The 72,089-nt window shown below is 37.3% G+C and overlaps 2 protein-coding genes across 8 annotated transcripts; one reads left to right on the top strand and one right to left on the bottom strand.

The window, feature by feature from the left end:
• Positions 1-4,803: 4,803 nt before the first annotated feature.
• On the bottom strand, positions 4,804-20,876 carry LOC104893574 (synaptotagmin-5). 6 transcript variants are annotated; one of them, XM_010679699.3, is made up of 14 exons: positions 20,406-20,876; positions 16,984-17,058; positions 16,791-16,898; positions 15,513-15,545; positions 15,328-15,417; positions 14,519-14,644; positions 9,858-9,998; positions 8,880-9,290; positions 7,968-8,102; positions 7,319-7,528; positions 6,956-7,210; positions 6,062-6,199; positions 5,434-5,736; positions 4,804-5,235 (listed from the first exon to the last, which is right to left on the bottom strand). In XM_010679699.3, exons 1-14 carry the CDS (start codon positions 20,592-20,594, stop codon positions 5,017-5,019), a joined length of 2,433 nt encoding a protein of 810 aa, XP_010678001.1. In that variant the 5' UTR covers positions 20,595-20,876; the 3' UTR covers positions 4,804-5,016. The 6 variants fall into 6 exon arrangements, with proteins under 6 accessions (XP_010678001.1, XP_048500477.1, XP_048500476.1 ...); XM_048644520.2 differs by lacking the exon at positions 20,406-20,876 and adding an exon at positions 15,682-15,840 and having other exon boundaries at positions 16,984-17,002; XM_048644519.1 differs by lacking the exon at positions 20,406-20,876 and having other exon boundaries at positions 15,682-16,898; positions 16,984-17,040.
• Positions 20,877-26,192: 5,316 nt separating this feature from the next.
• Positions 26,193-54,805, top strand: LOC104893573 (zinc finger protein VAR3, chloroplastic). 2 transcript variants are annotated; one of them, XR_008969514.1, is made up of 7 exons: positions 26,193-26,653; positions 28,237-28,354; positions 34,314-34,633; positions 48,833-48,955; positions 50,933-51,031; positions 51,176-51,378; positions 54,478-54,805. XR_008969514.1 is itself a non-coding variant. In XM_010679698.4 (6 exons), the coding sequence occupies exons 1-6, from the start codon at positions 26,301-26,303 to the stop codon at positions 51,300-51,302; spliced, it is 1,140 nt and encodes a 379-aa protein (XP_010678000.1). In that variant the 5' UTR covers positions 26,193-26,300; the 3' UTR covers positions 51,303-51,543. The 2 variants fall into 2 exon arrangements, 1 of the variants encoding a protein (XP_010678000.1); XM_010679698.4 differs by lacking the exon at positions 54,478-54,805 and having other exon boundaries at positions 51,176-51,543.
• Positions 54,806-72,089: the final 17,284 nt, after the last annotated feature.

Below are 72,089 nucleotides of genomic sequence, written 5' to 3'. Positions count from 1 at the left end.
GGGCCGCGGTTTACATGGGCTAATAATCGCGAAAATCATGGACTTATTATGGAACGGTTGGACTGGGCTTATGCTTCTCCGGATTGGTTAACACATTTCCCGAATACAATTTCTCGTCATTTTCCTATTACAACCTCCGATCACGCGCCTATTTTACTTCACACTGACCTTCCGACTACAGCAGCATTTCGGCCTTACCAAATCGAGGCTTGGTGCCTTTCTTTCCCGGAAATATTGTTCTTGATTCTCTTACCATGTATATTGCAGGTTCTCCCATGTACGCCCTTTCAAGGAAACTAGATGTTATTCGAAGTAAGTTGCGGTCATGGTGTCTAGACCGTCACTTATTTTGGGGTATAATTTGGAATAGCATCTCCAAGAAGCTTTCGAATATGAGTCTTGAGGTGGCCAACCTCTCTCATGGTATCCGTCTTGCGGGCCAACAAAGAGAGCTTATTAATTCGGCAACCCTGACATTCTCCTACTGGATACAACATACAAAGAATATTCACGCCAAATTTGGGGATGTCCCTTCCTCCTTCTTTTTCAGGCGGCTCCGGCCTCGTAAGCAGCAAAATCACATCTTTATGCTTCGTGGGGATGACGGGACCTGGATTGACTCCCCCGACTGCTATTGAGTCTATGATCATCAAAGTTTTCAAAGATATTCTCCAATCGTGCCCATCTACCTCACCAGGAACAATTCCTAACTGTGAAAATATTGATTTAGTGCTCCGTGAACTCAATCTCCCACAGGTTTCCAGTGCGGAGGCCCTTATGCTTTCGGCTCCTTTCTCGAGTGCGAAAATTCAGGCCGCTATGTTTAGTATAAGTGATGATAAATCGCCTGGGTTAGATGGCTTCCCTGCTGCGTTTTTTAAAGCTTATTGGGCCTCCATTGGTCCTCTTGTTATTTCTGCTGTCTCTAGGTTTTTCACAACAGGCCAGATGCTCAAAGAGTGGAACCAAACACTATTAGTGCTGTTGTATTCCATGTTTTGAATAGTTTTGATGATGTCAAATACATAGGTTAATTTTACTCTATAGTTTTATTTTGCGAAATATATAAAATACCAAAAATAATGTAATGTTCAACTTTGCATTTATATCTTGTGGAGAAAGGTTAATTATTTAATCTAAGTCAAGATATTAATTTTATACACTTGAATATTTATTATAAGGTATGTTTAATATTCTAGTAACTTAGAATCTTTGCATAAAAGATTCTTTAAGTTATTAGATATTTTGTGCTGTTGGAAATGTTTGAAAAACAGATGGAAAATAGCGTGGAGATGATCATTGAATATCTCCAACAAACTCCATCTCCTGCGTGAGAACAATTGGAGTAAGCGTGGCTGAAATTGTGGAACTAAATCCTTGAAGATCTCCAACTAACTCCTCCACCTGCGCATTACTTGCTGGAAGATTAGACCACTAATGGAAAGTAGTGGGAAGTTTATTTTCCATTGCAAAAAGAGTGGAGGAAGTGCAGCGAAATTGAGCCATGATCTCCATAACTCCACTTTGTGCAATTTGAGGAGAACATGGAGCACAACATGACCAGTAGAAGAAGATTTGCAGCAGCTATATAAGAAGAAATTATTTAAAGAAAAACTCGAGAACTTTCAATCGAAAAAAGTCTATAATTACTTAGAAAGTTTTTCCTGTAATTTCTTCTTCATTCAACGTACTCATTATTGTAATATTCATAGTGTATCGGTGAGAGAAAATTAAGAGAATATTCTTGTATTCAAGATAAAGAGAAATAGAAAGAGAAAGAGAAGACTTCTAGTGAAGTCAAGAGATAGAGAAAGTCACGTGTTCAGCGGGAACAAGGTGACTGGGGAACAAGTTCCTAGAGGAACAGAGAAGGTCCGATATTAGGTTGTACTAAAGAGAGTCTTTTGGCCTAGTATATTAAAGAGAATTTGAGTCAAAATCCCTCGTGGTCAAGGTTTTTCTTCCTATTGGGCCTAGGAAGTTTTCCTTGTAAAAATCTTGTGTGCTTGTCTCTTTCTAATTTCGAGTTTGTTTTAATTCCGCTTACAAAATTGAAAATTTCTCCTCAACTACGATTCACCCCCCCTCTTGTATAGTTTCCCAGGTGTTTGTACTCGACTAACAAGTGCTTATTCCCAAAAAGGATCCTCCGGAGGAAGTTAACCATTTGCGTCCAATTAGCCTATGCAATGTTCTCTACAAGTGTGTATCGAAGTGTTTGGTCGCTCGAATGCAACCTTTGATCCCTGGTCTTATTGACAACTTTCAGAATGCTTTTATTCCAGGCCGTCAAATGTCAGATAATATTCTCCTCTCCCACGAAATCCTTCATAGAATAAACAAGCAGCGTTCGAGGTCCGTCATCTGGCGGCGATTAAAATAGACATGAACAAAGCATATGACCGAGTTCACTGACACTTCCTCACCAGAGTTCTCTTGGCTTATAGTTTCCCTGTCCCCTGGGTTAATCTGATCCATCAATGTCTCTCGACCGTTTCCTTCCGCATACTAATAAATGGAGCCGCTTCAACGCCTTTTCAGCTAAATTGTGGTTTAAGACAAGGCGACCCGTTATCTCCATATATGTTCCTTTTTTGCATGGACATTCTCTCTCGTATGACTTCACTTGCAGTTGATATCAAGAGTTTCCAGGGAATTAAGAGCTCTCGGTGGAGTCCTCCTATTTATCACCTATTTTTTGCCGATGACTCCATGTTTTTCATTCGAGCCTCTGAGGAGGCCTGTCACAACTTAAAGACCCTACTGGATCGCTTCTGCTCCATCTCAGGCCATATGCTGAGTCTCCATAAATAAATCATGAAATTCAGCCCAAACATTGCAGGGCATATGAAGCTACGTTACAAAGAAATCTTCAGAATGGAGGCTCAAGATTCCGTTGGTACTTATTTAGGAGTCAATGTGGACATTAACGGGCGGAAGGTCCAACATTTTACACCACTTCTCGACAAAATGTCAACCCAAATTTCTCATTGGAAGAGTAAAGGGCTCAGCCAGGCTTCTAAACTTATCATCATAAATTCCATCTTGGTGGCCTCGGTTGTTAATCAGTTGTCTGTCTTCCATATCCCCTCTACTATCGCCGGTAAATTAGATGGTATGTTAGCTCGGTTTTTTTGGACTAATGCCCAAGATAAAGGCGTCCACTGGCGGAGAAAGGAGATCCTTCATCAGCTTAAAGGCCTTGGTGGCCTTGGTATTCGCAATATAGCGGCTCTCAATACGGTGCTTCTTATGAAGCAAGCTTGGCGAATTCAGCAGCAACCGCAACTGCTCTTATCTCACATCTACGCTCAGTGTAACTTTACTCAGCTTTATAGATCTACACGACGTAGAAACGTCTCTTGGGGCGCAACGGGTGTCTACAATGCCAGCCAAGCCATGCTCTCTACTTGCCTTTGGAAAGTTGGGAACGGCCTCTCTATCAATGCTTCGAGAGATAAATGGGTCCGTGGTGGTACCCCGGTTATGAAAGATAATAGTCCTATTCGTGAGGCTGCGTTCTTAAAAGTAGCTGATCTCATTCACTCACCAACTAATGGATGGGATTACCGTTAACTTCACCGCTTGTTCACTCCCACTAGTGTTCGTCAGATCTCGGAGATAGAACTACCGGCCACAGGCTCCAGTGCTGACAGCCGAATCTGGCCGCTAACTCAGTCTGGGAACTACTCTACCAAAACCGGTTATGTGATCACTCTATAACACCAGCAAAACGATATGTGTAGCATGACAGATGACCAGAAGCGATTTTGTCGTATTCTCGGGCATTTGAACATCATGCCAAAATGGAAAATTTTTACTTGGAAATTGTGGCAAAATAGCCTCGCAACTTCAGCTAACCTCTTCCGACGAGGGCTCGTCATCACAGAGGAATGTCGCATCTGTCTGCATGACAAAGAAGACAATGACCATCTCTTTTGGCAGTGTCCCCTTGCTAAGGAAGTCTGGGACATGGGCCCTTCTACCCATGCCTGCACTTCGAACCAACAACCTTTCCGTGATTGGGTGTCCCAATGTATTGTAATCTGTACGATGGTAGCCATGGCTCGTAGATCCCGGATTTTATTGGAACACTCTAGGCCATTTGGAAGACCGGAAATGCTCAGATTTTTAATAACGTAAGAGCAACTATTAACGTGTTCAAAGGATTATACGACAAAGGAGGCCAAGAACACTCTTTGCTTGCGAACCACTGCCCTACTCCACAGCCACCTGTTCTAACCGATGGCCCTCCACCGGGCTTTCATATGGTCACGTATGGTCAATTCCATCAATCGACCATTGACATCCTTTTTCGATGCGATGGAGCGTGGGATAAGACTTCGCATCTTGCTGTAGCAACCTGGGTAGCCGACATCAGTTACTCAGATTATCAAGTCCACGAGAGCCAAGTGATGAGAGCGACCTCAGCGCTCCAGGTGGAAGCTCACGCTTGCCGCCTAGGTCTGCTCTGGGCGAAGCACAATTCTTTTGAGAATGTAATAGTTTATACAGACTCAGCAAATCTCATTTCCACTATAAGCTCTGCGTCTAGTACACTAAGCTATCTTCAGCACACTATCTCCGACATCAAACACATGGCTACTTCCCTACGAGGGTGTTGTATTATGAAAGTTGGCCGAGCGGATGTTGCAGTTGCTCATGATCTGGCTAAATCCTCCCGCAACCCTAGTTTACCCTTTGTTGCGCATTGATTTTTATTTTGTTAGTCTGTTAGTTTTCCCTTGTAAGTTTTCCACGTTGTCAAAAAAAAAAAACTTCAATTTTAGGAGTAAGAAAATCTATTCTAAAAAAAGCCACTCTTTTTTTTTTTCCATCTGAGACAATTACATACAATATCGGTCTTATTCACGTAAAAGCTAAAGCTAATAATTACACTAGTAGCACTTAACGTTATACATTTCTTTTTCTTCCTCCTATACCGTATTCATTGCAATACTTCAATTTCGTTCAATTAACAGCAGTTTGCTATCACTGCTTATTAGGTAGCAATAGCTAATAGGAAATTCTCCTGCTGATGTTCGGAGATGAATTGAGCAGTTCCTGGCCTAAGTCGCTAATCTTGTTGAGTAGAAGTGTTCTTTCAGTCTCAAGCTGAAGCATATATTGTTCCTGCGAGTCTTCCAAGCTTTGAAGTTCACTCAAAGTACTCGACAGTTCTTCAGTGTTGTTCGCCTCAACTGAAGACTGAAGCTTGACGAACAATTGCTTCATCTATGTAAAATCATGCAGAAGCATAAATCAGGGAAAAGGAATGGACAATAACTTTCATAAATAAGTACCCGGCATATAGAGGGACTAGTTTCAGGTCAGATGGTCGCTGGTCAGACCAGCTAGCCAAAAAACGAGCGGACAATAACTTTCACAATATTGTAAGAAAAAACTAATAATTGTCACTAATGAAATTTCTACCTGGTCGGAAGTAGCATGAGCTCTGTTTGACAATAAATCAGAATCTACACTGGGTTTCGTCTGCAGATCTGGTATCCTTCTTATTACTTGAACATGTATCTCACCCTTTTTAACTCCTTGCAGAGGTATCCACTTATCAAATAATTCATTAGGAGGCAATCTCTGATATTCTACTACGCAGTTGCCAATGCTCGATGAGGACAATATAGCATTGTGGTCTCTCACGTGCAATTCCAATTGACTTCCATCATCAGAAAATTCAAACGTTTGGTTCCATATAGGATCCAGAGTCCTGTATACAACCTTCACGGATATGCCAAAGTAAAATTTAAGCACTATATTTAATAGCACTTGCAAACCAAAGTAGGAAATATAAGAACAGGGTCATCTTTAAAAAGCATGACACTCTAAACTTGGCCAAACAGCACCACAAATGTGGCAAAGACAGGTTTTAGGAGGTCAAAACATGTCACCAGCCTTGCCCACTGACAAGCAAGCCAGCAACTCATATTGCTACATACAATTAACGCAACAACTTCCTAAGCAGTTCCAGACTTCCCGTGACTTATTGCTACATTGACATTAAGGCTACATCTCAGGTATAGAAAACCATGTTTCAGCATACTACCTTTGTTCTCCTCGTCTCATTTCCATACTGGACTTTAACATATGGGTCACTTGTTCCCCTGAAGTCAGCACCGACAAGATCCTTCGCCTCGATGAGAACAAGCTCAATCCATCCATTACCTGGCCCACCATTCGAGACCTAGACCAAAAAAACTCAGTAACTATATAACATGGAAGTAGACTTCTTGGGTTAACACCTTGCATAAAATTAGACACTGCCGGGAATAATTATTATGAAAATTATAATGTCCATAGATCTGTCAATACATTAAGGTTGGTTTATAGTTTGTCGAGTCATTGAAAAACCATGTATACAATAAAAATGCAAAATGGGCAGAAGAAACACCAACCAATTCTTTAAATCTTGATTCTTGTGTCAAAATATGCATAATATTGCAGGTGGGCCACTATCAAATGTCCAAGCACAAAGATGTTATGACTGACTTGTACATTTTAGGACAAACTTTTGCATTTCTCTCTCTTATATCAAATTTATATGTTACATAATAAACTGGAAACATTTTACAAATGAATGCAAGCATTCCATGCATTTCATGAAGGTTACTTCAAACTTGGCTCAATAATTTGAAGAATTCTGAATTCTGAGCTCAGCAAGTTATTAGAGAGGTATCATCCCAATACTAGCAACAGTTCTGTCATGTTCAATGATGATGTTTCACAGATTCTAAACATATATAGATATTATCCTTTTGCATATGCTATTATTTACATACGTTCAAAATATGAGTAATGAAGTACATTCATGAGATAATATCAGATTTTAGGGTACCTCACAATAAGGACAGTATCAAGGATCCTGTATTTAAAATCATTAATCCAAAATACCTCAGTGAACACTTCTCAAACAAATCTATTCCTAATAGAAAAGACATACCTCACTCACAGCTTTGATCTGCAGCCTCACTTCCCCAGAATTTGTTTTTTCAAGGGGTACAGGCGTATCTCTAACTGAACCCTCCTCGAGTCCTTCCAAGTTCACAGTTGCACTACCAATGACATCATCTCCAAATGTTTCTTCATATAAACATTTTAACTTGAGATATTCACCCCCTGCAATCTCATCAAATTCGAATGTCTGGTTCCAGATAGGATTTGAGGTCTGTGGCACAGCCCTTGTTCTCTGGACAATCTGACATTTAAAAGATAATGACATGATGCATGAACATTAGAAACTCCAAGTACCTTTTTATGGAAATTACCCAAACTATCCATGAGAGAGAACAGAGAGATAACAGACCTTCCCATACTGCAACTTAACATAAGGCTCAGATTTTCCAGATTTCTCCTTTACAGGAAAATCTTTGGCTTCTTTTACATTGACATAAAGTTTTCTTCCAGTTTTTGAATTTGACAATCCATGTAATGATGGATGAGCACCATGATTTAAACGAAAGGTATGTGAACCATCCAAGAATTGCCATTCTTTTAGAACAAGTCTCACTATTAACTGCAAGATTTATCAATCATATAAGTTGCAACATCAACATCAATGTACCCAAATGCCTCGAACGAGGCTCCCACTGTCCCACACTTGGCAGTGCAGGGATTCAAAACTATGCAGCCTAACTCCTATATAGCAAAGAGGGTGTTTCCTATTGACCCTATACAAAAATATTGGCTATTTCGCAATAATAAAAACACCAAAGCCGTGAGTCCATTAAATACATAACTCAAGCAATAATGAACCTTCAACTGCACTTCAAATGGACATTCCTATAACATGAATTACATTCAGTATATGGTGGAACTATTGTTTTGTAGATTGAATAAGAAATCGATGTTAACTGAATACTTTTATATCCAAAATCTAAGATTTAAACCATTGACAAGCTTATGCATGAAAACAAAGAGTTGATAAAATGTGCAAAAGCAAAATATATTTGTACCTCCCCCGAATCCAATTCCTCAAATGGAATACTCATTTTGATTTCTTTTCCGCAACACTCAGCACGTTTGACTATGACTCCTGAATCAGGACCTAGCGCCCAAAATATCGTGGAATCATCATCGCAATATCTAATCTGAATTCAGAAGTGACAGTATTGCTCGTAAGATTTACATTGCAAGCTCATGAATGATACTACATGCATAATCTTGTAGAAGTTATCAAATGGATTCGGAGTTGATAAATGGAAGATAAGCTAATCCCCTGAACATATTAGAATGCAAGCAGGATAAACGAGTATGCTGAGATAATTTGACACCACTAATATCCTTGCATACTGATATTATCCGTAATACATCTGATTCTTTGGAAGCAAAACTTTGACAAATTAGAAACTATCTGGTCTCTCCGTAAAAGGATTGAAAAAGTCTACATTGGACAATTTTGCAGTACATTTAAAGTTCGCAGAAGGCAGCCTATCCTGTCTTATGAAGGGAGAAATGTAACAACTCCCGACAGTCATATGGTAAGGATGTGCAATAGGAATACTTTGTTAAAAGGAGCATCTTGGTTTCAATTATCAGTTGAACACGGTGTCTTGAAAAGATTCAAAGCTAAGACAATACTGCAGATCTATTAAATTTCAACTACCAAGGTGCACACCCAAATACAAAGTGTATCCTGCCATAACCTCAAACAAATTTAGGTTTCTGCATGTAGTATGTGTTTGAAGAGGGGTCAATATGTAGGAATAAGAAGTGAATATTAAAGTGATTCTTTAATTATTATTTTTTTATAATAAATATTAGAGTGATTCTTAGACGATAGTGCAGATATTAGCAATTCAGAGAGAACAACTGAATTAGTTGAAGGCTTCATACTGAATACACGAATTACAAAAGTGCAACATTACCTTAATTTCACAAGTTGCTAGTTGGTCGAACTTCACACTGCCAGGAGAAGATTCATAAAGACGGATTCGCAGGACTCCCACATCATCATGTAAAACCATATTAAATGTGGAATCCCATTGTGGACTAGAGCCTGGCTTTGCATCTGTTCTCCTGATAATTTCTTCAACCTCTACTTCCACAAACGTCTTCACATCCTTGACAAGATTCTCTTCTGAGGCATGATTCGAATCATCTTGTCTCCTGGTAGGGCTTCCTCTAACTAGAGATTTAGAAATATGACTTGCACCAACTACTGTTACATAAAGTATTCCACCTACTGCCCTTTTCCCTAGCTGTACAGCTGATAGAGCGAGACAACGACGACGAGGTTCAACCATCGTTTTAACTAGGGTGTCAGTCAAGAGTTTGACCTACATGGGAAATGCCATGAATGTGAGGACCACTGGAACAAGAATTACTATGTGATTTTTGAATAGAAGCCTGAACTTATTCGATACTGCAATCAGTTCCGAATCAGGGTGATTACAGACAAGCTATAGCTCACATGGTACAGAGATTCGCTTTCAGGAAAAATCTGACACTAAAAGATGCTACTTCTTTCCGACTTACTTGAACCTTATTCCATTTTGATTTTAAGGACATCGAGATGTATTACTTTTCTTAAGAAGAAGAAATCTCTATATATTAATGTGTTTCCACTTATACTGCAATTACCACTTCAATTTCCAATTACGAGTCTATCAAATGTACATCTACTTTAGTAAAATAATGAGAATATTGATGGACAGTTGCACATATACAAAGACAGTCAGCTTCTTGATCAAAATAGTTTTCGAACAACTGTAATTATATAGTGCAGTAGGGTGTATATCCTTCCTTGAATAATACAAAGCACAGTAAGAATGACAGATACAGTGCTACCAGAATAGTTCTTACTAAAATGCATGTTTTCAGTTTTGACAGTCAGCTTATCATACCAGCCATGAAGAAACAACAGACAGCTCCATTCCTGGGAGTTGACTTCCACCACTTCCCAGGGCAACACCTAGCCGCACCTCCGGAACAGATACAAAGGAGTATAGAACTGCTCTTCCATCCAGCACAGGCATCAATTGCAGCTGATGATTAGAATGGACAGCAAAAATGTGTCATAATTGACAAAGCAATGCCAAAAAAAGTTTTAACATTAGAGATGGGAAAACATCAGTTAAGGTCCTTAAAAAGACTCACATGACACAATATAATTTCACAAAAGATGGTCAGCAATTCATTAAAAACAAAAAATGTGCTTTCACAATAGCATTCTGAAATTCTGCAGTATTGACTAAAATACCTCCCAGAGATTGTTAGCAAAATTCACAATAGATGATGTTGCTATTATAATTCTTGTCCAGGTAACCAAAATCCCAAGAGCATAAATTTTACATGACAATAACAAAACCTCGTAATTTTCGAAAAATACAATTTGCCGTATGCTAAAGAATTTGCAGGGAAAGTGACAGGAAAGAGAATTGACAGAGATGGAAAATATAGTGAGAAAAAGGAAAGAACCACTAGAAGTATTGCACTATATTGGAAACATTTTTTTATGGTTAGTTTAGTTACAAATAGGTTAGTTTTTTATGGTTAGTTTGGTCACATGACATGTATGGAGACCGCCTAATATACAGGGGTGACAATCCTAATCACGCACACATACACTTGAGGTTGTGAATTTTTATAGTATTTAACTAGTTGTAGGCTGGTTCAGTTTTGTGTTCAGGACTTCAGATTGATAATAAATGGGTTGAAAGTCACAACTCATTTAACAAACAAGTTTTCATAACAAACAAGTTCGCAAAACTAGACCCTAATTTGACCTACATATTAAACAAGTAACCTGTTTAACCCAATTAATTTGAAAAATACTATATGTGGTAATTCTACACAGATAAGCATGTATTTTCTACGCTCAATGGAATGACATATGAGGAGCCGCCAACAAGTCTTTCAGTGAAGACTCATAAACCCAATTAGATTCCACAAAAGAGACAACAATAGTAACAACCTTCAGGCCAACTATTCAGGACTAATACGCTTGGCATTTCGCCTCCACTCCTCCATATTTGAGTCATGAACAGTAGATAGGAGCTGAGAGGTGAAGGTACAAATAAAGCTAGGAGCTTGGATTTGTCCATTATTGGCCTCCACTCAACACGATTGATATCAAATTTATTAACTAAAAGTACCACATATAAAACATTACACTCTAACAAAAATTTGTCCAAAACTGAATGAAAAACATACAAAGAATACTTTCAGGTGATAAGTTTTAAAAATTCATTTTACTTGGTTCCTAATGCACTTGTCCTTATTATATCATTAAGCATGACCAACCACTTAATAGGTCTTCAATCAGCAATGACACACATAGTGGTGAAAACATCAAATGATTAAGAACAATAACAAAGCATAAAGCATAAATAGCATTAGTGCTCAAATCATACACAAATATGAAAATCGATAGAAAATCAACATCATGTATACACAAGTTTTGATAAAAAAAAAATAAAGAAACAAAATGAAGAGAAAGAAATATAAATAACATAAGATATTATACCTTCGTTGCCTAGGCATTAAGGATTTACGGACTTTAGATCGAGCAGTGATTTTAGCCATTAGAAAGTGTTTAGAAAAGTAAGTTAACTAGCATAACTTCTTTATGTGTTTGTAAATTGTAATGAACTGACATGGCTTAGACTGGATTTAAGAAACTGATATAGAAGATATGATGACTTTAGCTGATAATTTCTGGAAAAAACAGTAAAATCAGATGATAATTATAAGCTTTCGAGAGGCTTCTTTTCCCATTGAACTCTTAAAATTTTACCTAATTTTCTTATCAATATTCAACATAATTTCTTTCTCCCTAATCTATTCTATTTATTGAGATATTTCCTCACTAACTCCCTAACTTATTCTTCAAGCTACTACTAAAATTAACTAATTATGCAATACCAAAAGTGTCCCTCTCCCTAGGTTGATTCATTACATAAATATGAGTGAATCAATGACATCTAGAGCAGAAATGTGAGAGAAATACTAGATATGAAATAGAGTGTTTGTGAAAGTGTGCCAAAAACCGGTGAATATGGGGCCTTCTTATAGAAAAAATAAATGAAAATTAGATTAAGAAATGAAAACAACAAATGCCGCTATCATCGTGCATGTGACGCAAGCCTCTTGCGTAGACAATGTATTTGCACAAATGCTTGGCATCCTCTTAAGTTTGGATACCTTTGAAAAGGCATCCGACCGCTGGACACAAAGAAGACTTTGCCCCAGGTCACCACCTGCTCGCATGCCTTGTGCGCAAAGTGCAAGAGCGGCGGATCTAAGGGGTGTCCTATCAGGGCCATGGCCCATCCCGTGAAAGAAATTGCCTATAAATAAATTATATTGAAGACATAGGGGGGAGAGAGAGAGACAATTATGCTCGGTTAGTCGCCAACTTTCATATTTGATTGTAATACTCCACATCCGCGTTTGAGTCCTCATACATCAGCTTATTTGCTTTAAATTTAGGCTTCTTTACTTTTGTATTTGGAGGTAAGGTGACCTGATTTCTAAGTTCTAACTCTAATAAACAGCGTTATAATTTCCATTAATTCACTTTTTAAAATTTTCTGTACTTTTGTTTTTTGTGGAGGGCCGATCAATTTTAGGCTTTAGCATCATAGTATGTTAGGATTTGTTTAGGCAGGGGTTTCCCATTTGTTTCTTTTCCTTCATTCAAAGTAGTACTTGAATCATTGATCACACTTTTTTCTTCTAAATAAATGTCGAGTATCATATTGAAAGAGATATATAAAAGCAATTATTAACCGTGTATAATATATTAAATTTGCCTCAAGGTATATTTTCGAAACATAAATCTTTCATAGTTTTAACTAATTAATATATAAGATATGATGGTCAAAATCGCATGTTAGCAAACATAAGAGTCAAAATGTCACAATGTTTTAAAGAACAAAGGAAATATAAGTTTTATAGCATTGCTTGTTATATACCTATATAAGTGCTCACCTCCACTATAAACAAAGGTGGTAACATCTAGTTCTTCAATTTTTATGTTTCCACATTTAACTCATACGATATAATTGTCTTATAATATTGTAGATTTTTATATTATTAATTTTTGATGGAAAATCTAAACTATGAAACCATAGAGACTTTTGTATTTCATGAACATTTTAGTTTTATACACATTTAATATTACGTATGTAACTACCGTTTTTGAAGAAAATTTAACTAATATAGTTTTAGCCCACCCAATATAACAATCTCGAATCCGCCACACTGCAAGCCTTTGTCCAAATAGCAAAAAATTGTCCAGAATGTGCGCATATACGCAAAGATCCCGTATTGACTTTTGCATGAAAATATTACCATTTCAATCATTATTTGGGGTGTTACGAAAATCCAAGGCCTTAGTGAATCTCTCTATACTAAACTTTTGAAACAAGTAGGCCATGAAAACAAATCAAATATTATGGATAAATAATCGGGCACCAAAAGGTTTTGGGGTTTTCATAAAACAAATTGTTAGGTTATTCATTGGCTCTTTCTTTGGTTCGGACTACTTAGGACTGACAATATATTAAAATCATCGGATAGTGAATTGAGGAGACGCAATTTATGAGTATACACTAGCATAATTATAATGTTCGCAGCCTAGTGACTAATCAACTCACAAAAAAGTGCTTAAACTAAGATAATCATTAAAGTTGTATGGGCCACTTAATAATATTATCAGCTAAAACCTCATACCATCTCTTTAAAATTCAAACAAAAGAAAAATCCTTAAAAAAGGAAGAGGAGAGAAGACTGCAGCATATTCAGTAAGGCCATGACCCAAAGAAACTGATATAACAAGAATACAGAAGCTGTTTTATTGAAAAATCAAGACTGAGAGAAAAACATAAATCTATATTTAAGTGAAGAAGGACCAAGCAAACCTCGCATGGGAACAGCTAAAGCCTTGATAGAAATCTCATCATTACAAAATAAGGAATAAGAAATAAGCAAAAATATCTAGTTAATTGGCAAGATCAACCATATTGTCTCGATCACGAGGTGAAGCAGCCCAAAAAAGATTAATGTTGACAGTCATGTCCAGCACTACTGACACGAATAAAGTTAGCAAGCAATATACATGACCCACAATAATTCACTATCACAGAGAAAACCATGACAATACAAGAGGAAATTTGAGGAACCACTTTAAGTATCCAGAGATCAAAATCACCATTCTAGACATATCAAAATGTATAGCATAATATGTACTTCCTCCGTTTCTCAACAAGTGAAACATAGAGAAAGTGGGGACTTACCAAGGAATGTAGAGAGAGAAAGTTGGGACCACAATAAAGTAGAGTAATTCAAGTGATGGAACAAAAAAGTTGTGGTCCCCTCTTGCTTTTTGATGGCATATTTGTAATAAGAGTGAATTTTTTTTACCATTTAGAGCTTGGTTGCACTTATTGTGATTATTCCAAATAAGGAAAGTCTTTCACTTGTTGAGAAACGAAATATATGATATGGCTTCATCTTAAAAGAAATGAGAATGATGATAGACAAAGTATAATTGTGAACATACATCACCCTTGATGAGGAGATAGTTTATGGCAATACGAGCAGTCCCATATAATGGCTTGGCTAGTTTAGCAAGCAGCATAATGCTCATCTCTTCAGTCTCCCAGATGAAACTTGTATGCAGTATCCTCTGCCAAAAATCAAAAGGTTGGGGTAAGTGATCACAACAATAACTGAAGATGAAACAAACTCAATCCCTATATTGCAGCTACTTATGCAAAAGATTGGTCCATAACGGGAAGGGTTGGCTCCAAAGAAAACAAAAGTTCTGACTGCATGAGTGCAGTCGCTGACTTGCATGATTAGAGTCTTGTGTGCTTACCTCAACCAAAGGTCATCTAAATGTAAATTGACAAATTCAGAGAATGAGAGAAGAACAAAATATCATAAAATGAAATGCAATAGTTTAGGTATATGTAACAGCTTTAGTAATGGGTTGCAATATAACAGCCAAAATGAATATTGCAGGATGATTTCAGAAACCACATAGTTTCACAATATTCTACATTGCCACACATAAGAAAAATATCAATCGATAATATCTTCTTATCTTCACTTATGAAGGTAGTCTCTTGTGAGATCCAAAGCCATCTTACTCACAGACAGCATAAAGATACACTAATGTGGATATTGCATGACAATATTACAAGTGATTGACAGTAAGACAACAGACACAGAAATCTACCCTCAGAGGCACTTCAGTTCTCTAGATTTTAGAAAGAAAAAAAAACATCCTTTGAATAACTTGAACCTCAAAACAAAAGAAAAACAAAAACAAAGGAGAAAAAAAGGCAGCAAGTACAGAAATCTTACCTGATCTCCAACAGTTGACCAGCGCATCCCTTGAAGACCCAAGCTAGGAGGACAAGAGCCAAGTGAAAACTCTTCGAGTTCAAACCTTTCCTAGATTGAAAACTACCAGTAAATAAATCACACAACTGCACATGTCTACCAGTTAATACCGAAAATAAAATGTAAGAAAAAAGTTCCCTACTCACCACAAGCCTCGGTTTCCGGTACTTCAAGCGTCTCTGCAGGCATATTCAAATATAGTTGTATTACTAAATGTTACTGGTGGAAGAATCATTTAAGTAGATTTATCATGCTGTTTACAACAAAGTCCTGATTCAAATCAAAAGTACCAAGATTCCAAAGCAAAATTCATACCATTATCCAAAGCCTCACACACAGCCTATTTTTACAAATCAAGGCCAAGTCTTACCAAAAGCATATCTGTGCCTCCGAAATTTTGCCTCCAGAGTTCACATGGCAGCAGCAAAACAGTAAGTTTACCTATGGTGGCTAACCTGTACTAACTTTTAACACCTGCTTTATACATCATAATATGAAAGACCTCTAAAATGGCTCCCCCTGGGTGAGATGGGGGGATTTAAACAATAATTATACATTCCAAGGAACTAATTTATAACAAAATACAGCACAACATATTTTCTGTCTCTAAAATGACTGGGATAAATAGCACAGTAAATAATCATGCAAGAACAAAATATCATGTATCCCGAAATTCAAAAAAGAAAATTAAGTTAGTATTTATGATGAGTACTTTGATCATTTGATGTACAAAGGATGCTGAAAACAGGGCGATTGTATAACCCTTCTCAAACATTTCCATTGGATAATAGAAAAGATTAATGATCCCAAGCTGCGGCAAAATATTTGAATTGTTACAATACCATGTTGCAATTTCATAAGAAGCAAATTCCCAAATGATATCTATCTACTATGTAAAGACACATTATATATATCTTCCAAAAAAAAAATATTCCTTTTAATCTGCTACAATCTGTTAGGAATTCGTAATCCAAAAACGGAAAAATATGAAAAACCAAGATATATGGTAAGCCAACTATATCTCTATTATATATGGGAACTCTTGAGGACTTTGGTGTCCACCCTTTTTTACCAATATACCACTAACTAGAAAATAAAACTACAACACCCACCACTCTATTAGTTTGAAAATAAAAAAAGGGGGAAAACTGATCTAACAAACTGCAAAAGCAGTTACCACTTACCACTCATTTTTCGACTTTGCACGCATAGTTTGCATATAAGGCTAGTCATAATAAATGGTAAGGCATCATATACTTTTTAACTCCAAAGAGAAATGCTATTGGTAGAGAATTGAGAATAAAAAAATCAAGATATAACTTTGTGGATGTCAAATTTTTCTGATAAAATTATGGTGAACTTGCCATAGAAACGGCAATGAAAGATAAATGAAGGGAGGGGAAGGGAAAGGAATGCATACAAACCTCAACTATGTAAGAAAACTTCGATGACAGCTTAGAGTGAATGAAGTTTGGCCAAACTTCTAGCAACAACTTGTTCAGCCACTCACAGTGTTCCAGTGCAGTAGTTGGCTGTGTAGTTTCTTAAATGTCAGACAGAGATGCTTCTCTTATGTGATGAGAATGTAAAGCTGAAAATTAAATATGTAAAGAGTACCGATGCATCTAGTATCGCTCGCTTCCATTTCCTATTCAAGTCTTCAGCAAGGATTCTGCGTTGATAGCTCCCATACTAATACCAGAGTAATGCCTCATGTTAGAGAAGATAAATTTACCCATATCTAATGTATCTTGTAGCTGCATGAGTGCATGTTAATTCAGCACTATTTAAGGCAAGGAGTGAATGTATCCATGTCTTGTGTAAGGTACAAAGTTAACATACACTTCCATACAAACAAAAAGAGATACACCCACATACATTATGTGTTAACAAAAGTTACGTAACTTCTCCAATGATTCTATGACCAGCCAAAAGATTCCCCTCGCGAAGTGAGATCCGGAAGAAGGCATATTTTTACATGCAAGTGGTGTACTTTCAAGATAATTAAGAAAGATCGGTAGCAAATTGCCTTCTCACAAGTCACACCCACTCTCATATAGTTAATTAGGCAACACACAGCCTACAATTGAACATGGAAACAAAGGTAGCTTTTTTCTCAAAATAAAAAGGATCTGGAAATTTTGACAATATATAAGTTACTATCCAAATGAACAGCTTACATAAGATACACATCTCCTAAAACACAGGCTTCAAAATATGCATAGTATGAGGGTTCAACCCCTCAAGGCTTTAAAACAGACATAAGTTAATTGAAACAAGAATTTGATGAATTAAGGACGAACTATATCAGTAACCATTCATGTAAGAAAGCAAATAATTTTTTTTCTGATTTTCAAACACCGAAAGTTTCATTTTCATATCAATCTATAGGAATCCATTAAAGTTTGGCGCCCTAGAGAAGTTTCAGTGACTTAATCTACATCGCAGTGCCAGGGTAGTCTAGTTTCAAACTTTCAATGGACACCTCAGCAATCAGTACTCAATTAAGTCAATTTTTACTAGTCTTAGTCTCAGTATTGTGCATGGCACAGAAACTTCATGCCTCCATGGAGGTCACGCTTCCCTATTTCCTAGATGTTTGATTTCAGATGCTAAGAGAAACTCACAAAATATTCTACATCAGATTAAGCGCCTTTACAGTGTTCCAATTCTTCATTATTACCTCTAGATCTCCATAATACCTTTTGCTTTCCACCTATTTCACGTTTACTGGTTGAGTACTGCTAGACTCAAATTTATACACAATAGTTATCTGTATAAGTTCACAACTTTCATAAGGAATTATTACAGCCTCTTATTGTTGCATATTGAACTGATGTTTCTGTTTCAGTTTCCAAGTAGATACTAGCCAAGGTGCTTAACTGCTTACATAGCTCAGATCACATAATAAGGTGATGAGTTTCTTTTGCAAGGTTCTCTCATCTGATATAGTTTCCAATAGTATATTTGAAACTTATTCACAGCATACATTCTAAATTCTAATCAGGACTCCTAACCAAATCGTATTACTCAAGAGAGATCTTTATTTGGCTAACAAATTAGGTACATAACAGCAGTTACAACACTGGATATGACCAAAATACCTTATGAAGACAAACGAAAATCGTGAAGGTTGGTGGTGTGCTGGCCAAACCCCCCCCCCCCGCACCTGCACCACCGACCCCATTTTATTCTTTTGTCGTATCTTCTCTCTCCTCAACAGCTGGGTTGCATGATAATTACAATGCTACTTTTCGGGATTGGTGGCCGTGAAAGGAAAGGGGTTTCTGGATTGGGGAGGGGGAAGTTTGGTGGCCGGGAAAGAAAAGGGGAGGTTTTGGGATTAGGGGAGGGTGTTGGTGATGGTGATCATGGTCTGGGTGGAGGGAGCTATTGTCTTTGTGTTTTTAGGGCGGTGAAAAAGGGGAGGGTGGTTTCGAGTAGGGTGGGGCGTGGTGGGAGTGGTTCTCGGTGGTGGGATGGGAAGGAGGGAGAAAGTAGTTGGGGGGTGGTGGTTGTTGTTTGGGTGGAGGGAGAAAAATAAATTAAAAAATTTATTTTTAAATAATTAGTATTGATTGAGGTTAATTAATTAACGTATAATTAATGACTAATAGAGTTAACTTCCATTAGTCATTAAGGGCACTCTATACATTTTTTCAAAAATCAAGGGTATATGGTGAATTTTTGAAACAATGGCGGTATACGGTGAATAATCGAATTTGTAAGGGGTATATGATGAAAAACAGTAGAACGCTCCAAATTATTCAGCGTTCTACATCTTCTCCTCCCCATTATTTTCTTTTCTCCATCTGCAAACCAAAAATAGAACACTGTCGCTCCAAAGGTAATCCTTACTTTTTTTTATTATGCTTTGATGTTCATGTGATTCATTATGTTATCAAATATGGGTAATCATTGTTAAACCTCTATTCTATTATGAATTTTGTTTTTTTTTTATTAAAACTTCGAACAAATTATTACTCAATATAATTATACAAGAAATTCAACTTTGATAACGACTTCATACGCATAGCATGCATATAAGACTAGTTTCCTTTCTAATAAAAGTAAGCTCATTCTTCATATCAATGAAACCCTATACAAGGAACTCTTTAAACTTGCAAGCACAATCCCCTTTTTATGGCAAAACGCCCTACCCAAAGGAGGGCGTCCCTTTACAAAGTAAGGAGCACTTGACTTGGATCGACTCGAAAGTCTAATTTCTCGAGAAAGCTTAACCAAAGAGCTAATACATCATAATAAATGTTCCAGCCCTTAAAGTTAAAGAATACAGTTCCATCCTCAAGTACCTGAGAGAAACTACAACTCAGAAAAAAAAAAAAAACAAACTTGACAACCCAAACTTAACTACATATTACAGCTAGCCACTAGTTATTGCAAGTTGCAACCAAAATGAACATGAATAAAAAAATAGACATATCATTATCAGTATAGATAGCTTATGATTACAGCACAGATTTTACATCTTCAGAGTTGCAACAGAGTGAAAGTATGCTATATATTCTTGTCTAAACATATTAAACAACTTCTAGTAAACAAAAATTTAAAAGAAAAAAAAAAACATATCACCCTTTGAAACAATTCATCACTGTTTCACAGAAATACGCAAGATTGCAAGACCAAAAAATAAAAGAAAATAAAACGACAAGCAGATAAAAGCCAAGTATACTCAATTATTGGAAAACCTTTTTAAGTTAAAAAATAACACTAACTAGTAATTATACAGCAACATATGACTATAGCACAAATATCATTATATGAAGTAATTATATTTTAAAATAAAAAATAACATAAAAAAGACTAATTTCAAAATAAAATATTACAAAATTGACAATTAGTTGATAGGAACGGGGAATGGAAGTACCAACCATAATACTATAAGGGGAAAAGGATCTACATGAAACAAGGCCTGTCTTTTTGGCAACTAAAAAAACACCAATCTCTCATAGCTCATATAAAATAAAACAAAATAAAATAAAAAGTCATACTTTAAAATTAAAAAAAAAAAAAATTACCTGAAGAGTAGCCCAAATTGCAATTGCAAGAGGAACCCAATTGGAGACAGAAAAAACCCATCTCTCAAATACCCAAAGAGCAGAAATTAAAGGCACAAAAAGCAAGTAAACAGGTCTATCAACAGCTAATTGCTTCAAAAAATCCATCACTAACTCAATATTGAAGTTGAAATTCCTAATTCTACCCATATTTTGCAATGAAAAGATGATGTTTTTATACACAAAATTTGGAAGAAATGAAACAGCTACTTCATTGATAAACGCAATTTTTGGAGATTAGAAACCCACGAAAAAAGAAGGGAATTTTGAGCATTTCGACGAAGAATTGTAGGTGGGGTGCATCATCAATTATTTGTTTGATTTGGCCATTTGGGTCTTCTTAGATGAGAGGGAAAGGGAAGAGGCTAAAATCTAAAGCACTAAGAAATCAATAAGGCTGTTTTTTTTTATTTTTAAATCAGTAAGGCTGACTGACTAGTCTAGTCTAGGAATAGGTAATAAACCTGTAGATAACGGCAATTTTTTTGTTACAGTTGACTTGGTTGGGACTATTCATCTTTGGCGGCACTCGAGACAAGGGAAGACGTACGGACTCATTTTTAATTTACTCCAGTTCAGTTCAGTGTAATTCAGTTTCACAAATTATTTAGAAAGACTGCCTAACTTTAATATTAAAGTTAGACTAGCCCAGGCCCAATTATAATAGAGAAGCCCAACCTCAATTTACACCTCCTTAACCACAACTTCTCCAGATTTAGCTGCATCACGCAACTCCGTCGCATTTGTCAAATCCAACGCCATCAAATTCCGGCAATTCAATTCGCCACCAAAATCGGCAATTCATTCCCTGCGAAAAACTTCGACCTCGACAAATCAATGAATCGAAGAGATTTAGCGCACGTTGAAGCAATAATGGAGAGAGAAAATCGGTGATTCTAAGGCAAAGAGTTAAATCTAGAATCGAAATTGAGGATAACAAGTAAGAATTGAAGGTAAGTGTTCAGAACGAAGAGGTTTTAGGGTTCTTCGATGTTTAGATTCGATTGAGTAGAATGATTTGCATATTGAAGAGAATGATTTCTTGTCTTGTGGATTGTTGTTGTTGAGGAACTCGTCCTCGAGTAAACTCAATGCGCAAAAGCCAAAATTTGTGCCAAAGAAGTCGATTCTTGTCGAGCATGATTCCTGCCGCCGATCCTAGAGTGATGATCATTCCTCCTCCTCCGCCGGCGATGGTTCATGTTTATCACTGTTATTGATCCTCCTCAGTTCAAGACCGGGGGAAGAAGTGTGAGGCCAAAATCAGGTCTTGAGAGAAGCAAACGTGAGGCGGGAAAGTTGTTGTTGTTTCTAATGCAGCAAAGGAGTTTGGTGCTTACACTTCTTCTGCTAGATTATTGTAACTTCTTGAATGATTATAATGGTCACATATTGTTTTGTTTGTACTTCTACTAATTACATAAAGTTCTACTACAATGGTCCAGATTCCTTCACAGGAGAGTTTTGCTTCAGGGGAAATGGTTTTCGCAGCTTTTGCAAAACTACAATGGTTGCAACACTTCTGGATTATTTTATAACAGTTGAGTCATTGTTGGTGATCCATCTTGTGTAGGTTCAAAGTTCTCTCTTGCACTCTTTTTGAGCTCTTCCAACCTTCTTGTGTGCATGTGTTGTAGCAAACATCTAGGTCATCCCCAACTTCAATCGAGCTTGATCAAAGGGTTATGCAAAAAATAAAAGAAAAAAAAACAAAAAAAATAAGTGAAATCAGATTATACAACAAATTCATTTAAAGTGAAAACCAAATGATTTAAAATGCATACAAAAAAAATAAGGTGGCACCCAAATAAATCAGCAATGATATATTTCAAATAACAAATTCATTTAAAGTGTAAACTAATTACTTCATGAAATAAACTGCCGAAAAATTAAGTATATTTCAAATAACAAGAACCCGGCCAAATGACAATTCATTAGGAGAGCAGTATGTTGTAATGAGAACTTGTTTAGTCTTATATATAGAAGAATTAGGAAAGCAGTAAGTAATTGAATTTTAAACTTCTCACTTAACGGATGGAGAGTTGAGTTAAATTGGTCACAAATAAACCTAAACTGATTACTAAGTGAATTAAAGTGGATACTTAATGCATGTAATAGTTTTAGTTTCATTTGTAGTCTTATTAGTGTCCATATATTGTAAAAGAGTCTCAGAAATGATAATAAGAAACTAATCAACAATCAAGTTATAGTGGATACTGAATTAATTAAAGTGATAATAAATAGACAAAAACTTACCGCAAAACTGATCACCAAGCAAGTTTAGGTCAAATGACTTAAAGTGATTCCAAAATGACTTAAAATGGTCACTAATCAAGTTATAGTACCTACTAATGTATCTAAATAATCCTCAAATGATTGAAATTCGTGAAATCAAGTTTGTAGTCTGTAATTTTCATATATGAAAAAGAAGTACTTAAAATGTAACTAACTTAGTATTAAATCAGCAATGATATAATTTACAGTGAATAGGAATTTAAAACATAAAACCACACATAAAACAACATCAAAAACATAATAGTCTGCCATTTTAAATAAAAATTCTTCCACATTGTTGCTACAGCAGACCTACATATATGCTAATCAGGAATTTATAAATACCTAAATAAGATTACCACACAAAAATCTTATGATTTCTTCTCCACTCATGTACAAACCAACACTCCATATTCCACAGAGCTCTTATTTCATCGAGAATTTAATGTTCCATGGATAATGTTTTGGTCTTATAACATCATTCAATGGTATCCAACACCACTCCCCATGTCTCTAGTACGTGAATTCAAGATCAAATGGTGGGAAAAATTTGCCATTGACAAATTTTGCTCATTAAAGACTGTCCAAGATCAAATGGTTGCAGATAATCAACTTATCAAAGCAATCAAAGAAGTCCTAATCCTTCTACTCCACAAAAAGAGAAAGAAACAAGGAAGCCATAAATTCAAGAATCTGAAATTGAATTACTCAAAAAAGAAATCAAGCTTCTCAAAAGACAAACTCAACTCTTAATCCGAAATTCAGACGATTCATCCGGATCATCTGTCCATTCCTCGCCTGATGACCCATTCGGAGGACCTTGTGCTCAAGATCCTTATTTACAATAAAGGAAAAGGTTTTCTCTTTAAAAAATTGTCCGCAGGATCTTCCTGGCAAAAATTAGGACATTAAAAAATAAAAAGATCCCGCTAAGTGAATATCACTTAGGCAAAAATAAGGGACATATTTTACTAACATTTTCAATGCAGGTACTCCTATGACGACTCATCAAATATCCGGTATGCCACCTGACTATCTGATGAATTGTACATCCATCACTCAAAGGCACAAAAGGATAATATCGTAAGAAGATAAATGGATTATCCTACAAAGTGTACAAAGGAAGGCCCGGGCATGCACAAACTACCACTCCACATAAAGCCACATGAATCCAAAAGTTTCATTTAAGCACAATCCAAAAATCACAATCAAAGTTATCAATAAAAGAATACTTACAAAATTCAAAGCTATCAGATCAACTCAAAGCTACCAGATCAACTCAAAGGGAAGGCTGCCTCTGTCTACATACGGCAAAACTTATCAAACGCAAAGCGGCAAAACTTATCAAATATATTCCACAAACAAACAGAATCCATGTACTATAAATAGCTTGTATTGTATCTCCGTAGGTATTAAGTGTTTTTCTTCAGTACAAAAAAATAGAGAAAAAAAATTAGGAATCAGTTACAAAAGCCTCTCGCTCAAAATTAGTTGTTACTCAATCCTTGTGTAAGTTCATTCAAAGTTCAATCAAAGTAAGTTATTATTCAAATCTGCGTCTCTTTTAATTGCTTTCAACATCTGTTCGAACTATTCAAAATATCTGTTCAAATTTTCAAAATCAAAAATAAATTTCAAAACTTTTATTTTCAAAGTTTTTATTAATCATTTGACAAGATTAATTACCTACCAAACAGTCCCCCTTTCGCTATATAATTAATCTGAACTACGTCCGAGACGGTCCATAACCCGTCCAGTCCTTGGGTGCATCTTGGTATCCGAGCCAAAAAATCGCCGGGGGGTAGGATCTGCCGATATTAAGCCTAAAATAGTCTAATTACTCATACTAGTACTACTAATAGTGTTAAAATTAGGATGGGTTGCTATTCCGTCCTTTTGTGGTTTTGTTTTTTAGTAACTATGATGTACATCTTCACTTCATACGTGAATTTGCACTTCACCACAATTGCTTGATAACTTCTACTTTATTTTATTAGAATAGTTAAGTTTTGTTTATTTAAAAGGAAAATCTATTATCTTTATATGTACTAAGTCTAGTTTAACTATCTAGTGTTAGTACTTTTCACTAAAAGCTACCTACATCATATAATACATAATTTTGTGGGTTTAGTAGTTAAGAATTTGCACAAAGTGTTGGTCAGATGTTGGTCAGTCCTTGTTAAATCCGTTGGTCAACCATTAAGAGGAGAAAAGGTGGACCCGGTAAGGGTGGTCCCGTTGGTCCCATTTATATGCATTTGCTTATCTGCTACGTGCACTAAATTTTATTATTATATGATCATGGCTACTTTTGTTAGAAATTTATTTTCACATGATAGTGATAACTCAAACATAGTACAAAGTAAGGAAATATTTTTTTCGATTAATTTTCAAAACTGGACTATACCTAAAAAATATGTAGACTTTATCCTCGTTCTTTCCGTTAATGTTATTACGAAAGATAATAATGAAAAAGAATTTTTATTTGATCTAATAGACAAAATTAACGATCCAGATATAAAAAAGGAATATCTTTTAAAGTTAAAAGATATTGTTTGAAAAAAAGAAAATCCTACTAGAACTGAACCAGTTACTTTATCAAAAATATTTGATCAATATCTGACTCCTAATATTTTCAAATAAATTACAACTAAGGATTTACAAACTGAAGTTAGCACTCTTAAAACTCAAATAAAAGAAATTAAAGAACAATTGTTAGAATTCAAAACTAAAGACTTAGAACTTCAAACTAGAATAGCTTTGTTAGAACCAAATAATAGTCTTAAGGATCAACCATCTACTTCAAATTCACCTCTTATTCAAATTTCGTTTCAAGAACCTAAAGAAGATCAAATAAATATTATACAGATCCTACCCCTCGGCGAATTTTTGGCTCTAATACCAAGATGCACCCCAGGACTGGACGCGTTATGGACCGTCTCGGACGTAGTTCAGATTAATTATATAGATGCACCCCAGGACTGGACTAAGCAGTAGGGGTGTGCAAAAATATCCAACCCGAAAATCCGCCGATCCGATCCGAAATTTCGGATATCCGATCCGATTTTAAGATTTCGGATCGGGTATCCGGAAAAATTTCGGGTTTTCGGATCGGATTCAGATCAAGATTTTTCAAAAATTTCAACGTACCCGATCCGAAAACCGGGTGATTCGATCCGAAAACCCGGTATCCGATCCGAAAAGTTCGGATATCCGAAAATTTCGTATCGGATTCGGATCGCAATTTCCCCGATCCGAGATTTTCGGATATCCGAATTTTCGGGTCGGATCCGATCCGATCTGATATCCGACGTTGAACACCCCTGCTAAGCGGTCTCTTGCAAGACGAGCTGAACTTAAAAAAGGGTACCATATAAAAAAGACATATGTAAAGTGTACTCTGCCGTACTCACAATATAGAATTTCCTTTTTTTTTCAATTATAAAGAGAGGCGAAATCACAAACAATCCATATTATCACTTCTCCATTTCCGAGTTGCGAGTGTCTGAGTGAGTGACTACTACTACTAACTTACTAAGTAGTAAGCACTAGTACTACCAGTAGCAGACCAAGTGCAAAAGCATGAAAGAAATGATTATCCGCGGGCCAAACCCTCTTTCATCTCTCTCTTTTATTCGCTTCAGGAACAAACCCACCCCCCAATTTCCTCACACCATCTTATCCTCTCGATTCTGTACTTCCTCTGCCAATTCTATTTCTACTGCACCAACTTCCTCCCAAACCCTAACCCAAGCATCAAATCATCATCATCCATGGCCCGAATGGATGGCCTTCGTCACGCGCTTGAACTCCCTCGGTTATTTTCCCAAATCTTCTTCCGACGCCGCTGTTGCCTCTGAATTTAATTATGGAGAAATCGACGTCTTCAAGGACCCTTGCCTCAGCTTTGCCCGCGACCGCTACGATCTTTTCAGGTTACTGTTCTTTCTTTCTTTCTTTCTATACAAAATGCGAATGAATGCATGTTTTGCTAAATAAGGTTATGCGAAAAATTAGGGTGAATATCAAAAGGTAGCTATTGTCTATTAAGGGGTATATTCTTTTTGTATGGTACTCATACTTTGCTGTTTTAAAGAGTATGCTCTATTATATGTGTATTGTATTGTGTTGTTATATTGCTTGGGGGATATCTTGTGTGTTTCGAGAGCTCATTGTCGGAGAACAATAAAGCTGATGTGTTGATTGTCTGAGTTTATTCTTATTAGATAATTAGAGACATGTTTAAGGAAGTTTAGGAAGCTTAGATTTGACTACAGTGGTAGAGAAATCATAAAGAAGCTTGAAAGAGGTAAGTAGTTTTAGTTTGGGGGACTATAACTACTCCAGATATCTTGTAAAGAAATAAAGATAGGATCATTTTAAAAAGTAAGTACAGCCAAAGACATCTCCAGCAACTATCAAGTCGTTGTTTATGCGTATTGAAGAAGTTATAGCTGTTTCAAAGTTGACCTGCATAATTTACTCGAGCTCACAACCAGATCATGAATTACCTCAGGGTGGTGAGGTGTAGTGACACTGCATATTTTTTATTGGCAAGGATATACTCGGTCATAGTGAGCTGCACTGGCACATGATTTTCTTCGTTTATTTTGTATGACTCTTTTCTGGTAACTAATTTTAACCATCCATTAATATAATTAGAGGTCAAAGAAAAATGATCACTACATCTTATATTTTGTATTCTAGTCTCCTTGTAGATATGTAATCAAGGGGAATAGTCATTAGCTTTTGGTGAGTTTTCTCTAATTACCCGGTGAGAATATTCTTGTTCGAATATTTTGTATCGATTTTCCTTTGTGGGTCATTGTTATTACTTTCAAATTGACTTTCAGTCTACATTTTGCTTCGTTAACCTTCACATGGTATTAAGCTACTTAATGCTCAAAAGCTAGCTCTTATATTAAGGTTGCTTTGTGGTCAACCTTCCTATACATTACCCCATAAAATCTAATGCAACTTGTTATAAATTTGTTTGGTGCATATGAAGAATTTATTCATTGGGCCTTCACATTTATCACCTTCAAAGTACTCCATGTACGATTCTCCTTTCCTCATCACCTTTTGAGTGTGTCTTTAGATATTCATTGGGCCTTCACATTTATCACCTTCAAACCCCCTCCAGTGTTACTTTTTCTCAGAACTTTTCAACTATTATTTTTGCTTCTATGATTTGTGCTTCTCTTTGTTATTGTTCAAGAGTTTCTTCAGTGCAATGTTTTGTATAGTCCCTCTATCTGCTAGCATCGATCTGTGAGGGTAAAATTGTATAGATATTGACCTCCTCCTCCTCCCCCCTATAGTTCAGCTATTATGATGTGAAAATATGTTCATTATTGGATGTGATGAAATTGTGTAACCGTAACATAAGTTGCATCACAGGATATCAAAGAGATCATCATCTCTTTTTCTAGGCCATTTCTTTCGGTGAAATTTTCTTTCAAAAAACTTATTTTTTCTCTTGATGATCTCACCTTTTCCTTACACTCAATCAATATAGGTCTTTGTCAAAAGGTGATATTAGAAGTATGGTGGAGGGTGGATGTCCTAAACTTCAACGCAAAGTTGTCAATTCAGCAAAACGGCTGAGAGTATATGTGGGATTAGAAGAGAAAAGTGTGAGTAAATATTGTTGTTGGATGCTGTTATTATATTTTTCTTTATGTGTTGCTTTTGCTTCCTGAACGTGTGATGTATGATGGATTATAGACAAGGCCGTTATTCTTTACTAGTGTCATGCTACTTGCCAGTTCAAAGATGAGACTGCCCCCCATTTATATGCTATAAGAAAATGACTTACTCATCCCTTTTTTCCTAAATAAGTATATCAACTTCCACATCGTGATGTTGCTGAAATTTCCTTGTAGTGTAATGTTATGTGCTTGCCTTTGTTGTGCTCTTTTTTTTAGTAGTGGTGCTCTTTGTTTAACCTTTTGAACCTTATATGAGAAGTTTGAAAAGTCAACAAGATGAAACTGATGAAATAATGCATTAGACTTGGAGGGTTAGTTCATTCTTTTATGTGCTAAGCTGCTGTTTTGGGTTTTAAGAAGCGTATTTCTTGGTTCCATTTAGATATTTGAGATAAAGTAAAGCTGATCCAACGAATAAGGACTGGTGGAGGACACATGGGAGACAATCCAGATTAGAAAGGAAAACTATTTAGGCATGTGGTCAAAAAAGGGGGGATGTGCAAATCAACAAGCAATGTATGTGGAAAACCCCCTCGTTAATCAAGCAAGGGGAAATCACCCAGTCCATCGTATTACGAATCAATCTGACCACTATTAGGATTAGAATTATATCATAGCTCACGTCCCAACCCACCTCTTTTAGTTATGTAGCACATAAACCCATCAACTGTCTTAGGACCTCTCTTAAGCTCCCTAAGTCTACCAATTTGGTTTCAGGAATGCAAAGTTGCTCTCATACGGTAATTCCTATTCAAGGCCGTTCTTTGGGCCTGATACCTATGTTACTCCGACACGGACACGGGTGTCGTATCCAAGTAGGGATCGGAGGATCCGACACCCTACTTCAAAAATTTTGCCGATACTCCGACACGGTCAAGAGAGTGTCTTGACCAATATTATAGACACGTCTATAATTGAAAGTGTCGGAAAAAATTTCCCGACACCTTATGTTGATAAAAAAAAGTTAAATTGTAATAACTAGTATATTTAAGAAATTATGAAATTCAAAAAAAAATATTTGATTTAATAACTAAATTGTTATTAGAAGGGTTGAAAAGTCAAAGATTAGAAAAAAAAAGAGTAAAGAAAGCTAACAAGTACACATGAGTTTAACCATTAAAAAAAGAATTTGTGAAAAACAAAAGGGAGTAAAGCTGTCACCTACTCACCTTTTGCCTTTTGTTTAAAAAAAAAATACAGCTGTCAAAACCCTTCAAATGTACTGCATCTCTTTTTCTTTAAAATTAAAAATTAAAAATCTAGTATAGTACATTAAGTGACAGAAGGAGATAGACCACAAAAAAGTAAAAACCCTTCATCTCCTTCTCGCATCATCTTTTTTCTACAGCAAGGACTTCTCCTTTCATGGCAGAAATCTCCTGCAGATGCGAAGAAGCATGAAACGCGAAGGAGGAATTGCCGGAGACGGCGGTCGACGACGGTAGGCGACTAGTTTCTCAGTTAAGGTTAGAGAGTTCGAAAATTTTGACAAAAAACCCTAGATCTGATTTTTTCCCCCCTTTTCTCTCCGCGTTTCTTTTTCACTTTCGCAAAATGAGTGTCCGATAGTCGACACTTTATCGATACGCGTATCGACTCCCATTTCCAGGCGTGTCGCGCGTCGTGTTGCGCGTCGTGTCGAGTCGACACGCGACACGTGAAGTTCAAGAGGGTGTCGGAGTAACGTAGCCTGATACATATATTAGGAACTTCTTTAATATGGTGAGTTGTTGATGATGCATGACAATCTGTAACTTCCATCATACATCCGTCAATTGCCATCATCAGAAGCATTACTACTATAGCAATTCCTTCAAAAAAATTGATAAATGTACGAACTAGCGAGCAAACTTGTCCTCTAGAGAAATATGGAGTCAATTACATCAAATTTTATGTTCATGGCACGAATTCGTAAGGACACTTTTTGGCCCTAGATAATTAATTGTTAATAATCATACGATATGTCTAGTGTGCCTATCTCGTAAATCAAATTTTAAGCATGATTTAAATGGAGGGTTAGGGCTATGCTTTTTTTGTTTTTCAATAACACAATTTCCGTATATGGAAATGTCACAATAAGTGACACCAAACTTGAGATAGCCAAAAATCTTCGTTTTTTTATTACAAACTTGAAATGGAGGGGTAGTGTGCCTATCTTTGTTTTTTGTTTTTCAATACCACTATTTTGGTTAATTCTTTTAATTAATTTACTTTGCTATGGGGTCCCAACTTTCTTTCTTTACTTTTCTTGATTTTCCCCCACTTTCTCTATGTTTCACTTATTGAGAATCGGATAAAGTATATTAAAAGCATGTCCAATTTTCGATATATAGTGGACAGAGAGAAAAATCTTTTGCAGCTATGAACTTATGCGAAAAGGCATTAGATAGAAGATTAGATTAGGATCCAAGCTCATTGTTCTTGTTAAATAATTAATAATTAGTGTTCTGTTGAGCACCTAAAGATTCATAGTTCTAAGATTTAGATTCAATTTTTTTGTAGTATATATTGCCGTCTTGCAATTTGATCTTTCCTTTTTTGAGTTCTTTTCTTCCACGTGATGTTGAATCATGAATTAGGTAATTCTTTTACCATCTTCCCCTGTGCTTATGAGCCTGTTGAGGTACACTGGTAGTGCTGATTTTAGGATGTCTACTATTAAGTTTGCTACTTGATTGCCTCATAATATTGGTAACTTTTTTGAACTAAGGTGGCTTTTCAAGTAAATGTGGTGCTTAAATCTTTCCTTTCTTGATGATTTTAAGAAGATAACCTGTTTTTGGTTCCTCATGATTTTTCTCGTCTTATTCCTCTCACTTTTACTCTCTCATTTCATATATTCAAAGGGAAATTTGCAAAAGGACCTTGTTTGTTACAAATCTTTCCGAAAGCACCTTGTATAATTGTTTTTGTGAGAAAAGCACCTTATATGAGGTTTTTTTTTCATTAGAATACACACCTTATTATGAGATCCCAGCCAACTAGTTGAAATTTTCAGCATTTGACATTTTTTCTGAACTTTCCCTCTTGGGCCGTGAATTCAAACACATTATCTATATTGATGTTTTATTTCTACCCTTTTCAGTTACTCCTAATCAAGGGCTCTTGCTTGATTCCATCTCAAAATTAGCTCAAAACCCCAAATATATTCACCCTAATTCTCATTCACCCAAGAAAAAGGAAAAGAAAAACATATAAACTACAAAAGGGGAGATTATCAAAATTCTAACACAATCACCTAATTGATTACCCCACTATTCTTTTAGAAAACAGAATTATATGTGTGATTGAGAAGAAATTGGAAGAGAGAAAGAAGAAAGGGTAGAATTGGCCAATGAAGCATGCAATACACGATTTATGCCTCTTATCTGATTCACGCCGTACCTTCACCCTTGTTAAGTTTTCAAACCTTTAGAATGATGGTAACACTAGATACAAAAGCAACCATTGCAACTGGATAGTTGAAGTTTGAATAGGTGGGGTTGGAAGAGTAGAGGTCATAATAGTTGAAGAGGCACAAGAAAAGAACAAAAATATAAATGTAATGAGCGTGGTGTCCACGGCTCCACGCCCTAAAAGGATAGGTCAAATGCTTGTTTTTTTTACTGTTTGGCCGAAGAGATAATGTGTATTTTAGTAAAAAAAACTCACATATGGTGTTTTCTCACAAAACAATTATATAAGGTATTTTTTCACAATATTTCTAACAAATAAGGTCTTTTCTCACAAATTTTCCTTTCTTATGCTTGTACTATTATCTTATCTCCTGTCACATAAATGATTTTCTTACAATATTTCGAACAAATAACGTCTCTAGTTTGTCTGTTATGCCAGATGTGTATAAAGGACATAGAATGCTACGTGATATCCGGGACATTGTAACATCTCATCAACAAAAATAAAAAATTAGGAGGCGGCTTCACACTCATTTATCAAGGCCAGTCATAGAACAACGAGGGCTCGAAGTTAAATTTTGATACATAATCTACGTCTTCATTAGTTGCAGCTGAGACTACTATTTGACATAGTGAATTGTTATGGCATTTTTTAGCTTGTTCATTCACGTTACAGATTCTCCTATAAGACCAACTCACCATAGTCTATGGTAAAAGAGGGGGGTAACTATGTGATTTAAACAATAACGTGACTCTTTTAAGGTAAGAGATGACCCTTTATCAAAAAGTTATCCCATTAGGCCTTAACTTGACAAGTAACCCTTTTAACTTAAACCTTGACCCTCTTATGGCAGAAAATGAGGTAGGCTTACATAATTTTTTTTCTAAGACAATCTTACACAAGACTTGCTCCATTCATGTTGGGTCCTTCGTCTTCACTACCACTTCAACATGGTATCCTTCCATCTTTAGATTCATGATATAAGTTTCTTTGCATTGAAAGTGATACTCTAGTCATTGTAAAATTTCAGTGGAGACTTTTAATGCCCCTTGAAGAGTGTATATATCTTCAGTTTGAATAAATTTTGGGTGATGCTAAGTGGCGGATCTTGGGCCAAAACTTTTATAGGGCCAGGTTTCGAATACTCAACCTCCAGCTTAAAAATTGAATCTTTAATCATCATGTATATATATTTATAGCCCCAACTAAGATCCTTCCCTTGTTGCATATCTAATATCGAGTTGAAGAGTTACCATGTTAATTGTATTCAACATGCACATTGAAAATAATATCATTGGCAGGATAGGTATCTACTCTGATCATATATGCATATGCTATAAATTTATTTTCATATTCAAGTACCAGGCTTAGGAATTTAATCTTGTTTGATAAATAAGAGTTCAGCCTTTGGGGAGTGATATCTCAACTTTTGTAGCTCCCTAACTTTTGAAGATGAAGAAATAACAGTAATTATACTAATAACAGTTTCAGTAAGTCTTATACTCCTTCCATCAGGAAACAATAGCCTCATGTACTATATCCAGGATGCTTTGGAAAAGTTGCTAGCTTTTTTAAAATAGTTGGTTTATTCATTGCACTTCTTAGATGCACTTACTTAAATGGTAAAAATCGGGAGTGTGGGAACATACTTACTAATGTACCAACTACTACCTCCGTTTCTTATTAAGTCACTAACTTCCCTTTTATGGAATTTTCACAATAAGTGACCTAAGCTCAAAATGGCAATATAACTTTCCCGTTCTTACAGATGTGCCACCACTTATATGCATAATTGCCTCCCACTTTTACTTTACTCACCTAATATCCCCTTTAATCATGTGGTTCCAACTTTCTCTCTCTAAAATCCTTGGTATTCCCCCACTTTCTCTCTTAGTCACCTGAAAAGAAACGGAGGAAGAATTACATAAAGACCATTATAATAGGGTCATTACGAGGCATTGGGATTTTGGGACAAAGTGATACCTATTTTATGCTCGGGCCTGGCAGATCAGTAATTAATGATATATCATGAATTGTCACAATAAGTGACCTATAGCTCAAAATGGCAATGTAACTTTCCTTTTCTTACAGATTTGCCACCACTTATATGCATAATTGCCTCCCACTTTTACTTTACTCACCTAATATCCCCTTTAACCATGTGGTTCCAACTTTCTCTCTCTAAAATCCTTGGTATTCCCCACTTTCTCTCTTAGTCACTTGAAAAGAAACGGAGGAAGAATTACGTAAAGACCTTTATAATAGAGTCATTACAAGGCATTGGGATTTTGGGACAAAGTGACAACTATTTATGCTCGGGCCTGGGAGAGCAGTAATTAATGATATATCATGATATGTAGAGAATTTAAAGGCATTAAAGATTGTTTCTTTCTCTAAACATATGTTTGGACCTGGTTTATTCACTTCACAGCTGATTGCATTTCTTTATTTAGCTAAGCATAGATCGTTAATGTTGGTGTACCTGCAGGTATGTAACACATGCAGTCTTCAAGGATCTTGTGATCGAGCTTATGTGATGCTTGGGACATCTGAAGGGGAGGCTCGAATGGTCGATGTCATGCGCCTCTTGTTATCTTATGCACTAGACCCACAACTTATATCTAGAGCAGCGAGTGCTCCAAGTATTGAGCAGGCTGAATCAGCTTCAAGAAGATTGTTGAGGTTGTTGATTGACTCGAGTGAAGCTTCTACAGGTCCTCCTCGTGAGACTATTCAAAAGCTAGCCTATAAGAAGGAACAATCAGTTAACTCTGTGAGTGCTTCAAAAGGGGATTGGTCATGTCCTAAGTAAGTCTTTAATACTATAGCCAAAGACATCTTTGTTTGCATCTACACTTTATGTTTTTGATATTTACTGTTCTGTATTGAGACTTATAGCCTATGTTACCTGGACTCGTATATGAGTGTCGGGTATGGGTCGGATCCGAGTGTCCGGTACAACACTTCTAAAAAGTTAGGACACGGGGACTCTGCCCGAAATTAGGACATGGGTACGGGTACACGAAATTAATATTTTATAATTAAAATTTAATAATAAATCCAATAATTTAAATCTACATAATAAAAAATAAAAAGGAAGTACAAGCGTTGATCCATGACCATTACTTTCGCACTAAAAGAAAGAGAAAAGAAGAAAAAGGGATAGAGACAGGAGAATAAAAAAGAAAGCCGAAAAAGTCAAAGATTGAACCTTGTTTAGTGAGCAACCCCACGTGACTACACTCCTTTCTTTTCTTTTACAAAACAACCACACAGCCAACCATGAAGCTAAGATCCCAAAACAAAAACAAAAGACAAACCTTAGATGTGAGCCACCGGAAGCTTCTCACAACACCACGAAACAACCATGAATCCACTCGCCTGTCAATGACGAACTAATGCCCTAAGTATTTGTCCTCTTCCATCTACATTTAGTGCTTCAATTTCCAGATGTAAAGTTACAAACCCTAGATCTAAGTAACCCTAAATATGATGTTTTTCAAGGATTCTTTTCTCTTCTCCTCTTCACATTTGAACTCTAGGGTTTGAGCATCTAGGGTTAGCCGTGTCGAGTGATACTTGCTCGATCTGACACGGATTTTGTGTCGATGTCGGTGTCGTGTCTATTTGGCAAAATATACCGAAGCTTATAGCCGACAGGGATTGGCTAGCTTGAGAAAATGAGAAAACTAATCACTTGTTGATTTTGTGGGGTTTGAGCTAAGATTTAAATAGGGATGTCTAGAATGGGATTATGGACTCAGAAAACCACTTATAAGCCGCCCATAACCTTTATATGTGTCCCGAAACTCGCTTATGTTTTTTGGCATTCTTAGCTTCTGGACATCAAGAAGTTGAAAAACGTGGGGAGCAAATTTTTTGGTATGTATGTTTAGGTATGGGTATCTACTTTTCAATATGGTATTTCGATAATATTTTTGTGATCATTAATTGAGAAGAATATTTTGGTATTTATGACTAGGGGGAAATAATATTTTGGTATTTTCATAGTTTAATATTCTTCTCAGTCTTATGACTAGTGGGCAATTGTAGATAATTACTTAGATATGCATATGGTATATTTGCAACTTTTATGTATATATTTATTTGGTGATCACTAATTTGAAAATATATAATGGGGATTACTTAAATCCCAAAACTCATCAGCTTCCCTTCTCACTTAGTGTAATGACTAATTGATTTTGTGGAAAATTGTTTTTTGTCATTACATTTTGTAGTTCTTGTGGGACTCTAATGTCTTGTCAAGGGTTTTTCTGCTATTTGTAATTTTGTGAAACACCCATGCTACATTTACAAAGCAGTTGATGCATTGCTTTGCTGCATCTAGTAGGAGACTTGTAACACGACAAATGTGCAGAAAGACATGGTACTGAGGACCATGGATCCGTTGAAGTTTTGGCCTATACGCATAATCTGCTTTTGGAAGCTACTTAACAAAAACTATTCGTTTTTGCTTTAGTACGTCAGACATGAAAACAATTTGTATTCTTTTGGCCCGGAATAAAATTATAAACCATGCCGAATGTGACAATAACGCTAAAAGTTTCAGAAACTCAGTTTCTAATAAGTGGTTTGAGTTTCCCTCTAGAATAATATTAGTGGGCGTTTGGTTGGGAGTAATCTGGAAAGGGTAAGGGAATCAACTTAGAGGGCGTTTGGTTTGGGGGAAATTGGAAAGGGAAAGGGAATAGAATCTCTTGATTTCCTTTTATCTTGTTTGTTTTGGGGGTTTGTTTTCCCCCCTTTCCCCATGATTACCCACACCCCCTCCACTTTCAAATAGGGATAAGGGAAACCCTTGACCACTTAAGTTTGACCACCCAAGTTTAATCCCACCCCCTACGGAACCACCCACCTCACCACCCTAACCACGAACCGCACCCCCGCACCCCCAAACGACCCACCTATGCTACCGGAAAACCCACCTCCGCTACCTGAAAACCACCCCAACGCTCTTGGCCACCCCCTGTCCCCTAAAACGGCCTGGAAACCACCCACCAACCCCCAAAAACAACCTTGCAGCCACCCAAACTACCCTATAGCCTCGGAAACACCCTCCTTGGCCACGAAAACACCTTTCTTACCCCTGAAAACCCTAAATCTAAACTCACAACCACCCGAAAGGAGGCGTTGCACGCTGCACGAAGGGGAGGAGGCGCATAGGCTGCGCAAAGGGAGGAGGCGATGCGGGCTACGCGAGGGGAAGGAGGCGACGCACCCTACGAACGGGAGGGGGGAGAAAGGCGATGCAACATCCACCTCTCTAACCATCCACTTACCCTTTCTTGAAAGGCGAGGTCGGCGGTGATGGCGAAAGTGGAAAGGCGAGGGTCAGCGGCCAGGGAGGAAAGAAAGGCGGGGCGGTGGTGGCGATGGAGGATGTGGAGGGGGCAGCAGCCTCACATTTAGAGTGAGGAATAGTGGTGGAGCAATAGTGAGAGGTGGAATGGCTATATACCAACAAATCAATCCTTTTCATCTAAGGGTTTTAGTTTTCTTTCCCCCTCTACCCTTTCTTGATTCCATTTCCTTTACCCTGTTGATACCAAATGCCTCCTTAGTTGATTCCCTTGTTTGTTTGTTTGCTCAATTTAATGATTTTCTTTACCTCTCCTTACCCCAAATGTCCTCTAGTCTCATTTCTCTCATCCCCGAATGTTTTTCTTACCCTTTCCTTGACTTATTGACCATCACTTTGACCATTCAACTACTACCTCATCCGACCACTCAACCATCAGAGCGCCCAATCAACCACCAATGGACCTGACCACTGAACCACCAGAGCGCCCATTCAACCACCATCTCCATTCAACCACCACCTGCCTAGCCAATCATCATGCCCCACACCCAACGACCACCACCACCAACATGGCAAACCTCACCCAACAATCCAACCACTCCTAACAACCAGCACCGCCCACCCAACCACCAGATTTGTCCACTTAGTTGACCCGACCACCGAAAACACCCACCCACTTAAAAACCCAACCACCGAAAAACACCCACCCACTTAAAAACCTTAGAATTTTGCCGTGGAAAATTGGGAAGGGAGGGCGCGGCATGTGGCGTAGAAGGAAGGGGGTGACTCGGCGGTAGCCTACCGGGAAGGGGAGAGCACAATGGTCACAATGAAGGGAAGCGTGCAGTGATGATCGAGGACAGGGAGGGGCAGCGTTAGCGTATATGGTATGGAGGAGGCGGGGGTTCCACAAGGTGGGGAGGGGTGGTGGTGGCGCTAATAGTGTAGAGTAGTTGAATATGGTGGTGCTTTGGTGGAAGAATGGTAAGAAGAGGAAGAAAGATGGAATGACCATGTATAACCAAACAATACCTTAAATATAAGGGTTTCACTTCCCTTTCCCCCTCTATTCCTTTCTTGATTCCATTCCCTTTACAACCAAATGCCCCCTTAATGATTGATAAAATGTCACATATACCTGAATATAATGGTGATAATGTGGTTTTACATTCCTAAAGTAGCTGTCATAAGTCACCAGTTTTGAAACGTGTTCTATAATGGTGATAATTTGATATAAATTTCGGAGAATAGAATATGTCATCAATTTAAAGACTCAACTAACAAGACAATTGCTGGTTCAGGGGTAGTGTTTGTTTGTGTAAAGGACAAGTCAGGGGAATTTGGATGGAAAATTCAATCAGCTTGAGAAAGAAAAGACAAGGCGACAAGACTAATACTTCTTAAGTATGTGGTTGAGAGAAGTACTCTTACTAAGTTTATGTTTGAAAGAACAAGTACTCTTCGTAAGCAAATGATTGAAGGAACAAGTACTCATTATTGCAGGATCCATAAAATATGTCTTGGACAAGGAAATATGAGATTTTGACTTCCCTTTTTTGTTAAGCAAAGTCACCATTTTCATCCATTATCTAGATCATGTTGCTCATCTTTTGGATGGAACTTCATAAAGTATTCATGTATCTCTAGTGAGCGATCCTTGTCTTTAGGAGGATACTTTTCTTAATTTATTTTATACTCTCTTTTCATAAATGAGAAGTTGTATTTCAAACTGACGGGCCTATTACATCCTAATCTCCGGAACACAGAGCAAACCATCTAGGATGGACTCCTCTAAGAAGGAAGAAGAGGTATCTTTCCTTGGAAACCTTTCTAGGAAGTATAGAAAATTTTTAGCAACTGTATTCCTTTTCACTTTCTGTACACGTATAGCTATATTTCAGACCTGTTGATTCCAAAGAGAATCATTTCTTACCCACTGAATGAAGTAAATCAGAGCATCAATGGTGGGAGCAATAACCATCTTCTGTAACTTAGTCTTCCTAGCCAGCCAATTCAGCATATCATTTAAATCAACACATCTACTCTGCAGACCAAGCCAGTATTCTATGTCCACAAGACAGCCTTACTCTACTTACAATCAGAACTCAAAGAAGAGGTGAGAATGAGATTCACCTACTTCTGCACTATAAATAGGTTTTTATGGAGCCACCTACTTACTTTCTGTGCAGCTCTCTTATAATCTCGTATATAGGATTTATGAGAGGAAACTTTAGTACAATATGTCCTCTAAAGTCTCATAATACCATTATATCCTTGCTTTAATCATGTTTTTAGGTAAGATTTCCATTTCTCACTTGTGATAAAAGTAGAGCATAATGCTGTAGCAAACTGTAGGCACGACTGACTCAACATAAGCGAGGCACTTTTTTGAGTCAAGAAGCTATATTGATATATTCCTGGCAAAATTTGAAGATTGAAATGATCCATCTTGCAAGGGAGAGGAATTAAGAGGGAATGTAAGGATAGCATACATAATCCTCTGTTAATTTGACCTCAATCATCAATTTAATGGCGCAATTTGCTCATCTATGGGGACATTACATGGATCTTATTGACACATGGCGAGGCCTAAGTCGTATCGGCTAACGCGCAAATAAATCAATACTACCCTACACAAACGTAGTAATAGGAAGTAAGGTTCGAATCCACGGAGAAGGTAGGTTTGGCTTGACTAGACGTGTGCTATGGCAACAATGGGGGGTTTTGAGGAATGAAAATTAAACAAACAAAGCAAAAACAAGGAAAATCAAATAATAAACGAGATCTTGGCAATCAATCTTCACAACCAATTCAACCCTTGATCATTGAACAATTCGACACATAAGTTACTTGAACGCCCTATTGTGAATCATAAGATTCAATCTCCCCTAACGTAGTGGTAAGACTAAGCGAGCGCTCTAATCTTACCCTTAATGGCATAACAACCTAGTCCAAGCGTTCTAGATTCAATTAAGCAATTAGATAACAACTAGGAGATTTCAATAGGGTAATCTAGCATTCACACAAGCGGTCGAATGCGAAATTATATGATGATTCTTCTTATACTCAATCATCCACGAGCGTGCAATAATTGGGCATAAACTACAAACCCTAGACAATCTCAAAGCAGACAATTATCTAGATAGTAGAGATTGCAATAAGCAAGAAGTTAATTGATCAAGTTAACTTAAGCACAAAAACAATCAAACATGAAGAACATGAAGAATCATCAACATTCAAGCAAATTAAAGGAAGAATTGAACTCACAAGTTGATTAAAATGGTTGATTCGATTGATACACCAAGATGGAAGATTAGCTCTCCATAATATAAAAGATTACAATTTTTAATTCAGTTCTCTCTAAAAACCAGATGAAAAAAAAAAACGATCCAAAACACAAAGGACGAAATGTTCCTTTAATCAGCAAAACAAGAGAAGACGAAAAGCCGAAATCCGCGTTGCAGGGCTCCGCGACCGCGGAGGCAATCACCGCGACCGCGGAGGGGTCCGCGACCGCGGTGAGGTCGCGGAGATGCTCACGGCAAATTCTTATTCTCTCCAAAATTCGCCGCGACCGCGGTCCTAGTCCCGCGACCGCGGAGGCTGCCGGTACATCTTCCTCCATCTTTCCTTGGATGCTTCCTCAATTGATTAACAAATTCTTCCCATTCTTGTTTCCTTGCCACTTAAATGCACTTTGTTGACTTATTCCACTTGTACACTTGACTTTGTGACTTGGCATTTTCTTCAATAGCACATTGTTACAATTGGACCCTCTCATCAACATAAAAGAAAATAAAGAACTCAAATACCAATTGATGAGAAAGAGTACAAAATCATAACAAAATATGTTCAAGACCACACAAAAATAGCCAAATAAGTACTGAAAATGCCATATGAACATGGCATATCAAATTCCCCCATGCTTAGACCTTTACTCGTCCTCGAGTAAAATCCTAACTCCTTTCTATCTCCAAGGTCTATCAAGGAAAGCATGGAGAAATTCACACAAAATCCAATCCTAACACCACTACTCCAATCAAAAGCGAATAAGTGATGAATCGCAACTAGCTAAAGTTTGAGCGGAAGTAACCTCAACGCATCAAAACTCTAGCCATCTTATCGCTCCATAATCCACAAGGATAGTTAACTTGGTGTGGAAATGACCTCAACACACCCAAGCTAACTGCACACAAACCAAAGAGCAAGGGAGCTAACATGCCTAGATCCCCCAAGCTCAACTCACACACTACTCCCTCAAAACAAAGCCTTGGTTCGGAATAACACCATCAAACCAAGAGCTTACCTCTTAAAACAACCTCCAACTCCCCTTATGGCTCCAAGATGAAAAACAAGAGGTTTCTAACCTACCACCATCTAAACCCAACCTCCTTATTTCAACCATGAGTGACCTACCCAAACGCCGCTTCAAACACCCTTCATATGCCACCACTCCAGAAATAAGTGACATCCGAGTCCTCTCCTTTTGCCTAGGCGCCCTCCCGGGTTTTCACCTAGCCACTCATCATTATTATTTTTTTTTTCATCTCTCATGATTTTTTTTTGTTGTTTTTCTTTCATTTTTTTTTTTTCATTTCTTTTCATCATTTTTTTTTTTTTTTTTTTTTTTTTTTTTTTATTAAAAGGAAGAATTATACACATCAACCACATCTCACTCCCCCATGCTTGAAGGACACATTGTCCCCAATGTGTAAGAAAATCAAAAGAGCAAACAAGAGGGAGAAACACACCTCTAGGGATCACCATGAAATCCCCACCGCTACCGGAAGCACCGGAGCCAGATGCTCCTCCAGGGAAATCACCATATGGAACATAGCTACCACCATACTGCTGCTGAAAGAAGCATCTAAATGCCTCATGTAGCCCATGGTAGCATTACCCTGGAGAGTAAGAGCCTGCAACTGTTCCTCGATAGAGGAAACCTGTTTCCTTCTCCTTGCTCCATCTCCATATCATAATCCCCATCACCTTCCTCATCCTCATCCATATCATCCAAAATCCCACCGCCTACCTCGGGCCGAATAAAGAAATCGGCCACCGTGGGGCCAAAAGGAAAATTCGCCCAAGGAAGAAAGATAAAACCATCACCACAGTGTATCTGAAATGGGGGACCATCAGAGCTCTTCAACATGTTCATTTTCAACAATGTGCGGGCATTAAACAAGAGAAACTTATCAGCCACCGGTTCACAAGCATTATTAGGAGGATATCCCAACCGTGTAATCAAATGTGTAATCATACCCCCCATGCTTAGGTGACCACCCAATTTGGTTCGCACATCAATGCAAGACTTGAGCCAAAGGTCGGCCCAATCCGGAATACCAACACTACCCGGAAGCAAGGAACGAAGATAGCACATCTCTAATTGGTTCAATTTCCCCGTCTCACCCTTGCAGAAGATAGCATGCCTAGGAAGTAAGCAGCCATGCGTAGACCAGGGTGACGGATACTACTAATCTTCTCACCACCACTGCTAAGGGGTAATCCAGAAATGCGATACCAAAAGACACCAACCTCCTCAGACGGAACACCCATGGGGACAAAAGGATTGTCGCTGGAGGAAGCGACCCAACCAAAAGCCTCTCTAATTTGGCTCATAGAAATATCACGCACTCGGTCATGCATCCTAAACCGAATACGGGTTTCTCCCCTATGCTTCACCAAGGTGAGAGTGGATAAAAATTCATAAACACACCTCTTATAAGTGCGAGGTGTATAATCAAGCATGCCCAATAATCCAGCTCTTCCATCATCTCTCTAAATCCATCTAAAAGCCCCAACTGAGCCAAGAAAGGAGTGTCAATGAACTTGGTACACTGGACCACTCGTTTGATCGACAAAGATTTCTCCAAGTCACCTTTTGCTCCCTATTGAGTCCAGTCAACCCCATAGTGTCAATCATCACCTCACTAGCAGCAGGTTCCTCATGAACCTCAGGCTCATTGGAATTGGAACCTTGGGTACGACCACGCTTTCTTACCATTGCTAAAACAACCACAAATCTCACCAAGACAACCCAAGTAAGTCAAACAACAATTCCACCCTCAATTTCTCAAATCAAACCTCCAACAATTACTCCAAAATTCACAAATTCAACTCTCAACAATGTCAACACAACCACAAAGAGTTCTAAAAACACGACAATCTCCACAATCTCAATAATCAATCAACCACAATGAAAAATGAAGGGAACTTCCAAAAAGAGAGTGAAGAATTGAAGTTTTACCTTATGGAAGAATCAATAGAGTGGTTGATCAAGTACCCAAGTGAAAACAACACCCAAGAATGCTCCTTGCTTCTTTAATTGCCCAAAACTCCAAGAATCAAAAACCCCCAAATTTTAGGGTTTTCAAAAGATTTTGTAAAAAGATGAGAAAAGTGGAGATTTTTGAAGGAAATTGAGTGGGAAATGAGATGAGAGAGTGAGGAAAAGGGATTGAATGAGTGAAAGAGAGTAATTTGAGTGAAAGAATTGAAGAGAAATGAAAGGGGATGAGGGTTTATGAGAGGGAAAGTGAGAAGAGAGAGAGAGAGGGGGTCGAAATTGAGTGAAGGAAAAAGAGAAAAAGGGCGAAAAGAAAAAAAAAAACGAACCTGGCGGAAAATCGATGTTCCGCGACCGCGGAGAAAAGTTCCGCGCCGCGGAGAGTTCCGCGCCCGCGTGTGCAGCGATCGCGGAGTCGCGGAATGCTTGCGGCTCTTTTTTCTTTTTATTACTTGCAACCCGGGCCGCGCCCGCGGGGTCTGACGTCGCGCCCGCGATCTGCTGCAGCGCCCGCGGCTAGCCCGCGGAACTACTCTCGGCAATTTCTTTCTTTTTTTTTTTTTTTTTTTTTTTTTTTTTTTCAAAGGAAGTGGTGATGAAACCCACCCCTTTCAGCTCTCTTGATTTGCTTCAAAGGTTGTCCTACAAGAAAACAAACACCAAAACACACAAAACAAAACATAACAACTCATCTCCAAATAAAATATATACAAAACACGGGTTGCCTCCCGAGAAGCGCTTAGTTTAAAGTCGAAAGCTCGACATCATGCAATACAAAAGTTTTACCTCACATCGAATTCATCATGAACACTAGGCTTACCCACATCAATAGAATAGATAGAGGATCCTCTTTACCTCCCATGGCATCATGCATTTTAAACTCAACGTTTTGACCATCAAACTGCATGGTCAAAGAACCGGTGCCACAATCGATCCTAGCATTAGCCGTTTTCAAGAACGGCCTCCCTAAAAGAATAGGGGCGGAATGCCTATCATGCTCCATGTTAATTACATAAAAATCAGCAGGAAAAATCATCTTATCAACTTCCACTAGAACATCTTTCAATACACCCCTAGGAATGGAAGTGGACCGATCCGCTAATTGTATGACAACATTAGTAGGAAGCAATTCACCAAGTTCTACGGACTCATATAAGGAATAAGGAAGCAATTAATGGAGGCTCCCAAATCTAGCATAGCCCTATCAATCTTTGTGTTACCAAGGGTGATAGGTATAGTGAACATGCCCGGATCATTGCATTTTTTTGGCATTCTCTTTTGAAAAAGGCGGAAACATGTTCACTAACCTTCACCTTTTGCTTCCCTTTTAAATTTTCTTCTTTTTGATGGAACAAATTTCCTTCAACCACTTAGCATACAAAGGCACATCTTTTATCAATTTTAACAAAGGAATATTTACGACACATTGACTAAATGTTTCATAAATATCCTTAGAAGATTCAAGCTTACGATTGTCCTTTAATGCTTCGGGAAATGGGGGTACCGGTTTGAAATCCGGAAAAGATTTTACCTCTTGGTGAGAGCTAGGACTCACCAATTTCTCAACTTCTTTTGTTGGGATAGAACCTCACCTCCTCTTCCTTTGTTTCAATCTCCTTCATAACCTTGCTCTTGCTAGGCTCTAGATCCACCAACTCTTTGCCACTCCTCAAAGTCATGGCACTCACATTCTTCTTTGGATTCACCTCGGTTTGAGATGGTAGCTTCCCCGAACTTTGGGCCTCAAGTTTATTCACGACACTAGACATTTGACCCACTTGTGTTTCCAAATTGTGAATGCTAGACCTTGTCTCCTGTTGAAATTGCACCATGTTGGACTGCATAGTAGTCACATTTTGAGCCAAGGCCTTGATCATATCCTCGGTGGACATTGAGTTGGAGCTAGAGGATTTCCCTTGAGCTTGATATGGTGCTATGTAAGGAGGAGGGTTATGACCTTGTTGAAAATTCTGATTTCCTTGAAGAGTTGGATTCCCTTGCTTGTAACTCAAGGCCGGATGATCTCTCCATCCGGGATTGTAAGAATTTGAGAATGGATCATACTTCCTTTGTCCTTGATATCCCACGGCATTCACCTCTCGGGTTTCCTCTTGCAAAGTCGGACAAGAATCAGTGGATGACGTTTGTTGGAACAAATACCACAAGCCTTCACTTGTTGTTGATTGCCACTCACCAAAAATTGCCGGAACATGCCCTTAAGGTCGGACACTTCCGACTCCAAAGATGATTTAGAACTTGCCGCTTTAACTCCCCTAGTGGTATTTCTCTTAGAATAAGTGCGAGAACTTTCAGCAAACTCACTTATGAGCTCCATGGCTTGTTGTGGTGTCTTATTATCAATGTTACCCCCCAAGCAGCATTAACCATCCTTCTCTCATCAGGAAGGAGCCCACCAACTAAGTATAACACAAGATCTTTCTCGGCAAAACCATGATAGGGACAACAAGCAATGAGCCTCTTAAACCTCTCTAAGTAGTCATAAAGGATCTCATCATAACCTTGCTCAATGTTGCTAATGGCCCTCTTAAGCTCATTCAACTTGCTTGAAGGAAAGAACTTCTCCAAGAAAGCTTGCTTCATCCCCCTCCATGTGTGATACTGTTGGGGCTCAAATGATAGAACCAATCATTAGCCTTATCCTTCAATGAAAAAGGAAAGGCCCGCAGTTTGATTTGATCCTCCGTAACACCCCTTGGCTGCATACTAGTACAAACAGCATGGAATTCAGCAAGATGTTTGATTGGATCCTCCCCATTTAAACCATGGAAGCTTGGCAGTAGATGAACAAGACCCGACTTCAGCTCAAAAGTAACATTCTCCCCAAACTCTGGATATTGAATGGCCAATGGTGCTTGGTCCAGATTAGGAGCGGAAAGCTCCCTCAATGTCGGATCAGCTCTAGGGCATCTCTTCTTCCTCAATACCAATGTAGAAAGGTAACTCACGAAATGACCCCGAATCTCCTTTCTCAAGCGATAGAGTGTCCTTTCGATCTCTGAATCAAACAACAAAGATCCAATATGAGAAGCACGGGTGTGAACCATAAGACGGGTTCACACACCAACAATAAAAGTAAACAAAACACAAATAACAACCCAAACTTGCTGCCTTCCCCGGCAACGGCGCCAAATTTGGCGAGGCCTAAGTCGTATCGGCTAACGCGCAAATAAATCAATACTACCCTACACAAACGTAGTATAAGGAAGTAAGGTTCGAATCCACGGAGAAGGTAGTTTGGCTTGACTAGACGTGCGCTATGGTAACAATGGGGGGGTTTTGAGGAATGAAAATTAAACAAACAAGGCAAAAACAAGGAAAATCAAATAATAAACGAGATCTTGGCAATCAATCTTCACAACCAATTCAACCCTTGATCATTGAACAATTCAACAACTAAGTTACTTGAACGCCCTATTGTGAATCATAAGATTCAATCTCCCCTAACGTAGTGGTAAGACTAAGCGAGCGCTCTAATCTTACCCTTAATGGCATAACAACCTAGTCCAAGCGTTCTAGATTCAATTAAGCAATTAGATAACAACTAGGGAGATTTCAATAGGGTAATCTAGCATTCACACAAGCGGTCGAATGCGAAATTATATGATGATTCTTCTTATACTCAATCATCCACGAGCGTGCAATAATTGGGCATAAACTACAACCCTAGATAATCTCAAAGCAGACAATTATCTAGATAGTAGAGATTGCAATAAGCAAGGAAGTTAATTGATCAAGTTAACTTAAGCACAAAAACAATCAAACATGAAGAACATGAAGAATCATCAACATTCAAGCAAATTAAAGGAAGAATTGAACTCACAAGTTGAAAATGGTTGATTCGATTGATACACCAAGATGGAAGATTAGCTCTCCATAATATAAAAGATTACAATTTTTAATTCAGTTCTCTCTAAAAACCAGATGAAAAAAAAAAACGATCCAAAACACAAAGGACGAAATGTTCCTTTAATCAGCAAAACAAGAGAAGACGAAAAGCCGAAATCCGCGTTGCAGGGCTCCGCGACCGCGGAGGCAATCACCGCGACCGCGGAGGGGGTCCGCGACCGCGGTGAGGTCGCGGAGATGCTCACGGCAAATTCTTATATTCTCTCCAAAATTCGCCGCGACCGCGGTCCCTAGTCCCGCGACCGCGGAGGCTGCCGGTACATCTTCCTCCATCTTTCCTTGGATGCTTCCTCAATTGATTAACAAATTCTTCCCATTCTTGTTTCCTTGCCACTTAAATGCACTTTGTTGACTTATTCCACTTGTACACTTGACTTTGTGACTTGGCATTTTCTTCAATAGCACATTGTTACAATTGGACCCTCTCATCAACATAAAAGAAAATAAAGAACTCAAATACCAATTGATGAGAAAGAGTACAAAATCATAACAAAATATGTTCAAGACCACACAAAAATAGCCAAATAAGTACTGGAAAATGCCATATGAACATGGCATATCAACACACTCCAAAATATCTAGGAAGGCTTGTCAAAGAATACTAATCCTAGCCTAGCTCATGGTAGGCTTTGGTTCATCAATATTTTTGTACTTCTGTTTAGTTTAAAAATGTCTCGATATTTGATGTAAATTCCTTGTGACTAGGAAAGAATGATGGATATCCAGTATACAGGATAAAAGTACAAATTTAGAAATCTAGACAATTGTCATGATTTTTAAAATCTATACAAATATATTAAAAGGCGTTCCTATCAAAGAAACGGTGCCACATGGCACTCTCCAACGTATGTGGCACATATTTATGATCTCATTAAAAATATTAACAATGTGTATCTATTAGGAATCGAACCCATGATCTTCGAAATGAAATGTGAGAGTTTAACTCCCAATCTACTATAAGTTCAATGTTTAATGTTTCAAAATAGAACATAATAAAATCTTATAATTACATTGAAATTGTTATTTTTATCGTCCACTTCCTTAGAAGTTTTTTTTTTAAAATAATCATGCCATAACGTCCATTATCCAATTTTGCACTAGATAAAAATTTTCGAATAACTAATAAAATAAATCATGAAAGTTATGAATAATAGTGTATTTGATAATTGTAACTGACCCGAGCCAAAATACTAGTTATTCTGTTGTAAGGACTGTAGTTTTTACATAATTTGAACAGTATTGTAATGGTGTTACATGTTGAATATAATGATATCTGAATCGCACTTTAAGCTAGACTTGTATTTCATTTTGGGTTAGTCTGTTCCACATTTTGTTTGGCACATATATGCAGACAGTTACTACTTACTAGTATCTTCTCAGTTTTGTGTTACCAGTTGAGTTTTAAATATGTTTATATAAATTAACGCTTTATGTTGGTGATTCTGAGCTTCAAGTCCATTGGTTTGGTTTGCAGGTGCAGTTTCATGAATTTTTGGAGAAACCTTCAATGCCAGAAGTGCAATGAGGAGGGTCCTAGATATCGTAAGCGGGCTAGTTTCACTGTTGAGATGAAGAAAGGTGATTGGAAGTGCCTCAAGTAAGTTGCAATGTCCTTAACATCATAGGCTTATTAGTTTTGCTGGGTTGTCGTGGTAAAATGAACATAATTTGTTGTTGTGGGAATTTTATGTATCCCGTTTACAGTGACAGGATAGTAATAAAGAAAAATTGTCAAGAATAATCTAAGCTTTGACCAGTCTGCTAAAAATAAGTCATCTGTCATACTTTTGATTAACCTAGAATAATTCAAGCTTGTTGGGTATTTGCTTAAAATGGGTTCAACAAGTAAATAATCTGTTATAACAGGTTACCTATCCACAGTCACTTCTTAATTGGTTTTGATTTATTATATTTAATTTTGTTTTAGTTCTTCCTGAAAATCAACTGTGCCCCCTCCCCAAATGTTCTCCACCACTCTTCAACAATTCAACTACCCACTCACCCACTTAACTCCTCGCTACCCTATCATCTGCTGCCACTCTCTTTCCTCCATAACCACCACCATCCAAATCAAAATGTCATTCTCCTCTTCTTCAACCATCCAACACATCATCGTCTTCAACAAATCCTGCACATCTTTCTTCCATGGTTAACACGCCCAACTCCCTCAACTGCCCTCCACCTTTCCGCCGGAAAACTCCACCAATCCCGCTCCCCCACCTTCTCATTCATCCACGTGCTTCACAACTGATACGCCTCCACAAGCTTTGTGACGATGTTATGGCCTTTGACTAGGTCGTTGACAAACTTGACGGTCTAGTTATGGCCAAACCTCGGTCTGCCATCATGCTTCAACTGATCAAATTAAAGAATGGGGTAGAAGAGAGATAGGAGGGGGGTTGTTTTGAGGTGATTAGCGGGTCTTTTGGTTTCATATATTTGATATCCTCACTCTGTTTTCATGTGTTTGAGAAAGGGTGGGACTGGGTGATGGTTGGGCTAGGGTTATTCGTGGGTAGGTTAAGCAAGGTGGGTGAAAGAGGGTTTTAGTCGGTGGGGGGGGGGGCTTTTGGGTGGGTTTTATTGGGTGGTGGCTGGGTGAAGGTAAGGCTGTGTATTGTGGTGGGAGGAGGGAGGAGGGAGAAAGAGCCGCTGGAGGAGGTGGTCCTTGGTCTAGTGGTGGTGGAGTGAGAGAGGGTTGGAGGAAGTGGTATGGTGGTGGCAAGTGATGGAGGGGTTGTTTAGGTAGACAAAAGGAAAAAAAAAATCACAAAATAGAATTTTGTTCCTATTGTTCAGGTTACAAGTCATATAAGTCATATGAACCTGCTTAAAGCAAATACCCCCAACAAGCTTGAATTATTCTGAATTAATCAAAAGTATGACTTATTTTTAGCAGATTGGCCAAAGGTTGGCTTATTTTTGACAATTATTCCTTGTAATAATGAAAGGGTACAGTAGATAGGTCGTTGACATTTTTGCAGAAAGTCAGAAATTCGTTGTGCTGAAAAGAGGAAGTTAGTTGTCTCATAGAAAATATGAGATATTATCAGATTTCCAGTTTCTCCCATACAAAAAATTTCTCATAAACAGTAACAGAATGGAGAAGTAAGATTATAGTTAGCCTTGTCTGGAAATGCTAGAATTGAGGCATGCAAAGAAAGGATTGATAATGCCCGGCTTCCCGCTTCCTTCTCCTCTTGAAAGACCCTAGAAAAACATATGAAATCTACAATCGCCCACATAGTAAACTTTTGGACACTGTGGAATGCGAACAGGAATAAAATTCTTGGATATGTCTGCAATTGTTAGCTGAGAATCCTCTACAATGTGGCTTTGTATGCAATGATACGGCTGGGATTACACACTAAGATTGAATGCAATGGGATTTAAGGAAGTGTATCTTGGAGGGAGGTGAGCCATAGTTGCAGCTTTTTCCAGAATAGAAGTGAAAAGTCCACCTTTTGCTTTGGCGTAGGATATGGACAATAGAGTTTGCTGTCAGCTTTCATAGTGCATGTTAAGATTACTGTTGATCTACTTTAGTCACTTGCTCAATAATTTGCTGTCATAGGTGTGAATGTGTAAACTTTGCTAGCAGACGGGATTGTTTTCAGTGCAAGGATCCACGACCCCCGAGGGTACTGGAACCTGGGGAATGGGAGTGCTTTAAGTAAGTCCCTCTCTCTCTCTCCCTCTCCCTCTCTCTCTCTCTCTCTCTCTCTTTCTCAGGGAATATGGTGCTATTCTTGGAGATGCGACAACGCAGATATCATTAATAATATCAAACGTATTTTTAACTGCTCTCCTTTTCTAGGTGTGATTTTCTGAACTTTAGAAGAAACATTACTTGCCACAAATGCGGTAGCAAACGTCGAAATGAGATAGCATCGCAGGGCAAGATACAGAATAACCGGACTAATCTGGTGGCTGATCAAATATGATATAGCAACTTGCCTCCATCTACCATTGTGTCAGCGACCATGTCTTCGTAGTCTTGGAAGTTTTGAGATGAGCAACTGCTGTGAAATTGAAGGCTATACTTAAGTTCTTGATTTAAAAGATAGGTTCTTTATGGTTTCTTTAATGAATCTTGAATGAAAGAATGTATTTTTTTTTGTTTCTTGATTGATTCTTTAACCAATAAAGTGAATCTTGAATGTTAATTCAAGACTTAGGTTCGAACTCCCTATGCGTCACACACACTGAAATTCAAGATATGAAATTATCAACTCCTAACCAAGGGTGATATAACTGGGTTTGCGTTCACTGCTTAAACTTGGATTCACTCCTAAAACTTTAATTCCACAAGGAATAGGTTAAACTCAAAAACAACAACACTCTATTAATATGGCCGAAATAGCCTATTTATACTACAAGATTTCCTAAACCTACTAGGACTAGTAAAGCTTAAAGATAAAAGATAAATAACATAATCACATGCCTAAACCTAATTATTAGATAATTATTAAGACTCAATGATAAGGAATTAGACTCCTACTTATAATAGGATTCCTTTATCACTTAAACACTTAATTAAATAAAACCTTAAATTACATAGAATTCTAACAGAACTAGAACTCTACATAATTACTATTCTATTTCATATCATACTCCCCCTGTAGAAAAAAAACTTGTCTCAAGTTTTAATCTGGAAAGCATGGTACCAAGTCACATGAAGGAATGTTGCACATATGCCACCTCCTAGCAACACCTTGAATGTTTCATAGCTACTTTCTCAACAATTTCAAAGGTCCTTCATCCATAGGCTCTCATTTTTGTGTTCACATGAGTCTTTGAGCTGCAAGGGACAACCACACCTTATCTCCTAAGTCCAACTTAGAGCCTTGACTATTGTAGCACTTGTTGTCTCCCTTTCCTTCTTGTTGCTTGCGGTTTTCAAGACTTCTTTATGACACAAACTCACACACACATTGAGCTCCTTCTTGCTTCCCTTTCTCCTTTCCTTGCGGGCAGCATGTCTCTTTGGAGGCAAAGGTCAAGTAGTAAGCGCCTATACCCATAAGAACCGATACTCATTTGTTTTGCCATTTGAAGTAACAAACCTATCACTTTGCCATGGTCTACCAAGATAAGAACATGCTCATAGGAATAGCATCACACCATAATCATCATGATATCACCCACCTTGAAGTAACCAAAGCTTGTTTCTTACCCACACGCCACCTTCATCATTCAACCAGCTAAGTTTATAAGAGCTAGGGTGTTTTCTTGTAAGTAATTTAGTTTTCCCCATAGTTAGAGAACAAGCATTGGTACATGACCCACTATCAATGATAAAGGAACAAGCTTGATCCTTTATTAAGCAAGTCGAAAGAAAAAGACTTTGCCTTTGCTCATCTTCTTGTTCATCTTGTAATTCGGCCAACAAGGATCTTCTTACCACCAACACTTCCTGCGCCTCCTTTGGACTACACTTGGCTTGATTGTTCCAAAACTCTTCACTAGTCATATCCCCTATGTCGTGTGCTTCTTCATAGTGTGGCTCACTCTCTTCCATCTTACTTTGTACCAAGAAGCTATAATATTTCTCCCTTGTCACCATGGACGATTAGGGCAGTTTCGCGCACATGTCCCAACCCTTGACATTAAAACACACCATCTTCTTCACGCCTGACTCCTTAGATGCACCAAGAGGAAGAGTCCCCTTCATAGCCTCCACGACCTCCTGTGTAGTTATCTTGGTATTCACGGCTTCCTTGGCTGCACTACCCACGTCCATCTCGCCTTTAGCCTGCTTGAACATCCCAAAAACACCCTTATGTTGCCTCTCCAACTTACATGCCAAGGAACATACCTCATCAAACGTAGTGAGTGGTTGTAACTCCACATAGTTGCGTAAGTTTTTGTTCAACCCAAGCACGAACTTTGCGATCTTTTGTTCTTCTTGGTCCCTACAATCACATGCTATGTAAAGACGCTCAAATTCTTTGATGTATTTCTCAACAGTCATGGTTCCTTGTGTGAGCGAATTTAGCCTTAAGAACAAATCTTGTTTGTGGTTTCGTGGCACAAACCTCTTCTTCATCTTAGTCTTTAATTCGGCCCATGTATCAAGTGGTTCCTTCAGATTCACGCCTAGCTTGAAGTGAATCAAACCATAGTGAGGCATATCTTGCAAGCTTAAGCGTGGCATATGAAAATCGAGAATGTTCATCAAGTTGTTTGTGGTTGAAGAGACGTTCCAGCCTCCTTTCCCAATCTAAATAAGCCTCGGCATCCTCATCACCATCAAAGGAAGGCAAGTCCGAAAGTTTGAGTTCATCCTCCCTCCTTCGATACCCTACACTTGGGGGCGAAACATCCCTTCTATTACTCCTCAAGTCTACCATGTCACGCCTCATCTCAGCCATGTCTGCGTGCACCATGGCATTCATCTCCATAAGGTCTGCAATTTGCTTGGCTAGGGAAGCAAGATTGGTTGTATTCTCAGTCATCTTGCACGAGCTATAACCTTCTAATTTCAATAAAACACCTTAATTATCCCAGCAGCCACACCAATTGCTGTGAAATTGAAGGCTATACTTAAGTTCTTGATTTAAAAGATAGGTTCTTTATGGTTTCTTTAATGAATCTTGAATGAAAGAATGTATTTTTTTTTGTTTCTTGATTGATTCTTTAACCAAGAAAGTGAATCTTGAATGTTAATTCAAGACTTAGGTTCGAACTCCCTATGCGTCACACACATGAAATTGAAGATATGAAATTATCAACTCCTAACCAAGGGTGATAATAACTGGGTTTGCATTCACTGCTTAAACTTGGATTCACTCCTAAAAATTTAATTCCACAAGGAATAGGTCAAACTCAAAAACAACAACACTCTATTAATATGGCCGAAATAGCCTATTTATACTACAAGATTTCCTAAACCTACTAGGACTAGTAAAGCTTAAAGATAAAAGATAAATAACATAATCACACGCCTAAACCTAATTATTAGATAATTATTAAGACTCAATGATAAGGAATTAGACTCCTACTTATAATGTGATTCCTTTATCACTTAAACACTTAATTAAATAAAACCTTAAATTACATAGAATTCTAACAGAACTAGAACTCTACATAATTACTATTCTATTTCATATCAGCAACATTTTGCATCACCCCAAGATGTACGGTAATTGTTTGGAGGTCCTCTCCTTCTTGGCACAAGGGTTCAATTCTCACCCTTTGAAATGTGGGGTCCTCAATTTACCCGACTTTTACATTGGGTTTGATTTGTCATAAGATTATACTAATAAGTAATAATCACTATAAGTTCATGTTGATAAAACTCATGAAACCCATATTTAGTTATAATGCTTCTTACTTTAGTAACCTACAGTTTATTGTTAATGATTTGTGTTCTTTTCACATAATTTTCTATAGCATCTCCAAATGATTGGCGATTTTTATACAGTGTAAAATTGATTTATTATTCTCTAAATTGATGAACACTTTTAGTACAACAATTCATTATTCCTCAAATTGATTAATGACACCAAAATTTGATAGGCTGTCATATAACTGTCAAAAATGATTCATAGCAAAATCTCATAACAATACATCGGTCTTTATTAGTTTACTCATATTTTTTGTTGGGTTTTTTTTATTAGTTTACCCATTTATTTTGTTTCTATTTTTGAAATGGGACTACTAACTTTCCACCAGACATACATTCAATTTTAGTATAAAATAATAGTTTATCTTTCTTTTTATGTCTCACAAAATTATTTATTTTTTAAACTTTGTGCAAAAGAAATGGGTAAACTAATAAAGACAGGAGGGAGTAGGAAGGTAAATAGGGTTGAATTATGTATAGATGACTATTTGAGTTAACTTTATCAAGAGTATGAATATAAGAGAATAAATTAATACTTTATTCTTTTTTAATTGCAACGTTTTATTATTTAGAATGTTGAAGTTACTGAAGCTGAAGGCAGAAAAATTTCAGCAACATTACAAAAACCAGCAACTCAGCCAACAGCTCATTTAGCTCTAACAAACTTTGACAGCTCAGCATATTCTGTTACTTGTAATAACAAACTTGTATAGCTATCTAGAGTTAGTTATCTTCAGTTTGTTTTCTTTCTATTAGTATAGCTGTGTATATATATATATAGCTGATGATGTAAAGTTTACACTTGAACTTTAATAATACATTCTGATTCTCTCTCTAAAACTCAGAGAGTTATCTTCTCTCAAACCTCCTGATGTATATTCTTTTAGCATATTATGCAAAAGTTCAAAGTTATTCTATCATATTCAATTGTTAGATGAACAATTTCATCATGGTATCAGAGCAATAATTTCTGGATTACAATCAAAATTCCGCAACTATTATCAATCTTTGATTTGAAGACTAAAATCAAGTCTACTTCTCTGTAAGTTTGAATCAACTTTTCCTTTTGCTGAAAACAAAGAAATCGAGGTAATTTTCTCTCAAAATTCTTTGAAATTACATCAAAATGGCACCTAGAAATTCAAACTCAAATGAATCACAACCTCTTGAATTCACACAAGATCCTAATAGTGTGTATTATCTCAGTTCATCCGATTTAAACACACAAAATTAGTTGCTACTGTTTTCTCTGGTTCTGGCTTTGCTGATTGGAAAAGATCCATGATAATTGCATGTCAGCAAGAAATAAACTAGGATTTGTTGATGGTTCTTTAACCAAACCATTTGGAAATGCAAATTTGTTGAAAATCTGGACTAGATGTAATGATCTAGTTATATCATGGTTTCTTGCTTCATTAGATCAAGTGATTGCTAGATCTATACTGTATTTTAAAACAGCAAGAGAAATATGGCTTAATCTTGAAGAACGATTTGGAAATTTTTTTGGAACTGAGTTGTATAGCTTACAACAGCAACTAAATGATATAGTTCAGGAGGAAGATGAGAATATTTCAGAATTTTTTACAAGAATCAAATCTCTATGGGATATGATTGATGGTCTGGATCAAATTCCTCCTTGTGTGTGTACTAGTTGCAATTGCAACTTAACTAAACTCATACTGAAGTCACAACAGAATACTAGATTGCTTAATTTCTTGATGAAAGCAAATCAGAAGTATGCATTGGTGAAGAGTACTATACTCATGATGCAGCCATTGTCAAATATAACTCAAGCTTATAGACTTCTTTGTCAAGAAGAAAGTCATAGAGGTATTGCATATTCTGCCAAAAACAACAATGAGGTTGTAGCTTTTGCAGCAAGAAAATTTGATCAAAAACCTTATAAGCAACAACAACAACAGGCTACAAGAGTTACCTTCAATACCAGCAACAACTCAGGTTATAATTCTGGTAAAATTCTTACTGGCAACAAAAGATCATCCATCTTTTACTGTGATCATTGCAAGATGGGAGGTCATTCCATGGATAGATGCTGGAAAATCCATGGCTATCCAGCCAACCACAAGTTTGCCAAAGGCAAGAAGGTAGCAGCAGCTGCTCATGGTGAGCTTACTGAGGATGCAAATGGTGATATGATTCAAGCATCATTTACTAAAGACCAATATGTGAAGTTAATGGATGTTCTTAATCAGCATACTACCTCAGACCAAAATGAACATCATGCTGCTGGAGGTTCTGGTTCTCTTGGTCTGGCAGCTAGTGCTCAGCTAGCAGGTACTTTTTGCTTAAACTCTATCCTAAATCACAATTGGATCATTGACAGTGGTGCCACTGATCATATGTGTTCTAATTTGAATCTGTTTACCAATTATCATCAAGTATCTGGTACAGATTATTTCATAACCATACCTGATGGAAGTAAAGTTCAGGTAAAGCATGTAGGAAACATTAAATTAGGTTCTTATCTAGAACTTAAAAATGTTCTACATGTTCCAGGATTTCATTTTAACCTTATTTCTATTCCAAAGATATGTCAGGAAGCCTCTTACACTATCAAATTTACTCATGATAAGTGTTTCATTCAGGGCCCTTTGATGAACCAATACATGGTTCTTGGTGAGCTGGAGCATGGTCTATACAAACTAAGTGAAGAAATCCTTCCCTCTTCATCTTCTACTGCTGATATAGATAATGTTGTTACCAACATCTCTACTTGTTTTACTGCTATAGAAAATGCTAAACTGTGGCATCTGAGATTAGGACATATTTCTTTTACTAAGATTCCAGAATTAGACAAGTCTGTAGACATACATGGTTGTCTAGCTGAGAATATCTGTCAAATTTGTCCAATAGCAAAACAATCTAGAAGATCTTTTCCTACTAGTTCAATAAAATCCACTTTTGCTTTTCAATTAATCCATGTGGATGTGTGGGGCCCTTACAAAACTTGTACTTATACTGGTCATACCATGTTCCTTACCATTGTTGATGATTTTACAAGAGTCACATGGACTCATCTAATGAAAAGCAAGTCTGATTCTGTTGCCTTAATGACTCAGTTTTTGAATTTTGTTGCTACTCAATTTCACACTCAGGTTTAAAGTGTAAGAACAGATAATGCTCCTGATCTTATAGAAGGTGAAATGAAGCAACTCTTTATTTCCAGAGGCATTGAAAACCAGAAGAGTTGTAGTGGAACACCACAACAGAATGGTGTAGTGGAGCGCAAGCACAGACACTTGCTTGAAACAACAAGATCTCTTATTTTGCAATCCAGAATTCCCACAAAGTATTGGGGTGATTGCATATTGACTGCCACTTATTTGGTTAACAGAATGCCACTCAAGAGTATTCAAAATGTTACTCCATTTGAAAAACTCTTCAATTACAAGCCTAGTCTTACACATTTGAAAATCTTTGGGTGTTTATGTTATGTTAACACCACTCCCATTCACAGAACCAAATTTGATCCTAAAGCTAATCCATGTATCTTCCTTGGATATCCTCCTGCACAAAAAGCCTATAAAGTCCTAGACTTAGTCACACATAAAATTGTGATTTCAAGAGATGTTGTTTTCTTTGAAAAACATTTTCCTTTTCACTACTCTTCACTCACAAATAAACCTCTCTCACAAATTTATCCTTTGCAAATATTTCTTCCTACTGTCACTGATCTCAGTGATACTAGTTCAGTTTCTTTTCCTAATCTTCTAAACTCTCTTGATACAACATCCTCTACCTCTAATTCTGACACTTCTTCTTCTCCTGCTCCTTCTATTTCTGTTCCAAGGAAATCTTCAAGGATTCCTAAACCTACCACACATCTTAAAGATTATGTGTGTTCTCATACCACTCTTAACTCTTGGTGTAATCTGGTTTCACATCATGATTTTCCACCATATTCCAAGCATTTCTAGCATCTTTGCTTACTTCTATTGAGCCAACAAGTTACACTGAAGCTGCTAAAGATCCTTTATGGACAGAAGCCATGAATAAGGAACTCTTAGCCTTGACAGAAAACAAAACCTGGGATATTGTCTCTCTTCCTAAAGGTAAGAAACCCATTGGTTGCAAATGGGTTTATAGAATCAAAAGAAAAGCAGATGGTTCTATAGATAGATACAAGGCAAGGTTGGTTGCAAAGGGTTTTACCCAAAAATATGGTATAGATTACCAAAAAACATTTTCTCCAGTTGTAAAGATGCCTACCATCAGGAGTATTTTAGCCTTGGCTGCTAGCAAAGGGTGGAATTTATATCAATTAGATATAAACAATGCCTTCTTGCATGGAGACCTCCATGAAGAAGTATATATGCACATGCCTGCTGGGCTTCCTAATCCACACAATCTTGTTTGTAGGCTTAGAAAATCCCTTTATGGCCTCAAACAAGCCAGCAGACAATGGTTTGAAAAGTTGCATTCTGCCTTGTTGTCACAAGGTTTCTTTCAATCTAAAAATGATTACTCTCTTTTTCTCAAGAAAGACAATACAGATCTCACCATTCTTGCTGTCTATGTTGATGATATAATCATCACAGGTACAAATCTAGCCACTATTGATTCCATCAAAGCTTATTTACACACAACCTTCAGTATTACAGACCTAGGGAAATTACACTATTTCCTAGGTATTGAAGTTCTTCCTACATCTGATGGTTTCATTCTTTCCCAACACAAATTCACTAAAGAGCTTCTTCAGGATAGTGGTTAGCTCTTTCAAAAGAAGACTTCTACTCCTCTTCCCACTCATGTGAAGTTATTGGCTGATGAAGGAGATTTATATGATGATCCAGCAGCTTACAGAAGCTTAGTTGGTAAGCTCAATTTTTTTAACACATAGATCTTGCTTTTGCTGTGCAAAGTTTAAGCCAATTCATGCACTCTCCTTGTCTTGCTCATTATCAAGCTTTGGTTCATACTCTTCACTATGTGAATTCCACTGCTGGACAAGGCATTCTTCTCAAAGCCTCTGATACTCTTACTCTTCAAGCCTAAAGTGACTCAGACTGGGCTGCATGTCCCAATACCAGGAAGTCTGTCACTGGTTATGTTCTTTTATTGGGCAATTCTCCCATTAGTTGGAAGTCTAAAAAGCAAGGTACCACTTCTAAGTCCTCATCTGAGGCTGAATATAGAGCTATGGCTCAGGCTGCATCAGAAGTTTGTTGGTTAGTTAGGCTACTCACTGAATTGGGTATTCCTAATCTTACTCTTGTCACTCTACACTATGATAATATGTCAGCTTTACATATTGCTAGAAATCCAGTATTTCATGAGCGTACCAAGCACATAGAAGTGGATTGTCATTTCACTCGAGACAAAGTCATTGAAGGCCTACTCCAGCTTAGTTATCTTCCTACTCAGAACCAATTGGCTGATGTTTTTACAAAAGTGCTTCCTGTTGCACAGCATAAAAGTCTTCTTTTCAAACTAGGTTTGGTTCCTACTGCTCCCATCCCTAGTTTGAGGGGGGGTGTTGAAGTTATTGAAGCTGAAGGCAGCAAAACTTCAGCAACATTACAGAAACCAGCAACTCAGCCAACAGCTCATTTAGCTCTAACAAACTTTGACAGCTCAGCATATTCTGTTACTTGTAATAACAAACTTGTATAGCTCATCTAGAGTTAGTTATCTTCAGTTTGTTTTCTTTCTATTAGCTATAGCTGTGTATATATATATAGCTGATGATGTAAAGTTTACACTTGAACTTTTAATAATACATTTTGATTCTCTCTCTAAAATTTCAGAGAGTTTAATTCTCTCTAAACCTCCTGATGTATATTTTCTTAGCATATTAATGCAAAAGTTCAAAGTTATTCTATCATATTCAATTGTTAGATGAACAATTTCATCATAGAAGTTTCATATTAATTGCAGCGTTTGTTTATTAAGTAAGATATTTTTTCTATCTCTCTCCTATTTACATGGCTCCCACATTTAATCTATTTTTATCTATCTTCTCTTCACATGAGTTTGTAAAAAATGTGCTAATGGTGTACGTTGTAATTATTATGGAACACCGAAAGTGTTAATAGTGTAAAAAACTTAGAAATTCGTCTAGTCCACCAAGATTATATCATTCTAAGAATTCAATTCAACGATAGTTAGACTAGGAGTTGAATTGACAGAGTATAAGCTAATCTTATAGTCGAGTTTTAATGCTCTTAAATCAATATATGCAAGGCAGTCACTAACATAATCAGATGTAATTGTAATTAGCCCTAGCAATAATAAAAAAGAAATCCAATAATGAAACATAACTGCAATCAATTAAATTAACAAGAATAAGGGAGATACCAAAAGAATTCAAAAGATAATTGTACTTAAATAAGAGTTAGTATTCTATCAATAATTAGGGTTTTTGCGAAAAATATAAAACTTCAAAGACATCTAAGGAATGTCCTAAACGAGAGGGGTGATTTGAGAAATAGGTCAAACATCATGAGTATCTTAAGAAGTTTTCCTAAAATAAAACATAAGAAAATTAAAAGAATTCCTTGGAGTATATATACTTCTTGGTGACGATTTAAAAGTAGAAAAGCATAAGTTGATGACGATTCGTGGATGACGATGACAAGGCAACAAGATACACACAATGCTCACTTGATCGTTGGAACCCACGGCTGGCAATGGCAATGGGGCTCCTAACCCCGCACCCTAGCAGCAACTCATGCAAGTGGAGGTGTAGGTTTTCAGACACTTCGTTGGGCTGATTTCCAGGGGTTATTGTATCTTGATTTCTAAGATTTAAGAACATCCACGGACGTGTGACCCATCTTGCGGAACTTTTATGTCTAGTCAGACATACTAAAATTGCCTTAATCCGATTTGTACAACTCAAGATCCGACCAAAACAGTGGACATGTGTTAGTTTTTGTCACTTGCAACTATAACATTTCTTTGTTTTCAACTCAAATTCGCCCTTACAAGATAAGTTTGCCATCCTCATGAAATCTACATCCGCTTCATATGATTATAAAGATCAAAATAAGCCAATTACAATTCATTTGCTACTAAAATCACCTGAAAACCATTAGATTACGAAAACAGAGAGTAATAAAGCACAACTTAAGTAAACCATGCAGTTATGCTCCTAAAAGCTCAAAAATGAACTAGAAATGCAACCTAGCTAGATGTACTTGAAAGCTATATGTAAATTAGTGGTGATCAAAATGCAAGTCGGACCGCCACTATAAAAAATTGGCTCGCACAACGGGTCTGACCGAGACGGGCCAAACTTTGGGACGGTTTTTGTTGCCCAAAGCTCGCTTTTTTCGGGCCAAAATTTAAACTAAAAAGTCATTTTGGCTTGGCCAAATCCCGTCGAAAACCAAAAGAAGTTCAAACCGGGTCGGGCTCGAAATCGAGCGCAAAAAATTGGCCCCAACCCAAGCGTTATTCAATTCATACCAGACTGGTCTACCTTTTGATTAGCTCTAATGTAATTGTGATACATCAATTCAGACCGGACCAGATCGGTTTATTTTATTATTCGAAACACTAAGTTTTACATAGTTAGTTAAGCTGATTTTTTTTTTTGGAAAAATTGACAATAGAGGTCTGAACTTTGGGTGATAATTTTTAAAAGGTCTGAACTATTGATTAACCTGTGTAGGTCCCAACTTTAGGGGGTCTTAACTTTTAGTGGCCTTAGTGACTTAAATCTGTTATGCTGTGGATGCTGTGGATGCTGCATGTGTTCGGGCATACATGCGATACTCTTTGTTTTCTGAACTTTTAAAGTTTTTTTTTATTGAACCTTCTACAGTTTCTTTATGAATTACTTAGTCAATGGTTTTGAATAAACAAGGGTTAATAATGATTCTCGAGTTGTAATTAACATTTTACTTCTGCTGCAATTCAGTTTTCGTAATAAGTAATAAGTTAATGTCTTCATTTCAATAAGCCTTGCGTTTCACCACGATGGTAGCACTTCGAAAGTCGATGCGACGTAGTTTATACGCGTATCGATTTTGGGGTGTTACAGATTAGATTGCCCTCCCGGTTAATTTGCTAGCACTGTAGACTATAGATATGTCTCCCCTTGAAGCACCCAATGATGAAACACGCCATCGTCCTACTTAATCTGGACCGAAGAGGAGCAATAAAAAGTCTACTTAAAGCCCATTTTGAATCCAAATATATTTATAGCACATCCATTTTCAATTTTCAAATGAATATTTTATTGAATTATTTTCAAGAAAATCAGATGTAACTTAAATCTGTTATTCACCGATAACTTTTGATAAAAGATAAGTCGAAACGGTTATTGAAGATAAAAACAGAACTTCGACATAAAAAAAGCATAAATGCGTTGTACACAAGGAAATGATTGGCAAGGAGATATTGTTTTTGACGCGTGGCTCTTGAGTGGCGCGTAGCAGGCGTGCACTAGGTGTACAAGGCCTTCGCAGAGCGCAAGCTTTCTTTCCTATCTAGGACTTATGTTTTCAGAATTCTAATCGTATTTTTCACTATAAATACCCCATTTTCTAAACAAATTTCTCACAAACTTTTCATACAACACAACTCAAATCTAAATATCAAAACCTCTCAAAAACTCGATGTAAATAACATTCAAAAAGCATTGAACTAAGAAATAGAATAATCATTCTTCCTTGAATCTTCGTTCAATAACTTTCTTTTTCAAGGTTAAAGATTCATTCCTCCAACGTCTGTACAATCAAATCTAGGCGACAAAAGTATAATTCTGAGGACAAATTACAATTTATTTCTTATTATATTAACAATCCTGTTTTCATAATGTTAGTTTGCTATATTCGTAAAGGCACAAATCCGTACATTTTTGTATATTCTTTCTAATCTTCCTTCTCATAATTATTTTCACGAAGAATCATATGTTATGAAATTTATTATGCCTTTTTAATTACAATTGCTTGATCACCAATATATTATTGTTTGCTAAATCAGACCGACCTATATATTATCTAAACCACTCCTAATAAGATAATTTGAACAACCCATATAGGTACATATTAATTTTGTGATTTAATTATTTCGGTTTTTTCACCAAATACCCCCGACAAATTAAAAAATTCACCATATACGTACCCTCAATTTTTCAAAAATTCACCATATACCCTTGAGTTTTCCAAAACATGCACCAAATGCCCTTTTTCTAACTTCCGTTAACACATCATTAGCTTTATTTACCATTTTTCCATTATTAACTGTAAACTCTAATTCTAATCTAACACTAACTCTAATTCTAACCATAATCCTAAACCCTTACCCTAACCCTAATCCTAAACCCTTACCTTAACACCACCCCTAACCCTAACCCCCTGCCATCCCCCACCCCTCCACTCCACCCCATCCCCGAGCCCCTCCCCCTCTTCTCCACTCCACCACCGCAACCCCTCTCCCATCCCCTCCCTCTCCACCGCCGCTGCCCATCGCTCACTCCATCCCCATCGATTTCCCCCTCCCCTTCCCCGTCGAATTCCCCAGCCAATATCAACAACAACGATAACGAAATAGGAGAGAGAAGAAGAAGGGCGCAAAAGAACCACCAGCGGCCGCAACGAGGACGACAACAACAACATCAACGACAATACACGAGCAATGGCGGAAAACAACACCAACAACACCGACAAGAAAGGAGAGAGAGGGAGAGTTTCGAGGGAGGAGGGAGACAAAGCAGCGGCGCGAAAGCAAAGCTCCGGCGAGCTAAGGAGCATCGGTGAAAGCAGCGCAGGCGAGAGAGTGAGAAATCGAGGGGGTGAGGTGGGGGAATTCGACGGGGAGGGGGAAATCGAGGGGGAAGGAGTAGGGGTTGGGGCAACGGAGGTGGAGGAGGTGGGGGAGGGGTTGCGACGGTGGAGCGGAAGGGGTGGTGGCCTGGGGTAGGTGGAGGGGAAAGGGAGGGGTGGGGGCTGGCAGGGTGTTAGGGTTAGGGGTGGGTAAGGGTTATGGTAAGGGTAAGAGTAAGGGTTTAGGTTCAGGATTAGAGTTAGAATTAGAGTTAGATTAGAGTTAAGTTTGATTAGAATTAGGGTTTAGGGTTAATAATGATAAAATGGTAAATAAAGCTAACAGTGAGATAACAGAAGTTAGAAAAAGGACATCTAGTGCACGTTTTCGAAAACTCAAGGGTATATGGTGAATTTTTGAAACATTGAGGGTATATGGTGATTTTTTTGATTTATCGGGAGTATTTGGTGAAAAACCATTAAGTAATTACAAAAAATTGATCTTATGTGTCATAAAACTAACCTTTAACATATTTGTCTTTTTAAGTTATTAGTGGGGTCATGTCATATTATAGTATTATTTATTTTTCGTGCCGTCAGGGGTGGATCTACTAAGTGAATTGGGTGGCACGGCCCCCCTAATTTTTTGCTGCGTCGGATAAACTGAGAAATGGTTTAAAGTCGTCTCCGCATTTTATTTTAGCATATTATGGAGTGCCCCAGTGGTAATCTCCCTTGACAAAGGAATCTCATGTTGCTTACACTTATGTTGTAAGTTGGAGGCCAGCTTTGTTGTTTACTTATCCTACACTTATGTTGAAAGTTGGAGGCCATCTTTGTTGTTTAATTATCATTTTCGTTCAAAAGAAACTTATTTTTTCTCTATCTCTTACTCTTGTCTAAATTTTATCTTCATTATTTATAATATACCTATCTATTCAATTGTCCAACTCCAGGTTTTCAACTATTACTCTTTACAAAAAATAAAAATAGTTTTATTATAAAAGATATTGGGATTGCCTTTATGTATGTCTTACAAATATCAACTTCTAATACTTTTTGGTAATGAATGATCAAAGACGTCATTGGTTATATTTGTGTAGAAAATCATGACAATCAGAGTTAGAGGTCAACTTTATTGTTTACTTATCCTACACTTATGTTAAAAGTTCTAGGCAAGCTTTGTTGTTTACTTATCCTTTTCTTTCAAAAGAAACTTATTTTTTCTCTATCTCTTACTCCTATCTTTTTTTATCTTCATTATTTATAATGTACCTATCTATTCAATTGTCCAACTCCAGGTCTCCAATTACCACTCTTTATAAAAAACAAATAGTGTTATTATAAAAGATATTGGGATTGCCTTTATGTATGTCTTACAAATATCAACTTCTAAAACTTTTTGGTAATTGACAATCAGACGTCATTGGTTATATTTATGTCGAAAATCGTGACAATAAAAGTGTTACATTAATATTGGTTTGAAGTTGGAGAAATCTAAAATATTATATAATGAATATATATGTTTGAGATATAATCATATCAATACAAAGTCTAGATTTGTCTTTTTCCATTTGCTACTACTTGTTTACATTTGCTTACACTTATGTTGAAAGTTGGAGGCCAGCTTTGTCGTTTACTTATCCTACACTTATGTTGAAAGTTGGAGGCCAACTTTATACTTTTCTTTCAAAAGAAACTTATTTTTTTCTCTATTTCTTACTCCTGTCTAAATTTATATTCATTATTTATAATGTACCTATCTCTTCAATTACCCGACTCCAGGTCTCCAACTATTACTCTTTACAAAAAAAAAATAGTGTTGTTATAAAAGATATTGTCATTGCCTTTATGTATGTCTTACACATATTAACTTCTAATACTTTTTGGTAATGAACAATCAAAGACGTCATTGGTTATATTTGTGTAGAAAATCGCGACAATCAAAGTGTTACATTGATTTGAAGTTGGTGAAATCTGAAATATTATATAATTAATATATTTTTGAGATATACATATTAATACAAAGTCTAGATTTGTCTTTTAAAGTTTTTTTTCCATGAAATTGTTGTCCAATGTGTAATGTTTATTGTGTACTTAGTTAATTTTGTTAGGAATTAAGGAAACCCCAAATTTAAAATCATGTATCTGCCCCCACCTGCAGCGCATGACTTTTATAATTATGCAGAGTCATAGTAGATTATTTTTTTCTTAGACTTTGTGTACTCAGCTTTGGTCATTCCGTAGTTTGCATGTTTGATCATGGCTTATACATTATTGGTCATGCGACGAGTCATCTTTACTACATATATATTGTTTTGCGAGTAATCACTTGCACTAATAAGTCATAATCATTTATCTGGTAGGTGTTCATGATGTATGGGAGTGCGAGTGTAGCTATATTATTAAATTATTTTTATATTGTTGGTTGAATTTTTTTAAAAAATTTCTTAAATATTAATTTTGGATTTATCTTAAATACTAGAGTTGCTTATAGTTGTTTGTAGTTATAGACACCAAATTTTGAACTCCTGTTATAATTAATAATATATGTTTTACGAAAAAAAGAAAAAGACGAAATCGTCACGTATCATGGAGCGTGCACCCCATCAAAGAGCACTTTCCGCCTCGGAACGCAAATTTCGTTCCGGCAGACGATTTTCCATGTTGCCTTGATCATACAATTTTGTATTTTGAGCCATGAATTTTTGTCTATGTGACAGGGATTTCAAAAGTCGTAATCAATAGCTACACTAGCGGATTTTGATAAAACATTTGTTGTAAATTCACGCTCATTTTCATTAATTCGATAAGTTTGCGTCAAATGTTTTAAGTTCAATCATTTGAAAAACGGAAAATGAGTCGCGTCTAGTTGCCAAAAATTTAATTGTCTCTCAAAACTAGTATAAATCAGTTTTCTCGATGATCAAGTGCTTTAAAACAACGAATTACACATCCATCTAACCATTCGTTGAGGAATAAGAATAATAATAAGAATAAACATCAAAATCTTACTTTTGTAAGATGATTGGAAAGGCTAGGGATCCGATTTTTCGGCATATTCCTATGTTGCGCCTGGCACAACGCTAGTGCATGGCATGCATGGGTTGTGCGTCCAGTGCATTGCGATGTGCGCCGCCCGACGAGCCTAGTCAACACCCATGCACATTTTTTGATGATTTTTCATGATTAAGGGATATCTAAACTATGTAGGAACAATATAATAGACTGAAAAATCAGATTGCTTTCTTAATGAAAAAACAACATCAAATTAAACAGAGAACAAGAATATTTGAATTCCAATGTAAATATGATGATGTAAGTAAATGAAAATCAGATTTTTGGTGGGAAATATGATTTTATATCTTCTTAAAACCCTATTTCATCCATTCCTTTCCCCTATAAATACTCCCATCATTTAATGAAAACGAGAGAATCTCAATGGATTGATTTTTTTTGCAAAGGTTTCTATCTTTTGATTTTCCGAATTTCCTAAGTGCACTTAGTTACTAACTTATTTACTTCTACTTACTAATTCCACTTTTTGCTCAACTTTAAATACTAAGAAACTTTTCTCTCTTTTCTAGTGCTTTCCTTTCTCTGGTATGATATTTTTGTTTGGAAGAAATGTTGTGTGTTCAAATGTAAATGATGGAGGTATTTATAAGGGAAAGGAATGGATGAAATAGGGTTTTAAGAGAATAGAAAATCAGATTTCCCCTATAAATCCTAGTTAATGAAAAATGGGCATGTTTCTCTTGTTTTCTCTCTCAGCGTAAGATAAGCTCATCTAACTTGCACTGACGCCATGGTAAGAGGGAGAGCAAAGAAGAGTGCTCAGAAGGGTAAAGGTAAGAACAAAGGTCCGTCATATTTCCCGAGGAAGAAAATGAAATCGGTGGATGAAGTCACAAGGTGTAGAGCCAATTAATGTTCCAAGTATGATTCGAGAGAAAGAGGTGATGTTGGAGAAAGCAATTGAAGAAGTGACTGTGAGGTCTTCGCCCCCGACATTGGAGGAAAGGATCCAAAACACAACAAAGCCATCTTCTCAGAATGGCTGAATGTGATGATTAGTGGTGCGAAAATACTAGAAACTGCAAGGAGAATGTCTTGGGCTGATGATGTCGATAATGTGCAGGTTACTAATATTTCCCCTGTAGTTACAATTGCAACTGATGATATTCAAGAGGAGATCGAATATTGGGCCTCGGCAGTAATATGCTATGTATTAGGTGCTACCCGCTATTAATTGTGATAATGGATGGATATTTTCGAAGAATTTGGGGAAAATTGGGGATTGACAAAATTGCTATGATTGGGAGAGGGATTTTCGTGGTGAGATTTAATAATGTTGAAGCTAGTTTGAAGGTGACCTCTGAGGGGTTTTAGTTCTTCGATTAGAAACCCCTTATAACTAGGATTTGAGATCCGGATATGCCACTTGAGAAAACAAATGTAGAATCAGTTCCTGTGTGGATTAAATTACATGGATTAGCAATCAAATATTAGGGAGAGAGGAGTATATTTAAGACTGCTAGCTTAGTTGGGAAACTTGTGAAAATGGATAATACAACGAAAGCACGAGACAAATTGACTTTTGCGAGGGTGATGGTGGAAGTCCAAATGAAGCAGGAGTTACCTGAGGAGATTAGATTCTGTAATGAGCATGGGGTGGAGGTGGTACAAAAAATAGAGTATGAGTGGAGGCCAACTTTTTGCAAGAAATGCTCTGGTCTGGGGCATATTGAGGATGACTGTGGGAAGGGTGCATGTAAGAAGGTATAGGTGCAAAAACAGAAGGACCTATTGATTAGGATAGATTTCAGCAAGTAAGAAATAGAAAACTTGCTCAACAGGCTGAGGAGAATGTGGTGCTAGTGCATAACCCATTCAATGCTCTACTTGAAGAGCTGAGCAAATTAGAAAGAAGGATTAGACAATTGGAGATGCAGTGACAGTTCCATACTTTTCAGGTAGGATTAAATAAATGAATATGGGAGACATAGGGGATGGGAAGGGGTTGGGAACTCCTTTGCCTAATGGTTAACATATTAACCTGGAACATAAGAGGGCTGAATAGCAATGCGAATAAAACAATAATAATTCTTATTATTTCTAATTTTTTTTTGTTATTTATTAGAATTATTAGTCAAATAGAATGGAATCATTCTTCGAGAAAGAACCAATCAAAGAATTTCTTTATATCTCTTTTCAGCAACAAGAGGTGAGAAAATTCATCCTCTCTCATACTGTTAAACTTTTCAGCTTTCTTAAGATAAGAGTGAAGACTCACAACATGGAAAAAGTTTATCTGAACTTATCTCCAGGGTGGTGCTTCACTCACAATAATGCTCATCATGAGAATGGAAGAATAATGGTAGGATGGTGGCCTAGTACATTTCGGGTCAATATATTAGATATGACCAGCCAATATATACATTGTGCAATTCAACCTAGCCAAGGTACTTCTGAGTTTTGGTGCACGTCTTTGTATGGATTTAATGACTGTCATAGCAGGACTGAGTTATGGATAGGGCTGAAAACCATTGCAAGTAAGAGTAAAAGGCCTTGTGTAGTTCTTGGCGATTTCAATGCCCTATCTAGTGTAGAAGACAGATTAGGGAGTATGGTGGGAGTGGCTGAAATTGGGCCTATGCTGGAATGTATGAAATGGTTGTGGTTGGTAGATATGAAAGCAAGTGACAGGCACTACACTTGGACAAATAAACAGGAGTGGGATGCTAGAGTTTTTTTTCCAGAATTGATAGAGCTTTAGTAAATGGGAGATGATTGGATGAGTTTAAGCTTGTTGAAGCTGTTTTTTTTTTTGCCATAAGGTAATTTTGATCACACACCTATCTTGGTGAGTGTGTACCATGAAATTCAACAAAAGAAACCATTTAGATTTTGTAATGCTTGGTGTGCTTACCCTGTATCATTGGATACTGTGCAAATGGAATAAAGTAAGACAATGGAAGGTTGCCCTATGTATAGAGTTATGGAGAAATTTAAAGGTGTTAGAACTGCACTAAGGCAACTTAAGAAGCAAGGGTTTGGTGATGTGGAGATGGAGGAGATTAGAGCTAGAGAAGCTTTGGCAGTTGCACAGGATGAGCTGCATTCCAGCCCTAGTAATAATGAGATGATAAGTAAGGAAAGACTGGCCAAAGAAAGATACTTTCAAGCTAGGAAGAACACATGTTCAATATTGCAGCAGAAAGCCAAACTCAGTTGGCTAAAGTGTGGGGATGAGAACACTAAGGTGTTCTATCAAGCCATCAAAGCTAGAAGAGTGAGCAACATAATTCATGCTGGTCACAATTGCTCAGGGGAATGGATCCATACTCTTGAAGGGGTTCAGGAAGCATTCCTAAGCTTTTATCAAAATTTGTTTGTTGAAAAGAAACAACAACAACATTTTCTTGCTGGACTGGTGAATAAAGGGAAGAAATTGAATGAACTTCACATGAGGATCCTTAATGCTCCATTTGCAAGAGATGATGTCAGAAGAGTCCTTTTTAGCATTCAAGATGGCAAAGCACCAGGAGTTGAGGGCTTCAACAGTCGTTTCTTTAAGCATAGTTGGACATAATTGGAGAAGAGGTCTTTGATGCTATCCTTGATTTCTTTGGGAAGTTACTCAAGATAATCAATGTTACTACACTCACATTAGTAGTTAAAGTTACTTGCCCTGGTAGTGTGACTGAATATAGGCCTATAGTTTGCTGCTCCATATTGTATAAATCCATAACAAAGCTGATTAGTGAAAAGCTTAATCAGATCCTCCCTGATATTGTCTCCCATAGTCAAAGTGCCTTTGTTGTTGGCAAGAGCATAATACACAATGTGATGCTATGTCAGGATCTAGCCAAATTGTACAATAGGAAGGCCACAAGAGCCTGCTGCATGATGAAGTTAGACTTAAAAAAAGCCTATGACACTATAAACCTGAATTTCATTTAGCAGATGCTTGAGGGTGTTGGGTTTCCTAGCTGGTTTGTTCACCAAATTATGATTTGTATTACCACCCCTGAGCTCTCAATCATGATGAGTGGTTCACCTATTGGTTTCTTTGAGGCTCAAAGAGGCTTGAGGCAGGGGGATCCCATGTCCCCTCTGCTCTTTGCACTATGTATGGACTATCTTGAAAGAGTGTTAAGCTTCATTGGAGAACATGAGGGTTTCAAGTTTCATGTCAGATGATAGGATATGCAGCTCTCACACCTATGCTTTGTAGATGGCTTGCTGCTCTTCTGCAATGGTGATTTCAGATCAATATATACATTGCTTCAAGGTTTCCAGATGTTTTCTTATGCTTATGGACTTCAGGTTAATAAAGATAAGTCTAAGGTTTACTATGCAGGCATGATTGATAGTGATATTACAAGCTAAGGGTGACAAATGTGAGTGGATTCCATGTGGGATCACTACCTTTTAGATATTTGGGAGCTCCAATATCAACAAAAAAACCTGAAAGCTAAAGATTGGTAGGCTTTGATTGAAAGGATTGTTAGTAGAATTAGAGTTTGGAGCACAAGACATCTCTCTTTTGCAGCAAGATGCCAGTTAGTGTATAGTGTGCTGATGAGCATCCATGTTTATTGGGGCCAAATTTTTGTCCTTCCTAAGAGTGTTCTACAGGAAGT

This window comes from Beta vulgaris, chromosome 5 (assembly GCF_026745355.1).
Source record: "Beta vulgaris subsp. vulgaris cultivar EL10 chromosome 5, EL10.2, whole genome shotgun sequence".
Taxonomy (NCBI): Eukaryota; Viridiplantae; Streptophyta; class Magnoliopsida; order Caryophyllales; family Amaranthaceae; genus Beta; species Beta vulgaris.
The sequence above is the reverse complement of the archived record's forward strand: the minus strand, read 5'-3'. Positions and strand labels throughout refer to the sequence as shown.

What these genes read in the sequence shown, in the direction of transcription:
- LOC104893573 (XM_010679698.4), top strand. Translation starts at nt 26,301, where the DNA reads ATGAAAGAAATGATTATCCGCGGGCCAAACCCTCTTTCATCTCTCTCT. An exon ending in GACCGCTACGATCTTTTCAG is followed by an intron (nt 26,654 to 28,236) that starts GTTACTGTTCTT and finishes CAATCAATATAG; the next exon opens with GTCTTTGTCAAAAGGTGATA. An exon ending in GGGGAATGGGAGTGCTTTAA is followed by an intron (nt 51,032 to 51,175) that starts GTAAGTCCCTCT and finishes CTCCTTTTCTAG; the next exon opens with GTGTGATTTTCTGAACTTTA.
- LOC104893574 (XM_010679699.3), bottom strand. Translation starts at nt 20,594, where the DNA reads ATGGGTAGAATTAGGAATTTCAACTTCAATATTGAGTTAGTGATGGAT. An exon ending in GAGCGATACTAGATGCATCG is followed by an intron (nt 16,899 to 16,983) that starts GTACTCTTTACA and finishes GAAACTACACAG; the next exon opens with CCAACTACTGCACTGGAACA. An exon ending in AGGAATTGGATTCGGGGGAG is followed by an intron (nt 7,529 to 7,967) that starts GTACAAATATAT and finishes TAAATCTTGCAG; the next exon opens with TTAATAGTGAGACTTGTTCT.